The 72,089-nt window shown below is 37.7% G+C and overlaps 2 protein-coding genes across 4 annotated transcripts; both read right to left on the bottom strand.

Annotated features, from left to right (window-relative positions):
• Positions 1–14,458: 14,458 nt before the first annotated feature.
• LOC104240469 (homeobox-leucine zipper protein MERISTEM L1-like) lies at positions 14,459–22,590 on the bottom strand. 3 transcript variants are annotated; one of them, XM_009795312.2, is made up of 12 exons: positions 22,229–22,590; positions 20,975–21,245; positions 20,645–20,762; positions 20,334–20,522; positions 19,211–19,645; positions 19,011–19,112; positions 17,903–18,106; positions 17,652–17,820; positions 16,729–17,000; positions 16,459–16,554; positions 15,809–16,195; positions 14,459–14,800 (listed from the first exon to the last, which is right to left on the bottom strand). In XM_009795312.2, the coding sequence occupies exons 2-11, from the start codon at positions 21,196–21,198 to the stop codon at positions 15,821–15,823; spliced, it is 2,184 nt and encodes a 727-aa protein (XP_009793614.1). In that variant the 5' UTR covers positions 21,199–21,245; positions 22,229–22,590; the 3' UTR covers positions 14,459–14,800; positions 15,809–15,820. The 3 variants fall into 3 exon arrangements, with proteins under 3 accessions (XP_009793614.1, XP_009793618.1, XP_009793615.1); XM_009795316.2 differs by having other exon boundaries at positions 22,362–22,590; XM_009795313.2 differs by lacking the exon at positions 22,229–22,590 and adding an exon at positions 21,679–21,806.
• A 14,563-nt stretch (positions 22,591–37,153) lies between these two features.
• Positions 37,154–40,660, bottom strand: LOC138874764 (uncharacterized). The gene is made up of 8 exons (XM_070153545.1): positions 40,561–40,660; positions 40,160–40,351; positions 39,981–40,093; positions 39,083–39,176; positions 38,542–38,726; positions 37,814–38,431; positions 37,682–37,761; positions 37,154–37,604 (listed from the first exon to the last, which is right to left on the bottom strand). The coding sequence occupies exons 1-8, from the start codon at positions 40,658–40,660 to the stop codon at positions 37,154–37,156; spliced, it is 1,833 nt and encodes a 610-aa protein (XP_070009646.1).
• Positions 40,661–72,089: the final 31,429 nt, after the last annotated feature.

The raw sequence follows: 72,089 nt of genomic DNA, 5'->3' as shown, positions 1-72,089 counted from the left end.
AAAAACAATAATAATAAAGCGGTTAAAAGTTAAAATTTGCACATAAGTTCATATTGTATTAAAAATCAGATAAATAAGCCAAATATAACAGTTGAGCGACCGTGCTAGAACCACGGAACTCGGGAATGCCTAACACCTTCTCCCGGGTTAACAGAATTCCTTATCCGGATTTCTGGTACGCAGACTATAATATAGAGTCATTATTTTCCTCGATTCGGGATTAAAATTGGTGACTTGGGACACCCTAAATCTCCCAAGTGGCGACTCTGAAATAATTAAACGAATCCCGTTTCGATTGTCCTTTAATTGGAAAAAACTCCCCTGCGCCCCCGGGCGCGGAAAAAGGAGGTGTGACAATAGGCGGCTCCTCGAAGCTGGAAGTTAGTGAAGGAAACCCCGCTCGATTCGGATATACCCATGGTACGGAGAATGCGGTAACTATCATCTAGAAATCTCAGAGCATCCTCCGATGATAGACCACTGAATACAAGAGGCTTGTACCTCTTGAACCTCTCAAGCCTCAGCTACTCCTCCTCGAAAGTCGTTGCCCTGTCCTCGGACTGAAGTGGCACTGCAGGTGGTACAGGAATAATCTCAAGGACCAGCTCAACATGCACTCGCTGCTCAGGAGTGCGGGCGAAGGGAGTTTGTACTCCTCCCCCTGCCTGAGATATAGCTGCAGCAAGGAAAAGCGACCCTGCCTGAGCTAGAGTGGTGTACATGATCATGAACCGTGCCAGAGCCTCCTGAAGAGCTGGAGTAGTAGTGGCAGTAGGCGTGTTAGGTGCCTAGACTGGGACTGCTGGTGGTACGTCGGTGGTAGCTCGCGCAGATGCTCTGGCTGCACCACGTACGCGTCCTCGGCCTCTAACGGCTGCAGTAGGGGGCGCAAGTGTCTCATCATCTCGGGTAGCATGTGTCCTCACCATCTATAAGAGAATAGAAGACAGAAGTTTAGAATTGTGATGTCAAAAATATCTCATGACAAGGAAATCAAATGAAGTGAAATTTTCCTAACAGTTACATAGCCTCTTGTAGATAAGTATAAATATCTCTGTACCAATCAGCGAGACTCTAACAAACCAGCTTGTGATCCATGATTCCTATGAACCTAGTTGATACCAACTTGTCACGACCCCGGTTCGCCCTCCGTGAGCCATCATGACGGCACCTAGTCTCTATGACTAGGTAAGCCTAAAACGTGGAAGATAAACCAATTTACGGAAGAATACAATTTAAAACAGAAATAAAGTAATAAAATAGCATTTTAAAAGTGCCGCTCGGCATACAAAATATAACTCTCAAATCCAATATATATACCTCTCCCAAAACCCGAAAACCCATGAATCACAAGCTAAGAGATACATAAGAATCTCTAACTCTAGAAATGTCTAGCCAAAAGGGAAATACTGAAGGGCTATACTATTACAGAAAGATAGAAAAGGACTCCTCGGTCTGCGGACGCGGCAGATATACCACAAAGTCTCTACAGAAGCGCCTCACCTCAAGGATGATAAGACAGAGTGAAAGTACCTGGATCTGCACATGAAAAACATGCGCAGAAGGGGCATGAGCACACCATAGGGGTACTCAGTAAGTGCCAAGCCTAACCTCGGTCGAGTAGTGACGAGAAAGGCCAGGGCCCTACTGAGGTTAAATAAAATACAAAGTATAATAGTGTAGAACAAGACATTATAATTAAGTGCAACAGTAAGAAATAATATAAAATAGAAAGAGCAACAACAACTAGAACAGAGGCAAAGTAATCACAGAGGGAATACATCTCAACACAGAGATATCAACCGGGGATCTATCAGGATACCGCCCTATAGCCCCCAAATGTAGATGTCCAGTGGATCTCCCGGGTGTCGTCCCGTAGTCCAAATCATAGTGCACTGAGGATCTACCGGAATCCCGTTCGGTAATCCCCAAATATAAATACCCAGTACTGGGGGAATCTACCGGGTGCAGTCCTATAGTTCCATATAACTACACAGGGGGATCTACTGGAATTCCACATCCGTAGTCCCAAATAAATAGACAAGGGAGATCTTCCGGAATCCCACATTCGTAGTCCCAAATAAACAGGCAGGGGGGGATCTACCGGAATCCCACATCTGTAGTCCCAATGTAAATACACAGCAGCAACAGGAAAAATATTCAGAAATGGCAATTTCATATTAAGGCGAACAAGTAATTCTAGCTTAGCATGCTGCACAAAATTCAGGTAAGGCAGTTTGAGCAAGTAAAGCAATTAAGTTACTTAGACATGCTTTCCTAAGCTAACAACAGGCTTAATAGTACAAGTAATAAAAACATGAAAGGAAACATACTAGTAATTACTTAAAGAAAATCGGATTTCCAACAATTAGCACAAGTACGCACTCGTCACCTCACATACTTGGCATTTCAATTACTAAATATACCAAATCCTAAGGGGAAGGTCCCCCACACAAGGTTAGACAAGTCACTTACCTCGAACCGGCTCAAAAATCAATCTGATACCACGCTCTTGCCACGAGTACTCGACTCTAAATGGCCCAAATCTATTCAATTCAATTGCATAAGGTAAATAACACTTCAGGTAACTGATTCTACAAAGAAATTCTAAGCTAATACGCGAATTTATGTAAAATGACCAAAACGCCTCTCGGGCCCACGTCTCGAAATCAGGTAAAATTTATATTTCCAGAACCCTCGCACTCTTACGAGTTCAGTCATATTAAAAGTACTAAAATCGAACCTCAATTTGTCCCTCAAAGGTCTCCAATTAGACAAGCCCTAACCCCCCAATTACCACTAATTTTCCTTAATTTTTCATACTTAAATTGATAAAAGTCATTCCAATAACGAGTTTAGGTACCAAAGACCTTACCCCAATGAACTCCTCTGAAAATTCCTCTTGAAAAGTGCTGCCCAAGCTTCTTCCCGTTTTGAAAAAGATGAAAAATGGCTAAATTTCGCGATGGCAAGAATTTATATGTTCTGCCCAGTGATTTCCGCATCTGCAGTCCCACTTTTGCGGACCAAAGTTCGCACCTGCGATTTTTCACTTAATGGCCAGGTTCCGCATCTGCGACTTCCAATCCGCAGATGTGGCACCGCTTCTGTAGTTCCTAAAGAAATTCTCAAATTTTGCTTCTGCAACCACTGAGTCGCTTCTGCGGTGCCACACTTGCAGGACCCAAACCGCAGGTGCGGTTATGACAGAACAAGCAGCTGAAGCTGCAACTCTAACTCCAAAAATCTTTTCGGCAACCATCTGAATTCATCCTGAGGCCCCCAGAACCTCAACCAAACATGCCAACCAATCCTAAAACATCATTTAAACTTGTTCCAACCTTCTGAACGCTCAAAACAACATCAAAACACCTATTTTTCATCGGATTCAAGCCTAAGAATTCCAAAAACTCTAAAAATACGCTTTCGATCAAAAAGTCTATCAAAACTCATCCGAATGACCTAAAATTTTGCACACACGTCACATTCAACACTACGGAGCTACTCCAACTTTCGGAATTTCATTCCGACCCTCAGATCAAAATCTCACTATCGGACCGGAAACTTCAAAAATTCAACTTTCGGCATTTCAAGCCTAAATTAGCTACGGACCTCCAAAACACAATCTGAGCACGCTCCTAAATCCGAAATCACCCAACGGAGCTAATGGAACCATCAGATTTCCATTACGAGGCCGTCTTCACATTTTTCCGACTACGGTTAACTTTCCAACACTTAAACTCTCATTTAGGGACTAAGTGGCCCAAAACTCTCCAAACTCGAAACCAAACATTCTGGCAAATAAAAAATAGCAGAAATAAACTTGGAAAAAGCAGCTAATAGGGGATCGGAGCGTTAATTCTTAAGACGACCGGCCAGGTCGTCACAGTCCTGAAGAGTTGGAGAAGGTTTGAATCCCTCTTAGCATCAGCATAACAGAATTGAATTCTCCTTTGCAAAACAGTAAAACATCATCTACAAAGCATAAATGGTTGAGTTGCAAGCTTCTGCACTTAGTATAGTAGCCAAAACTTTCCTGCTGAGCCACTAACTTCATAATGCTTGTGAAGTATTCTATGCATATAACAAACAGTGAAGGGGAGATGAGGTCCCCTTGTCTCAAGCCTATCTTCCCTCTTATGCTCCCATATAGCCATCTATTAATAGCCACAGTATATTGAGTAATTGATATACATTCCATGATCCACCTTATGAAGTTCATAGGGAAATTCATAGTAGTTAATTTGATACTGTATAGTTTAGTGTAAACATTGGACAAAAACAATATTCTTTCATGTACTCAAATACTACTGTGTAAGGAGTACAACACAAAATAAATAATCTAAACTTTATAAAAAGGAAAAAAAGGAAGAGTTGGAATCATTTTTCTATTCTAGTCTTGTCAAGAAAATATATTATGTTGTTATATTATTTTTCTTGTCAACTGAAAAAAAAAAGAGATAGCTATCTAGTGAAATATAAAAGCTCCCTCAGCCGCATCACAAACCCACACAAGATAGTTCAAATGATTTTTCATCCTAAAAATCTCACTTTTAGCAATAAAAAAGCGATAAAAAATATATTGTCAATCCCAAAACAGCGTGAAATACAATACTTTAATTTCTATCCAAATCATAAAAGTTTTCAACTATAAAAAATACAGCAATGTCCAATAGAATTTTAAAATCTGATGAATTCAAAAAATAAAATACTTTTCAGAAGAAAAAAACACACTTAAAAAATCCGTTTACGAAAGAAAAAGAAAAAAAAGATAGCGAGATTACAATTTACGTGTGTAAGAGAGATATGCATTTCATGCACACTATTATATATTAAAAATGTGCCTCGAAAGAAAACAAGAATGAAATGGAAAAAGTTTCTCTACCTTGCATTGATAATGTAAATCCCTATATATACAGAATTATCCTAGTGTAAGTAACAAATAAAGAATATTCCTATACACTTGTACTACTCCTATTGTCCACTGTATAATAGAAAAACTGTAACATATTCTTTCCCATGTGCTCATGTGAGAAGCACGTGAGTTTGGCTTCTTGGAAGCTTCCTTATGTACAACTATTTAAATGTTGATCAGACGGTTGAAAAGAAAAGATCATGAGCCTCCATGATTCCTCTACATGTAAGACTGAGGCAAAATTGATAAAACACTTAGGGACTTCAACTTAGAGAAGTCCAAAAAAGCTAAATGTGGCTAAGTGTTTGTCTTAAATTTTTCTTCTTATTCCTTCTCTTTTCTGTGTGAAAATAGCTTCTCTTCATTATCCCCCCTCAAACTGGAGGGGAGAGATTAAATCCCCAGCTTGCTCATGATGTTGGTGTGAGAAACCCCAGACAAGGGTTTGGTAAATAGATCTGCGAGTTGGGATTTTGAAGGAACGAAGGAAAGATAGATCAATCCAACAAGAAATTACTGTCGAATGAAATGGCAATCCAACTCTACAGGTTTAGTTCGTTCGTGAAAGACGGGATTGTGGGCGATATGTATCATCGCCTGACTGCCAGAGTGTAAAGGAAACGTCAAGGTTGGAGGAGCAGATAAATCAGTAAGAAGTCGAACAAGCCAAGTGATCTCACCAGTCACCCGTCTCATGGATCGATACTCAGATTCATCGGATGACAAGGAGATGGAGATCTGCTTCTTTGATTTCCACGAGATGGGGCACCTCCAAGAGTAATAAAAAACCACTAATGGATCGACGAGAGTCTTTACAAGCATCCTAGTCAGCATCGCAAAAGGCGCTAGTAGAGAGAAGGATGCCTTGGCCTGGGTCTGATCGTAGATATCAGAGTACTCTGAGACTAGTAGAGAAATGTGAAAGAGAAGTCCTTTGCATAAATTGATTGAGGCAAAGAACGGCAAAGCAAATATCTGTCCGAGTATCAGCGAGATAGTTAAATTTACCCACCAATCGTCGATAAAGAATGGGATCCGCCATGGGTGGTTCTAATTCAGCGTGCAATTTGGAGTATGGATCAAGAGAAGATGAGACAGTAGGCCCTTTACAATCAAATTCAACCAATAGTTCCAAGGTAAATTTACGTTTACAGACTATGTACCCTTGTTGTTCTCTGAGTATATCCATATCCAAGAAATAGTGAATATGTCCCAAGTTTTTGAATTTAAATTCAAAATCCAAAAATTTAGTAATATGTTGTATTTTTGTGGCATCATTGCCTGTGATTAGAATATCATCAACATATACTGCTATGATGGATACATGCTTGTTTGTGTGATTGTAGAATAGAGAATAGTCATTCAGAGAACTAGAATAGCCTTTGTAGCTTAAAGCACCTGCTAAACGAGCATACCATTGCCGTGAGGTCTGTTTTAGCCCATAAAGTTATTTCTTCATTAAGCACACCTAATTAGGATTAGAAGGAGTGAGACTAGCTAGAAATTTCATATATACCTCTTCCTCTAGATCTCCATGCAGAAATGAATTGTTAACATCCAGTTGTGAGACTTCCCACCCTTTCTTGACAGCTACAGCTAATAAACATCTTATAGTGGTCATCTTGACCACTGGACTGAAGGTCTCAGAATAGTCAATGCCTTCATACAAAGGTATGTCTTCCTTGACAACCAACTTGGCCTTCAAACTTTCAATTGACCCATCTGATTTGTGCTTGACCTTGTAAACCCATTTATAAGGCAATGCCTTCTTGTTGTGGGGTAAAGAGACAACATCCCAGGTGTGGTTGAGTTGAAGATCTTGAATTTCAGCTTCCATAGCTTTTCTCCATCCAAGATTTTGGGAAGCTTGTGTATAGCTGGTAGGCTCAAAAACTATGGAGATAGACTTGAAAATAGCCTGATTGTTGAGATAAAGGGCTTCAAAATAAAACACATTAGGGTAAGAAACATGATGAAAATAGGAGGAGGTAAGATCAGAGAAATCAATGTTATTGCAGACATAGTCATTGAGATATGTAGGTTTCTAGGAAATCCTCTCAGATTTTCTAAGAGGAGGTGGTGGTATTGGGATTGTAGGTTGTGAACTAGTGTAATCAGTAGGATATGGAGTAGGAATAGGGAAATTTGGGATCTGGTAACAGATACAGGAGTTCCAGGATTATTAAGAGAAATAGGGGTGCTATTCTCAGAAGAATTTGGATAAATAAGGCCATGTGAGTGTGACTATGATTGATGGTTGAGTTGGGAGATAAGAAATTTTGATAAGTGGTTTCAGTAGTGGTAGATGAGTGAGGGAAGAAAGGATGAGGGGGAAAGGTGAGAACGAGGTTGGAGGAGCAGAAACAAAAGGAAAAATTGCTTCATGGAACTTAACATCTCTTGAGGTAAAGACCTTCTTAGAATGTAACTCTAGCAATTTGTATCTTTGTTTATGATGTGCATATCCCAGAAAAGCACAAGCTTGTGCTGTGGGATCAAATTTGCTTCCGTTTTGTGCTAGAGCAGAGGCATAACATAAGCATCCAAAGGACTTGAGTTGTTCATAATGTAGACTCTTCTTAAACAAAATCTCATAAGGTGTTTTCACTTTTAGAACTCTGGAAGGAAACCTATTGATTAGATATGTAGCAGTCAAAACACTCTCTCTCCAGTATTGGATAGGAACATGTGACTGAAAATACAATCATTTTGCCACTTCCAAAAGGTGCCTATACTTTCTTTCAACTATCCCATTTTGCTGGGGAGTTGCTACACATGAAGTCTCATGTAAGATGATTTGAGACTGAAAAGATACCTTTCCTAGTTCCATTGCATTATCAGATCTGATTCTTTTAACTTTCCTTGCAAATAGTCTCTCCACCATAGGTAAGAAAGATTGTAAGATAGTAAAAGCATTAATTTTGGAACTTAAAAAAAAGTCCAAGTTCCCCTACTAAAATCATCAACCACAGTTAAGAAATATTTATATCCATTGTAAGTGGTACTTTTGAATGGTTCTCATACATCAATATGAATAAGATCAAAAATTTCATGAGTTCTGATTTGACTCAAGGGAAAAGGTAATCTAGTTTGTCTAGCTTTTGGACAAATATCCACACATAATTGAAATTGGAAGGAAAATGAATGAACTGAAAATTTTTCATTACTGAAAATGGTAGATGACCCAATCTAGCATGCCATTAGAGTACATTAGAGATTTCTGTACTGGAATTAGAAACAGAACAAGAGACTTCACTAGGAACTAGAATGGAATCACTTTCTTGTGGAATTGAAAATACATTGGTATTTAAACTAAAACCAGAATCTATCTTAGGTGTGCTAGGCTCAGCAGGTACAATCCTCCTTTTAATTTACCAAAAATTTATCCTCTCCTCATTAAAGGGACCTGCATGATGCATTTAGTAGAAGTTAGATTGAGTGAGCAATGAAACCGGATATACAACTTATGGACTGAGAGTAAATTATATTTGAAAGAAGGAACATAAAGGACGCTTTCAAGAATCATATCAGATTGAATGGGAACAATACCTATGTGTGTGACATATAATTGAAATGAATTAGGTAGGCTAATATGTACAGGAACAGGAAGTGGATTTAAAGTTAAGAAACAACTTGAATAATAACACATGTGTTCAGAAGCCCCTGAATCAATGATCCAGGCTTTTGTGTTAAAAGCTGCCAAACAAGTTCCAGAATATTTAAGTATAGTACCAGCCACTGAATTTGCATTGATTGCAATTCCTGGTGTTGCTGTATTTCCAAGTTGTGCCTGCTTGATTAGGTTTATCAGCTCAGACACCTGTTCCTTACTGAAAAACTAAGTTTGAGATGTTTCATCACTGCTTTGAGTGCTCCCATTTTCACTGTCTTGTCCTTCAAATATAGCATTAGCGTTGACCTGTGTTGATCTGGTGAATTGAAAATCATCTGGAAAACCATTTAACATGTAACAATATGCCCTGATATGACCGGTTCTCATGCAATGTGTACAGTTGACATTAGGATTAAATTTTGCTTTCCTTCCCTTAGGTTTTTGCTGTGTGTTATTGACCTTTTGTGAGTTAGTCCATGACTTATGTTGTGACAGATTGTTGTATCTCTGTGGAGCCTTATCTTGAACTCCTACCATGAATGAGGAAGCATCAACATTGAACTATGGTCTTGCATATATCTCCCTTTGATTTTCATCTTGTAGAAGTAGTGAATAAGAAAAATCTATTCCGGGCAATGGATTCATCATAAGGATGTTTTCTCTAGCCTAGGAATAGACATCATTTAGTCCCATTAGGAACTAAATGATTCTTTGGTCTTCTAAGAACTTTGTGACTTTCCTTTTTCCATCACAAATACAGTCATAAGAGCATACTAGGTGAGAGTTGAGTGAGTCAAATTCATCCCATAATTTCTTAAGTGCGGTAAAGTATCCAGCAATACTGTTGTTACCTTGAATTGACATTGATATTTTCTTTTGCAGTTGGTACAACTTGGCTTCATTAGTTTGCCCAAATCTGTGTTCAAGGTTATTCCACAAGTCTTATGCAGATTTTGAATAGATGACATTGTCACCTATCTTTTCGAATAAAGAGTTCAAAAGCCAACAAGTCATCATGAAGTTTCATCTGCTCCATTGAGGGTGATCTTGTGCATCAGGTTTTGGCTCCTCACACACACCATTTATGAAGCCTATCTTGTTCTTGGCTGAAAGTGCTATAAGAATTTATCTCCTCCATCCTGCAAAACCTCTACCATCAAAAGGTGTGGTAAATGGACTCAAACCAGCAACATCAGACGAGTGAAGGAAGTAAGGATGGTTCACATCCTGTGAAATTGTTTGACTGGTTGAACCAGAGACAATGGGAGTAGAAGGAGTCGGAGGAGCTTTTTCTGTTTACATGGTTGAATACTAGATTTTGAGAGAAAAGAAATTGGATCAAGCTACTGCTGCTTTGATACCATGAAAGAAAACATGAATGAATTGTGGAAAATTTTCTTTGCCTTGATAATGTAAATCCCTATATATACAGAATTATTCTACTGTAAATAAAAAATAAATAATATTCCTATACACTCGTACTACTCCTATTATCTACTGTGTAATAGAAAAACTGTAAAATATTTTTTTTCCCATATGCTCATGTGAGAAACACGTGAGTTTGACTTCTTGGAAGCTTCCTTATGTACAACTATTTAAATGTTGATCAGACAGTTGAGAAGGAAAGATCATGAGCCTCCATGATTCTTCCACGTGTACGACTGAGGCAAAATTGATAATACACTTAGGGACTTCAACATAGAGAAGTCCGAAAAAACTAAGTGTGGCTAAGTGTTTGCCTGAAATTTTTCTTCTTCTTCCTTCTCTTTTCTGTGTGAAATTCTGTGTGAAAATGGCTTCTTTCATCACTTAACATAAAGTATAATTGGTTATACATAATGTATATTCTTTAAAAATTTATTGTTTATATAAAATACACTGAGTATACATCAATTATCAAGCAAACCTCTGGGCAGGTAAAAAATGGCTTTGGAAAGGAAAAAGTACATTGGGAAGAAAATTTGTACTTGTTTACCTGCTGGACTATGATTTGATATTAAATATTCTACGGAGTTCAAACCAAGTACTCCCTCCGTTCCAGTTGATGTGAACCTATTTTCTTTTTGGTCCGTTCCAAAAAGAATGAACCCTTTCTAAATTTGGTAACAATTTAGCTTAAAGTTACAACTTTACCCTTAATGAAAAGCTTTTATAACCACACAAATACTCTGGGCCCCATTTGAACTTGTTTAGGACCACAAATTCCAAAAGTCTTCATGTTTTACTTAAACTCCGTGCCCAGTCAAACAGGTTCACATAAATTGGAACGGAGGGAGTATAACTTTTAGAAATGAGGACTAGCTTTTATTATACTTATTTTCTAGTAGCCAGGTAGTGTGGATTTCTCTGCAAAAAACTAGGTTGGAATACATGATAAGAAAAATGGATAGTAGTATAGGTGACATTCGAGCTGTACTGAGCCAAATTCGGCGCATTAAGGGTCGGTTCTACTGGTCCATGTTTCCGTTAATGGGCATGTCTGGGGTACAAATTGCATTTGTTAGCCAGTTATCAGACCGGTAATTAAAGAATAGTCATTATTTGCAAAGTCATTGAAAAACATTTATTATTTTATGTAGAGATAAAGTCTGGACAAAAATATCATAGCTGAAACACGGAAAGTTTCAACATAATATGCTGGATTATGGAGTTCTTGCGTATAAACTTTCAGTATGTTATGTTGGAGCTTCAGTATGTTATGTTTGAACTCCAGCACATTATGTTGGAATCTCATATGTAAAAAATTTGAACTCCAGCATATTATGCCGGACTTTTGAGGATGTTTTTGCTCAAATTTTATTTTTATATGAAAAAGTAGCTAAATTTCGATTATTTTTAAAACTGTGCCTAATTATCAATTAACAGTTGTGAATCGGGATATTTTTATTTTTTTTCCCTGTCTGAGGGCCGGTGGGTTTTGGGAAGAAAAGGGGGCCCGACACAGCCCCATCTACCCCTTAAGGGTTTTAGTCGAGGGGTCGACCGAGTCAAAGTTCATTTTCTTTTACATCTATTAATTTTTGCAAGTCTATATTATATAGTTTGAAGATGTTAAAAATTGTAAGTGGACACAAGCTTGAAATAAAAACAATCAAAGGCTCAATGAGCCTTTAAATTTTATTCAAATCGAAAACTTTAATTATAACAAGATTTTATACTATCAAGAAACTTCAAACTTCAAAGGTTATCGATCATTATTCGTCACTTCATCCATATTAACATTAGCAAAAAGTGGATCGAAATTATCATATTCTTCATTGTTGGAGTTGATTGTCCAGATGCAGCTCCAAGTGATACGATCTCTTCAAGGTTTTTGTCCTCTAGGCTACTACCTGGGCTAGTCTATCAGGCCCAATTGCTCGTCCGACACAACCCCCTTGTCCTAACCCCCTAGCTCAGTTCCCTTCACCCATAACCTTGGATGATCTAGTCTAGGTTTTTACTAGGCTGACTCGCACATAATACGAGTTGACCTAACCCACATGACACCTATATCCTAATCATCATAAACGGTTATAAATTTAACTGACATATTTTTGTGATTTAAAATGCCTATTGATTTTGGGTTCAAGGTTGACTACTTTGTCCTACTAACCAATTTATTAGTCCTAATATCATTTGATTCTCCATCTCCTTATAAGTTTTGGATTTTTCCTATATCTAATATTAAAAAAATTTCAAATTCGATTTTACTTGTTCAGTCAGTGTAAATTTTTTTGACACTTCTAAGTGGAGCTGTCAAATGGGCCAAACTAGCTCAGCTTAAACTCGGCTTCGCAGGCCTTTCAATTTGATGGGCCAGGACGATCCGTCCCGATATTTGAAATGGTCCTTAAAATGGCCTGTCCTACCCGTCCCTAAGAGGGCTGCAGACTAGGATAGGCCGACCCTTTATTTATTTATTATTTTTTTAATCTATAAGTATTTCATCGTAACTTAGTCCTCTAATCATGTGAATAACTTAAAGTTTGCACATGGTTGTATAAGAAGCTTAATATTTGACAAAGAATCTTGTAATTGAAATGCAAATTATTTATATTTCTAGCTTCTTCTTCTTTAACGTCAAGATAAATATTTTTTAATACTTTGTGTTTCAATGTCTTCTGGTTCAAGGATTCCTTCAATAAATTTATATGATGAGATCTCTTAATTTGGATTTTAGATCATGTGTCATCATAGCACCTAGAAATTTAAAATTAGTAGAATTTGCTTGCTATCATAGATCAACATAATTTTCTCATGATCTCCCAAATGCAATAATACATGATCAATTTATAATATGATGCTAGAATAATACGCCCCCTTAAATGCTTACAACTATATTGAGATATAGAGTAATATACCAAGTTTGGAATTACGTATATAGTTACAAACATATTCCATTAACAGTTGTTTATATTTTTTTTTACCCTTTTTTAATTTTATTCTTTAAATGTTAAATATTTAAATTTAAATTAAATTAGTATTTTAGCCCACGGGCTGAACCAAGCCCAACCTCGATCAAACATTCGGTCAATTATCAATCCGAAAACTGGTTAGCCATGCTATTTTCACTTAATATTGACCCATCAACTATGTAAAAATTGCACGGGGCGCCCTATTTGGTCGCCCCCATTTAACCTATACCCATTTTTTAAAAACTTTTAACTTGTACCCACTTTTTAAATAACTTCAGCCCTCTTTCTCCTCCTCCTTATTTTGCAACTCACTCGAATCATATACAGGAGAATCTCAACTAAGCAGAAAATATTGAACTGATGATGTTGGTGTTGAGGTTCAGACGAAGTAACCTCCATTTTCATGTGGGGTGAGAGAGAAAATCCTAACCAGTTACTACTAGCATCATTATGACTATTACTATTATTATCATTGCTACTTCTGTGGCTGCTGCAATTGTTGTTATCATCATTCATAGACTTCATCTTCATTCAATTGTTGTGATGTTCTTGTAAGTTTGTAAAGTTTTTTCTGTGCTTCAAGGTAGTTCAGTTAAATGTAAATTAAAATTACAAATATTCACATTTTTCACAGAAGATGAGTCCTAACTTAGCGAAACAGATGGAACAAAAGGAGCTTATTTCTCACATGAGAAGACACGGCACAATCCGGAGAAGACAGTACTCATCAACACGAAAGATATTCAAAGGAGTTATTAGTATCTAGGTTAACTAAATAACTTAAGCTCTAGAGCTGAAGTTCGACAGTTACAAAATAAAAACTTCAGCTCTAGAGCTGAAGTTCGCCAGTTACAAAACAAATTCGCCAGTTACAAAACAAAAACTTCAGCTCTAGAGCTGAAGTTCGCCAGTTACAAAAACAAAAACTTCAGCTCTTATAAAACAAAAACTTCAGCTCTAAAACTGAAATTCGTCAGTTACAAAAACAAAAACTTCAGCTCTAAAGCTGAAGTTCGCTAGTTACAAAATAAAAAGTTCAGCACACTTGCTACTTCAGGCTCGTCTACTAGAATGCTGAAGTTTTGCGTGATTGTCTTTGCTACTTCAGCCCTGTATGCTGAAGTTATGCGAAAAAACGGGTACGCTTGCAATTTTTTTTGCAAAGCAGACACAAACTAAAACATAACACAAAAAACGGGCATAGATGCAAATGCCCCATTAACTATGAGTTTGGAATATATGGGGCTGGAGCTGGCAGTCGAATCCGCTATAACGTAGAACTCCTCCATAAGGGGAATCACCTAAATATGATCCTATTGCAATAAACTTATGTATTGATTTAGAAAATAGAAAATATGAACAAAGTATCAATTGCTTATAATTAGTGTAGATAATTGTTTTGCTAATAATCAAACTAATTTCTTCATTAGAAATAAAGAACAAATTTTCAAAATTCACAAAATATGAGGAAATTCTTCAAGAGCGGAGGACTTCCTAAATCAAAATAATGTGTGCGATCGAAAAAACACGATACTAAACAAAATGCATAAAATCATCTATATATTCTTTTAAAACAATTTAGATGGTTTTAAAAATAGAAATCTAAATAAAAGTGCAATACAAAAAAAAAAAAACTTGATTTGATTGATGGGAGTTAGATGAAAAAAGAGAAGGATTGCTTACATCAAAGTTAAGTTCATTAAAATTGTGAAGTCAATACCCGAACCTATTTTACACTTGCGGGATGGTGAAATGCTTCTGCTTGTTTTTCTTGCCAACAAACACCAAACAGCAAGGATTACTTGAGGTGCGTTCTTGACTACTTTCCCTTCTCCTCTCTACATATATGTATACTAAAACTCATCTTGAATTTGACTGCAGTATCCAATAAAATGGTTAGTTTGAGCATAATGAGCTACCAACGAAACTTGATTAGATTAACCAAAATAACATACATATACATATACATTGACTGCAGTATCCAATAAAATGGTTAGTTTGAGCATAATGAGCTACCTACGAAACTTGATTAGATTAACCAAAATAACATACATATACATGTACATATACATATACATATATATATACACATACATGTACATATATATACATATACATGTACATATATATATATATATATACATGTATATATATATATATATATATATATATATATATATATATATATATATATATATATATGAAAAACTTTGGAAATTTGTGGACTAAAATGAGCCATAAATATTTGTGTAGCTATAAGTCATCTCATTAAAGATAAGATGTGCATTTTGAAGTTAAAATGCTAAAGTACTAAATATAGAAATGTGTCCTTTTCTTAGGACTAACTAAAAAATAGTATCACATAAATTGGGACGGAGTGAGTAATAAAATACTTGATAAATAACACCATAATTTACGGGCAAAGTCTAAACTAGAATTTGAAGTCATTAAGTTCTTCAGATCTAGTATCGTGTAATTTTAAAAACATTTTACATGTATGTGTGTAATTCTAGTCAAAATCAGTGTATTCAGTTGAACTCGCTCCATACACGTTTCCCTTGAGCGTTTGCCGATGGAAAATTTTACATATTTGATGTGCGAATAAAGTCTTACATTTATCGTTGAAAAGAAAAAGAAAATGTTATATATCAGGTGTGTGGATATTCAGCTAAAAGGCCTTTTAGGACTGTGTGAGCTTGTTAAGAGTGTCTTTGAGCCGGCTTATTCCATCAGTTTTTCTACAACATTTTAGAAAACTTCTCATTTTCTTTTTGTGAACACTTAACAAAGAAAAGCTTTGTTTTACACAAATTTTTCCAAATAAATTATCCAAACGCGTATATGATGCATCTTAACAGATAAACTTATATAACAAAGTGTTACCTCAGATTAGCATTATGCGCTTTCGCATACTATGGAAGCTTTGATCCTTTCAACAGTGCATTTGATGAGACTATTAACAGTTGCAACTGATCCAAGCGATAGTTTCGCTGTTGGGACTGAATCAACTAATATCTGAAATGCAACAGTGAGTAACGAACCACCCGCAGCATTAGTCTCAGGATTAATTCCAACTCCATTAGTTGTAGTAGAACCATCAGGGAGTATTGCAAAACCAGAAGGCAAAAGAGCCACATAGTCAGGATCACCACCACTTAACACCACATTCATTGCTGCTATATCAACCGGCGCGTAAATAACATACGAGCCGGTTGAATCAGTGCAACTCTCTTGGAGTATCAACATATTATTCTGGCTTGAGTTTCCACTCTACAAAAAGAAATTAAATTCACAATTTCATTAGCATTTCTTGCTTATGATATAAAATATTGTGATGTCAAGTAAGATAATTTTTGATAGCCACCTCGTTAATTAGAAACAAAAAATGTGTAACTAATTATTTGATCCCCTGCCCGACAAGAAATTTCTGAGAAATCCCACATAGTGGGGTTTTGGGGGATAATATGTACACAAACCTTATCATTACATTGTGGGGATAGAGAGGCATATATATAGAATGAGAGAGTACTTACATTAACGCGCAATAGAGAGACACTGTTGCCAGAATTACGACCATTTGCAATGTGTGCCATTTCTTGAGCTAGGCCACCATTTGAAAGAATATCCCACTGCACACAGTTTAGGAATCGTAGTAAGCTCAGTTGGTTAGTTACTAGAACTTTCACCTTGTTGGTAAGGGTTCGCTTTCTTACCATATAATTCCCTTCTCCTACCCCTATATTTAACAAACAAAATGAAAATGACGTGCATGTATGTAAATCAATTGCTTCATCAATATTTACCTCATTTCTTGAATTCTCATTGCGAAGAAAGTCAAATACTCTCTTTGTAGGAACTGGCAGCCAAAATGAAGTTGCTGCACTCAGTACAATACCAGGAGGTCTTCCTGGATCATCTATACTCTTCCTAGTCATCACTCTCACATCATCAGCACCACTTCCAGATAATGTTGTCCATGTGTGAGCCGTTGATGCACCAACGCCCGCACAAAAACTCATCACCATTCTCTCAGCAAGTTTTAACGTACTTTTTCTACCTTCTGGACTTGTAATGACTGCAGGGAATTAAACAAGAGAAATCATGATTTCAAGAAAATTGTCTCCAACTACTCCCTCTGTCACATTTTATATATATGGTGTGGTTCAGAGTAAGAGGGTTAAACTACTTTGTTTTTTATAGTGAACTTGGACATAGAATCTTCGGATTTTTCAAATTAAAATCTGAACATGCTCTTCCTATGCTAAGATTAGTATTCCCTCCATTCCAAACATGTGAACTTGTTTCCTCTTTGGTATGTTCCAAAAAGAATGACCGCTTTCTAAATTTAGAAACAATTTAACTTAAACTTTCAATTCTACCCTCACTGAGAAGGTTTTATAGCCATACAAATACTCTTGATATTTTTAACACCACAAGTTCAAAAGAATTGTAGCCATACAACTGTTATGACTTGTTCAGGACCATAAGTATTAAAAGTCTTCATTTCTTTCTTAAACTCTATCCACAACCATATAAGTTCACATAAATTAAAACGGATGGAGCAAAAAGGATAAATAAGTTATAATATTCATAACATTAGAAATTTATTATAAAAACTCGGGGGGTTTCTTGACTCTACAATTACTAGTAGTGCCACATAAAGTATAACAAGAGGAGACTAATTTTCTTACAATAAGAAAATTTAAAGACTTGTAATTATACGTACCATCTCCAGTTGGGATGTTATTGGCCATTACACTAGCAAGTCGTTCACATTGTCTATCTAATGTTGCTACCCATCTTTTAGCACCAAATGCCATGCCTGAATTCACAAGAGGTCTATAAATACTGTTGACAGCTCTATCGTCCACCTCAACATGTTCGATCCACGTTACCTGTTATAACCGATTAAATTAGATTTAAATATATTGAAGTACAATGTATGGTGTGAGTATAAAATTTTAGGAGTGGCTTTACCTTGGAGTAACCATTTGGTAATTCTTGAATTAGACAACCAGATGGCCTTCTTCTACAACGTGACATTACTGAAGTAGGGCGCAAATTGTCTAAGGAAACATCAACTACTGCCCAAGTTCCATCAGCATGTTGTTTGCAATATCTTACGAAATAGTTTTCACGAGTTGGAACAAGTGGTGAGGGGACTTGGAACTCAGCTGTCATCTAAAAGTGAAATGTAACAACAAGACATCCATTAGAAAGTAAAGTACAGCAAGTTGATCCGAATATTATCCCAAAAAAAAAAAAAAAAGAAGAAGAAGAAGATACTCTAGCCGAGATACTCTAATAGAGAATAAGATTTTTTCTCATTTTAGGGATGTCAAATTAGGGTAAAAAATGACATGTCCAAACTTGGGTGAGTAGATTACCCCATCTAAAAAATTGGGCTAAATTGAGTTACACATGTAGCTCAAATTGCCTCATTAAAAACACTTATCAAAATATTGAAAAATAATTTTGAGCTCAAAATAAATAAAAGAAAATGCATTTAATAGTTTGATTTTTTCCATTAAATAAACTACAAAAGACAAAAAAAACTACAGAAGAACAAACAAATAAATAAAATTATTGATCGCGAGTTGAATAATGACCAATTATTTAGCTCGAATTAAGGGAGAAATTAAAAAATAACCAAATTTACAAGTGGTAATTTAAAAATAGCCACAATTTCAAAAGTAATCGAAATTTAGCCACTTTTATGTAAAGATAAATCTGAACGAAAACACTATTCAAAATCCGGAAAATACTCCACCATAATATGTTGGAATTCCAGTATAATATACCGGTCCAGCATATATGCAGGAAATTCATACACAAGTGCACCAATCTCTAGTATATTATGCTGGAACTTTCCGTGTTGCAGCAAAATAGTGATTATTTTTTAATGACTTTGCAAACACTCCAAAAACTGGCTAAGCCATGCTATTTTTACTCAAATTAACCACACATCTTGATTTAAGCAAATACTGGATGAGATATGATCCAACCCATTTATTATTTTAATCCACACAAATACAGTCCAACCCACTCATCTACGCACCTTTTAATCCCTAATATAATTTCTTACCACTTGCAAGGCTCCATTGTAATTTCCTGCGACGCCAGTCGATAAGACTTCCAAAGTCGTTGCTTTTGATACTAGCCCAGCGAAAAAACTTGTCCATTGGTTCTGAAATCATTACGACATTTATCATTAATTAGTACTTAAAATGAAATGTTGAAGACCAAAATAATTTCATAATCAAGACTATATAATACAATTCCTACCACATCCATCAAAATTTCCACTAAATTAATGTGATTCATAATGACAACGGCCGATTCTCGTGACGCTTCAGATTTTAATCCCAATGACTTTGGACCAACCCCTCGAGGAAATGTCCGAGCATATTCCTCCTCACTTAAAATCTCAGCGGAATTTTCTGAACTTTGAATCCACAAGGGCTCTCTAGTTTCAGCCAATCTAATTAATTCCTCCATTGCTGCAACAGCGAGCTCAATTATCATTGGTTTATCGGCATCTGTTGAGCCAGAAATTGATCTAAGAAGGGCACCACCATTGTACATTTCTCCTAATTGATGACCAAAATTTGCCACTCCAAGATCAAGTGAACGAGTTGGTGGTATAGGAGAAGGAAGTTGAGGATAATTAAGCATTGGTTTCCCAACATATTTTGCTGCAATCCCAGATATCCTGTCAATCTACAAGTAGAACCATAAATTTTTTTTAATGATGTAATTAGTAGTGATACATATAGGACCATATATTCATGAGTCAAAAAAAGTGAAAATTCTAGACTAGACACAACAGGTTTGACAGAACCCACTACGTCTAACTTGGACCGTATATACATTAGAGGTGGCAAAATAAACTTATTCTTTTAATAACCCGCCCGACCAGTTGGATTATGACTTGTTTGTTGACTTGACCAAATGGCTAAACCCGAAATGATCCATCAAAGTGTGGAGGAAAACGGGTTAAAATAAGGGATTTTAACACAAATAGCCCGTATACATAAACTATACACTGAATATACAAGTTATATACATATGGTACATGAATTATGCGTCTGTCAACTATTTTTAATTTAAGTGATAAGATGGCCAGCTATTTGAGTTAATTCTTATTAAAATATTGCAACTGTCAGGTCGAAGGGCAAATCCATCTTAACCTAATCCACCTTGACTCAGACAAACTTTGGACTGATTGGGTCATTTCGACCCGTTTATTAATTTGATCCATTTTTAACCCCCTAAATTTGATTCAACTTGCTCTTTTGCCACCTCTATTATATAAACACACGCATTTGTGGGACAAAAAAATGACATTTATAAACAAAACCTAATGACTCTAAATTCTAAATTCGCGTTATAGCTTTTGAAAAAGTACCTCTTCTCTTAGACGAGCATTTTCAATCCTCAAGTGCTGCTCATCAAATGACATCTCGCCTACGGCAGCCGGCCCTCCACAATTTGGACATGTAGCAGTGGTAAGTGCTTCTTTATACCGTATATTTTCGGCACGAAGTTTTTCATTCTCATTCCTCAATTGTGTGTTCTCATGGCGTTCGTGATGAGCCTGGCAAAATGAAGAAAACAATGTCGTTGTAACAGCTATTACATTGAATGCTGGCATTTAATGACATTTTAAATTTTACGTTTGGAAAATTGATGCACAAATAGAAAAGACTAGCTAATTACCTTCATTTGAGTACGCTTGTTTTGGAACCAAAACTTAATTTGCAAAGGCTCTAACCCTAATCTTTTCCCCAACTCTTTCCTTTGTTTATCATCTGGATGAGGGCATTCTTTGAAAAAACTGTCAAATGACCAATTGATTAATTGCAATAACAACAACAACGTCAACAATAAACCCAGTATAATCCCACAAGTGGGGTCTGAGGGAGGGTAGATAGTACGCTGACCTTACCCCTACAGTGAATGTAGAGAGGCTGCTTGCTGTAGACCCTCGGCACGAGGAAAAATGAAAATTATTTTTTGTGAAATTATGTCAATATAAAAATTGCTTACGCTTCCAATTCTTGAATTTGATGTTGTGTATGCCGATGGTATTGTTTTTTCTTGGGACGTTTATTAGGATCTTGATCGTCTCCTGAAGGGGCTAACTCCGTGGTATCAGCGCCTGATTTGCTCTCGAATTCATCATCTCGAATCAAGTCCATCTCGTTTTCTGATGTTTTATGGCTCAAATCTAGCAAAAAATTGTGGCTATCGAACATGTTTTGCTGAAACATCTTGATGAACTTTTCCTTCTTTGCAAAGCTAACTAAGGATTTTTAATCTGCGCCGAAACAAAAAAGAAAAATAAATAAATCATCTCTATGAATACACCAAAAATAGTACCCTAGTAGTAGATCTTAAGAAGTACAAAAACTCAAGAAATTAATGAAAACTAAAATATTAACATGTACGTGTATATAATTAGCTTAAAACCTTTCAATTAAAAATGTGAAGAAGTGCATCTTTGTTTCCAATAATTTAACTTGAATGATCTCTATTACCTATAATAGCTCAAGATCCAAACAGATCCCAAGAATAGGAAGAAAAATGATAACAAAAGGGAACAGATAAACATGCAAGAATATAGAGAGTCAGTCAAGCCGCGGCTATAACCACTTTTTTTATTGGATTTTTGGATAGTGAAAATTGAACTAGCACCTATTGATTCTCACTGATACTACTAGACCGTAAAAGTTGGTTTTAAAATGACTTACTTTTTTCGAATTGAGCTTTTCAAGAAAAACCAAAACAACCCTACATCTTGTTTCCTCTACCTTCAAGCCATAGAACAATTTCTATCTCCTTTAAATATATGTAGATAGTGTAATAGGAGATTTTTTTTTTTTTTTTTTTTTTTTTTTTTTGCTTTTGGTTTTGACTTGTTTAGAAGGTTAGGGCATATGGTTTTGTATAGATAATATTCTCTGGTTTTATCCAAGGAAAAAACTAATGGGAAAAACTAGAAGTAAAAAACAAGGAAGAAATGTCTCGGTTGTAGGAAGTCAAACAACGAAATTTGGGAAAAGACTGAATTGAGAAAAATTTAGCAAAAAAACAAAGAGAGAGTTGACATAGTGTGAACTCGAAAAACTGCTTATTCTTTTTCACTCTTTTTTCTTATTCACATTTATGTACTCAATATAACGTCTACGAGTATCTCGGTACACTTCAACTTCACTGACATTTCTCTTTCTGCAAAAAATATAACGGAAAAAAATAAAAAGGGTAAGTCAGAAAAAAAGAAAAAGAATAAGTGAAACTTACTACTATAACTACTATGAGCACTAATTTTTGAAGCTTTGTAACGAAAGCAAGAACATGTTTTTTTGGAGTATTAGGGTTAGAGGAATAAAAGGTTATATATGGTTAAATCTGGTTTTAAGGCAAAGGGTTATACCATTTGGAGAGTGAAAAGGTAGATATGTTCATAGGTGCAAACACATTTCTTGTGACTAGAATTTAAGAAGAATACTTGGACAAAGTATGAAAAAGAAAGAAGATAGAATTAATACAAAGAGAGAGAGAGAGAGAGAGTAGAGGTGCTTTGGAGAGGGAGAAGAGAAGGTGAAGAAGGGAAAAGGGAAAGGAAACAGGTGGAGAAGATGTGGCAGCAAAGGAGTTATTGCAAAGCGTATTGAGAGGATGCAATAGCATTTATGGCTGCTAGAGGTGTTAATGTTGTTGTTGAAGAGAGGGGGCGGGGGGGGGGGGGGGGTTGGCAAAGAGAGTAGTTGTTCAAGTTTTTTGCTTTCTAGGGTGATGTTGAAACTTATATTGACTATGGTTCAATAGTTTATTATTTTGGTACATAAATTTATTAAAATTCAACAAATATTGGATTTTGAATTCGGAAGGGAACCTTGATGTAATGGTAAAGTTGTTGAATTCGCCATGACAACAATAACTAATACTTACAGTAGGTTATTTACATTACACGCTTTAGGGTACGGTTCTTTTCTGGACTCTAAAGGCTGCGATTATTTCTCAAACTCTGCTTGAATACGGAATGCATTATATATCGAGTTGTCGTTAATTGAATTTTAAATTCATAAGTTAAAAGTACAATGAGTTCGACACCTAAAACCTTAGTATTGAATCCGCTTATATCATTAACAAGAGATTTTGACTTTTTAAACATGAGAATGGAAAATCCTTCAATATTGAAGCTTTAGACACCCAACGGTTAAAAAAAAAAATCCTCCACATATAGGAATATGGTGACACGGTTTACAGCTTCTTCACTCATAAAGCAGACACCATACAGCTCAAATTTTACTGGATTCACGCCTCTCCAAGATTTCTTCCTGCATAATTTCGATACACTTAAGGATCGTTTTCTATGAGAGTTAAAAGATAATTAATCACGTGATTAAATTTGAAATGAGTTTATCCCATATTTTGTTGGGATAAAATCGCGGTATAACTAATCCCGGGATTAGTTATTCCGGAATTGTAGTATTTTTTATCCCTATAAGAGGATGGGATAACTACTCTTGGGATAACTTGTTTCCAACCAAACAAACCCTTATCTCTCTACTGAAAAAATAAAAACAAAGAACCAAAAAAAAAAAAATCATTTTATACGTACATACATTTATTTCTGTTGATCATGGATTATGTTCACCTAGTCTCTCTATTTATCATAATGCATTTCTTGTTGATCGTGTAAATTTGAAAATGATCACCTTAATCAGAATTCATAAGTGAGAAATATTTCTTCCAACTAATTATTATGTCGTTAAATGGACATTCCTCCGTACTTATGTTTTTGGAAAATTTAGAAGGACTCAATATATTGGTATCTCGCTTCGCATATAAGCTTTTCAATACAAATTTAATTTATATACACCAATTACGTAAAACATTTACTCTATTATTAATGTAGTTTATATTTATAACTAGCAGTAACATGTTACTTACCTTATTTTAGGTAATAAACTTACATTTAATACAAGAATTTCATATAATTAATTTATAAATGATTTTCAGGTGACATATTTAATATCTTTCCGTACTTTATCATGGTGTTTTGTTCCCTAATCCTATGTAGATTATCATTTATCCCTTCTTATTTATTCTGTATTCATGCTATAACAAAGTGAAGAATGCTACTTTTTGACAAAATTGACAACTTTAATTAATCAGTACTTCATAATTCTCATTGTATCGTTTCTAGCACGGTCACAGTAGGCCACATACCTAAAAACATTAATAATTACTTAATGAAAATTGATAGCTTATTTCTGTACTTTATTTTGGAAGCCTATTTATCTAAGAAAATATAGAAGGATAGAAGGGGGAAAAGAGGCTTGAATATTGACTATCGGTTTGATGGAAATAGCGATTTTTTCTCACCACCGTTTCCCTAAATCCAAGATTCAGTTGAACACAATTACTAGAGTTAAATGCGTTCTATAAATGTAGAGTATGATGGCGATTTCGTTTTTCCTTATAAATATTTCCTCAAATATATTTGAGTTACTTAATATGATCACAATCCTTCTTTCTTATTTATATCCGTACTAAATAGAAGAAACCGCGTCCACCCACATCTAAATGGAAATAAGATAGTAAGTGATAAAGCACCCTCCACCTTCAATTTTGAGGTCGCGAATTCAAATTATCAAGGGAGCAAAGCGGGAAACTCCCGGAAGAAAAACAAATGGAAATTTGAACAGTTAATGTGAAAGTTATTTCTTTCTAGAATGGCAGTGCATCCTTTCTAAATTAATTGTGCAAAAAATTAACGGGACAGGGACACAGTGCGTAGCCACACAAAGTAAAGGGTATCATGATCGAAAAATTATACTGAGTTTATAGAAAACTATATTATATATATATATAGGTCAAAAATAATTTTTTTATAAATATATATTAACTTTTGAACATTATTTGTAAAATTTCTGGCTCTGCTGATGCAGGGACAACAGATATTTTTGCAAAGCCGACCTTTTGACTAAGATCAAGTGTGTGTTGAGTATTGACATTTTGATGATTAACAAAGTATGACTAAATGTTCAAAGAACCAGGTCCTCAACGTAGGTGCTTAACTGTTTTGAAGAACTAGCTCCCCAGGAGAAAGAATAAGCTCCTCATGATTGTACTTGCACGTCTCTACAAGACAGTAACTTTATCTCAAAGTTGCCTAGGTCTGAGTTTGGTGGAAGAAGGCTGCTATAAGTGATAAGGGTCATTGCTCAAAAAGATACGGATATCAATCAGAGATAAAAGTCCCAAAGCTTGTGAAATCCTTGGAACAGTAGGAGTCCTATCAAAGAGGAAGTTGACTATGAATAAGACTCTTAGAAGATCTCAAGTTGTGTTTTAAATAGGACCGACTTTGAACTTCTGAACTATCCTTTTACACATCAACTAAAGAGTCGTAAGTCATTTACTTGTGTTGAATACTTGCCTTGTATTCTTCCTAAGTTAGTCTAGTGAATGTGTTTTAGAAAATTGAGTTGTAATCAAGTATCATAAACAAATAGTGAGTTGGAGTGAGTATTTTGCTTTACAAGTTAAAGTAACTTGTGAATTAAATAGGAGTAGTAGGAGTACTGGAGAGTATTTAATTATAGTCTTGTAATTGATACATTTTGGCTCATTGTTCAAGTGGAGTTGGAGTTAAAAATCCTACGTGGTAGGTCGTTATTTTTGCATCTTTTGAGCCGGGTGATTTTTCATGTAAAAATCGTTGTGTTCATTTTATTGCTTGTTTACTTTACGCTTAAGGAATACAGTAAAGAGTCAAGCTCTTTAGTAATCCATACCGACACTAAAACTAACAATTGGTGTCAGAGTGGGTTCTCTCATTTACACGGCTAACACCTAGAGAGATCTTGGAAGCAAGATAAGTGCTCCACTCGGAATTAATGAAGGACAATCAGCCACCAGACCCATGTTCAATGAAAAATATTATAGTTGGTGGAAAGCAAGAATGGAAAACTTCCTAATAGCTGAAGACTATGAACTATGGACCATAGTCAACCAAGGTCCTTTGATTCTTATTAAACAAAATGCACAAAATGAAACAGTTCCTAAATACCCCTACGAATTTGTGGCAGCAGATTTCAGAATGATGGAGAAGAATACAAAGGCTAAGAAAATCCTTATCTTTGAACCTGGTCCTGATGAGTACAACAAAATTTCTGTGTGCTCTATATTGATACCCAATTGTTCCCTCATATATTCCAAAATGCATACATACTTTTAAAATAGTGCATGAACATCAACCAATATTTTTTCATAATTTTTCTGTAATTTTTAAAGGATTTTAATTAATTTATTCTAGTATTTTATTATCTAAATAATTATTAATTGCATCACAAACGGTTTTATGATAATTTTATTGCTTAATTTTATCATTTATATTTATACTAGGCTTTAATTATTTCATGAATAGCCATATGTACATGTTAGGGTTATAATTGCAGTAATTTTGCAATAATGGCCTCATGTGTGCATAATTACCTTATTTCACAAGAAAATAATATTTTATATTTTTATAATACCAAGAGATTATCTTAAATCATTTTCATGCCCAAATGGTATTTTTATCATTTCTAATTTATTTTATAAAATTATTTTATTAAGTTAGCCTCTTTCAATTAATTTTTCGGACCTAATTACTGAGCCCAATTATTAACCCACTGCCCTGATCCAATAACCCACCTAACCCAGATTCGATCCTGGCTGTTGATCTCAGAAGATCAACGGTCCAGGACGATCTTTCCTTTTAATTACCCTAACCTCCTAAACCCTACCCCATTCTTCCAAATCCGCCGTCCTTGAAACCTCTTCCCTCCTCTCTTCCCTCTCACCCCCTTCTAACCCTAGCCCTCCGTCACTGTTATCCCTCTCGATTCATCGGTTCTTTCTTCAATTTCAGGCCTTATCCGACATCATATCTCTACTGGTTGTTCAATTTTCATGTTACTTGATGGGATCTTAAGGGATTCGAACCTGATTTAGTTCAAATCTCTCATCTTTTCGATTAATCTGCCTATATTCAACCCTATGTCTATGAGTACTATCACTTTCGTGTTTTCATGACTTCAAATCTATGGTTCAAACCAGATTTTCCACCTCTGTTCATTTTTTAATATAAACTTAGTTATTTCTGGTTGAATCCGTTAGATCTCTTTAGATCTGAAGGGTTTTGAGTTTGTTAATTTTTTTCTATTTTTACTATTATTGTCAACCGATTTCATTTTTTCCTAAAAGCTAGGGTTTCAATTTTTCTAAGAGATTTCTGCAAGATGTTTTAAACGCTTAGGCATTTTTCAACTCTGGTTTTCTTCTTTGCTTTTTTCGACTGATCTTACTGGAGTTTCATCTCTATGGCTTTACACCTTAGGGTTTTCAATTATCTGACTGTTTGTTATAATGTTTTGCCTGCTTACCTAGCTCTGTCAATTAATGTATTAATTGATTTACTTGCCTAATTAGGGTTTGAAATTGTGCTTCTCTATAAAACTGATATTTCCTTATAGGATTTTTACCCGTTCTTTCCTTATGTGTGATTAATAATTGATACTACCTCCCTTAATTCCTCTACTGGTCTGATTTTTGTGTTTTAATTGATCTCTGGACTTACTACTTACCTTATTTAAACCTCAATCTTGTATGCTGGTTTACTCCGTGTGAGATTCTCCTTAATTTAAGGGATACTTACTTAATTCTGCTTATTAATTGATTCATGTTAGCCCTAATTGACTGATTAACTGATCTCTTTGCCTTATTTGTGTTCAATTGATTTCTTGCCTTATTTGTTTGCTCTATTGTATGCTATAAAAGCCTTTCATTGTTCTGACACACGAACACACTTAGAAAGAGATAGAAATATACACAAACTCTTATTCACACACACTTTCCATTGTAATTCTTTCTATTACTTATGTTTGCTGCACTGTCTAGCCGGCTGAAAACCAAGGCTAGGCCATTGGATTCAACTTGCCTTCACCTTCCTATTTGCTATCTCTTAACTGGTATGCCCTTATTTCTATTACCATAATCTCTTGATACTTGCCTCTTAGTCATCTCAACTACTATGCTCCCGTTCCTATTCTCTATGCCTTATATGATTAGGTCACTTTGAACCTCAACATGTGCATATTTATTATATGCTTCTTGTTTATTTTAACTAGTATGCTTTAGTCTTGTTACCTCTTTGTCCAATGTGGCTGTGTGGTTAGTGTTCCAACATGCTCCTGTTCTGCCCTATGTTTCTCTAAACTAACCTGACTTAGGTCCTATCCTATTCTGTGTGATAGCATGTTCCTGTTTGATCCATGACACTTATTTACCCATTTCTCAACTAGCATGCCCCAATTCCTATCCTGTTTTATGTGCTGATAGTCTGCCTTAGCATGTTCCTTATCAACTCATGGTTTCTGCGTACTTCTTTCAAGAATAATATGCTTTAGATTATCACTATATTTTCTGTATGGCTATTTGATTAGTCATTTGCCTTAGCATGTTCCTATCGGTTAAATACATATCTATATGATTCCATTTGATAATAGTGAATGGACTAAATCAGCTCCAGCAATGTGAAACCTTGTTTGTGACTCCGTTCTGTCTATGATTCCAGTGTTCATGTTTTGTTTAACTACTAGTAACTAATCTAAATCACTCTACTGAAACATGGTCCTGTTCTGTTTGCAACTTGTTTCTATTCAATTCTGAAAATAAACTATTTATTTTTTCTTTCTAAACTATCCCCTATCCTTGCATACTTAGTTAATCAGGGTCCTACCACCCCAGTATGAGCACTACTTAGGGTCCATGAGACTCCTTTGAACTCTGACACATTGGAGCTGGTTTTCCCATCCTTTGGGAATCTTGTTGAACATCTGATTCTGGTGTGAGCATTGCCCGGGGTCTCTAAGGCCCTTGGGAACTTTGATACACCAGGAACCAGCTTTATGTGTTATGGATGGGCTACCTGTTTAACCAAAATAGGAATTTCGGTCAAAGCTTATTTTTAGAAGAACTCGGGTTACTGATAATCAAATAGAAATAGGAATAATTGATGTAAATAACAACTGAATAGAAAGCAAAGTAAATCAATATATTCCAATGGTATTTCGTATCCTTACAAATATTCATTCCTCACCTTTTATAGCTATTTCTAAGTAATACGTTTCTCTCCTTTCATAATGGAGTCATTATGGACAATTAATAACATTTAATGTAACGTTATAATTGGCAATCGTAATTGTTTCAATACAAATTTTATAACGTTTTCCGTAATTAATGCCTATTAATTACCAATAATACGTATCTAAACTCTTTGGATATTTAGGTTCATTCTTCCGATGCTTCTCCAAAATATCAAGAGGTTCGAGCATGTATTCCTTTGGGCTTTCTTGGATATTTATCCATGCCTGCTAAAGCTCGTGCCTCTTCAACTATTCTTCGCCAACTGTCATTCCTTTACCTATCCACGTGTCATGACATATCATCACATAATTAATTCGATATATTAACTTGATTTTTCCCAATACAGATAGCCCCCCCACTTGCCATTTATTCATCAGTAGAATATTTGGGAAGTGGATCTCATTAAAGCGGCAATTTTTGTCGCCATTATACCTTCTATAGAACTAACGCTTCATATGTCACTTCCATTTAATGCTCGTGACACGTGGCATCTTCTGATTTGTTCTGCAACTCTTCAGCGTCTTTTAGGGCTTTTTTGCAGCTTCATCAATTACGAAGCGACATTTTCCATCATCACACTTTTTTCTTTGACGGCTGCTTCTGAGTATAAATATAGCTTTTGTCTTTGTCCCTATCTTAGAAGATTCACTATTGTTTTTTTCTTCCTCGTACAGTCATGTCTTCTTCAAACCCTTACCCTAGAAGAGTCCCATTGTCGATGAACTTCCTCTTGCTCCTGTTAGAAGTAGAAGAGGAGAAAGATTGTGTAGTTTAGGATCTTCATTTGTAAGGGGTGTTTCTATACCTCCAGTGAGTTCTACCCCTCCTTCTAGTACTAGGGGTTCTCTCTCACACAGACCTTCATCCAGGAGTAAAGATTCTAATGAACCAGTTCATGAGCCTTTAGTAGATGAGATTGTCCCTTCTGAACTATCTTTTTACACTGATAGAGAATCGATCAGAAACCAAGTTTCTTCTATGTCTTCTTGAGATCGTGTTGACGTTTACCCTTCTCAAATTACCGAAGGTTTAATTTCTGTTGTTTGTAGGGATTGCCATTGGAGGCCTGACTTCCCTATCATTATTTCTAATGCTAACCAAAGAATTACATCTTATATGACTGGATTTTCTTTTGTGTATACTTATCCTTTTACGTTGAATTTTAAACCCCCCCCCCCACATCGATCATGTTATCATCGAATTCTGTCGTTTTTTCAACCTTTGTTTAGGACAGATTGGCCCCATTGTGTGGAGGGTTGTTGCTTGTTTAAGGCACTTAACAAGGTTGGCTAACTTGCCTTTTACTTTTTTCCATTTGATCCATCTCTACTCCTCTAAGCTTTTCCGTCGTGGAATTTTTACTTTAGTGGCGAGAAGTAAGAGAGTGTTAGGTAGCCTAGAGGATGATAAGGACCGTGGCTGGTATGCCAGGTTTTTTGCTGCCCCCACTGTTGGTTTAGTGGGCGAAGAAAAAGTTCCATTTCCTGAAAAGTGGAATTTTGCACGTAAGTTTTACTTTTACAACTTTTTCTCTCTTTTCCCTTTATTTTTCCCGCTACTGTTTAACCTTTTCTTTTTTTAGCAACCATGGAAACTGTTGACGAGATTCCCAATTTCCGTGGTTGGGTAGAAAAGTTATTGAAAGTTTCTCCAATGGAAGGTAGATCTTGGAAAAACCTTTTGCACAGGTTTGGTTGGAAGGTTAAAACCCATGGTAAATGCTTTACTCATCTCCTTTTCATATTTTCATTCATCATTCCCTTAGAATTATTTGATCCTTCTTTTTATCTAGATTTTCCATTCGTGGTGTAAGTGCTGAAGCAGTTACAGCTTCCAGAGTTTTTTGGAAAGCGCTCAAGAGATAATCTTCAGTTCTTCATCGAAAAGGAAGGCTGATACAACCTAGGATTCTGAAGAAGAGGACGAACAAGATGGAGGTTCCTTGATTAAAAGGCCGCGGGCTAGAAGACGCGTCTTTTCAGATGATGAAGCGACTCCTCCCCGTTCTGTTCCCACAACCGAGGCTTTTGAAGCCACCTTGGTGAGCTCTAATGATGATACTCCTACGGCAGTTCGTGACTCTGATGATCAGTTTTTTTCCCGTGGGTTTGACTGTGAAGATTTGGATTTGGTTTCTGATGAAGTACCCCTTGCCTCTTTTACCATGCCCGTCCCTATGGTGCGTTTTTACCAGTTGTGACTGTGACTGTTGCTACTCCACCCCAAGTTGTTATGACTTCCTCTACAGTTCCCCCACTACCGTTCTTCGTACTGATGTTGGTTCTTCAAGTGGAAGTGGAGCGATGAAACAGATTACCATTGAGGTCCCTGCCGATGGTAATCTTTTGAAAAAGTCAGGTCGGGCTGATATATGGTTGAAACCTCCGATCGGTCCAGTTGAGAAATCCAAACTCGAGAGTCATAGCTCTTTGACTTGGATGAACGATATAGTACAATCATCATTAAAGGTATTTGTTTTTTTTTGCACTTTATTCTATTCTTCTTTTACTAAGGTTCTTACCCCTTTCTTTTTAGATCAATATTATTGGCACAGAGATGATGAAGAGGGTTTCTCATACGAAGCAGTTAATGCATAATTATCATATTGAAGCAGACAACTAGAAAGAACAATATGAAAGCCTTCAACTTGATATGGAAGTGTTAGAAGAAAACTAGTGTACCTTAGAACAACAGTTGAAGGTTTTGACTTCAGAGTTAGCAGTTGAGAAGGCTTCCTCAAATCAAGCTGACAAGGATAAAACTCTCCTCGAGACATCATTTTCTGAGCAACTCTCCAAAGCCAGTGAAGAGATTAGAGGGTTGAAGGCATTGCTAAACGAGAAAGAGGTTTATGCCGGTGAACTTGTTCAAATACTTACCCGGACCCAAGAAGATCTTTGTGAGTCTTCTGATAAGGTCAGATTTTTAGAAAGTTCACTTGCCCCTCTGCAATCTTCTTATGATGCTTCTTTGGCCGAGAAAGAAAAGCTTAAAAACGAGATTGACCAATGGGAGAGAGATTATGAGATTCTTGAGGACAAGACTGCTATTGAAGTGAGTTGGGCTATTTTGAACACACGCCATAATACCTTTATGGAGGCTAGCCAAGAGGGTTTGAACTTGGATGCTGAGTTAGCCAAGATAAAGGAGACCATTGAAAAAACTCAGCAAGGCCAAGATTTTCTTTCTCCCATGGCTGATACTCCTGAGCATGTTGAAGATGATATAAGTAGCTTAAGGAATTTCGGTCAAAGCTTATTTTTAGAAGAACTCGGGTTACTGATAATTAAATAGAAATAGGAATAATTGATGTAAATAACAACTGAATAGAAAGCAAAGTAAATAAATATTTTCCAATGGTATTTTGTGTCCTTACAAATATTCATTCCTCACCTTTTATAGCTATTTCTAAGTAATACATTTCTCTCATTTCATAATGGAGTCATTATGGACAATTAATAACATTTAATGTAAAATTATAATTGGCAATCGTAACTGTTTCAATACAGATTCTATAACGTTTTCCGTAATTAATGCCTATTAATTACCAATAATACGTATCTAAACCCTTTAGCTATTTAGGTTCATTCTTCCGATGCTTCTCCAAAATATCAAGAGGTTCGAGCATGTATTCCTTTGGGCTTTCATGGATCTTTACCCATGCCTACTAAAGCTCGTGCCTCTTCAACTATTCTTCGCCAACTGTCATTCCTTTACCTATCTACGTGTCATGACATATCATCACATAATTAGTTCGATATATTAACTTGATTTTTCCTAATACTGATAGCCCCCCACTTGCCATTTATTCATAAGTAGAATATTTGGGAAGTGGATCTCATTAAAGCGGCAATTTTTGTCGCCATTATACCTTCTCTAGAACTAACGCTTCATATGTCACTTCCATTTAATGCTCGTGACGCGTGGCATCTTCTGACTGGTTCCGCAACTTTTCAGCATCTTTTAGGGCTTTTTTGCAGCTTCATCAATTACGAAGCGACATTTTCCATCATCACACTTTTTTCTTTGACGGTTGCTTCTGAGTATAAATATAGCTTTTGTCTTTGTCCCTATCTTAGAATATTCACTATTGTTTTCTTCTTCCTCGTACAATCATGTCTTCCTCAAAATCTTACCCAAGAAGAGTCCCATTGTCGATGAACTTCCTCTTGCTCCTGTTAGAAGTAGAAGAGGAGAAAGATTGCGTAGTTTAGGATCTTCATTTGTAAGGGGTGTTTCTATACCTCCAGTGAGTTCTACCCCTCCTTCTAGAAATAGGGGTTCTCTCTCACACAGACCTACATCCAGGAGTAAAGATTCTAATGAACCAGTTCATGAGCCTTTAGTAGATGAGATTGTCCCTTCTGAACTATCTTTTTACACTGATAGAGAATCGATTAGAAACCAAGTTTCTTCTATGTCTTCTTTAGATCATGTTGACGTTTCCCCTTCTCAAATTACCGAAGTTGTATTTTTGTTGTTCTTAGGGATTTCCATTGGATGCCTGACTTCCCTATCATTATTCCTAATGCTAACCAAAAAATTACATCTTACATGACTGGATTTCTTTTTGTGTATACTTATCCTCTTACGTTGAATTTTAAACCCACCATCGACCATGTTATCATCGAATTCTGTCATTTTTTCAACGTTTGTTTAGGACAGATTGGCCCCATTGTGTGGAGGGTTATTGCTTGTTTAAGGCACTTAACAAGGTTGGCTAACTTGCCTTTTACTTTTTTCCATTTGATCCATCTCTACTCCCCTAAGCTTTTCCGTCATGGGATCTTTACTTTAGTGGCGAGAAATAAGAGAGTGTTAGTTAGCCTAGAGGATGATAAGAACCGTGGCTGGTATGCCAGGGTTTTTGCTGCCCCCACTGTTGGTTTAGTGGGCGAAGAAAATGTTTCATTTCCTGAAAAGTGGAATTTTGCACGTAAGTTTTACTTTTACAACTTTTTCTCTCTTTTCCCTTTATTTTTCCCGCTACTCTTTAACCTTTTCTTTTTTTAGCAACCATGGGAACTGTTGACGAGATTCTCAATTTCCGTGGTTGGGCAGTGTTATTTAAAGTTGCTCCAATGGAAGGTAGATCTTGGAAAAACCTTTTGCACAGGTTTGGTTGGAAGGTTAAAACCCATGGTAAATGCTTTACTCATCTCCTTTTCATATTTTCATTCATCTTTCCCTTAGAATTATTTGATCCTTCTTTTTATCTAGATTTTCCATTCGTGGTGTAAGTGCTGAAGCAGTTACAGCTTCCAGAGTTTCTTTGGAAAGAGCTCAAGAGATAATCTTGAGTTCTTCATCGAAAAGGAAGACTGATACAACCTAGGATTCTGAAGAAGAGGACGAACAAGATGGAGGTTCCTTGATTAAAAGGCCGCGGGCTAGAAGACACATCTTTTCAGATGATGAAGCGACTCCTCCCCGTTCTGTTCCCATAACCGAGGCTGTTGAAGCCACCTTGGTGAGCTTTAATGATGATACTCCTACGGCAGTTCGTGACTCTGATGATCAGATTTTTTCCCATGGGTTTGACAGTGAAGATTTGGATTTGGTTTTCGATGAAGTACCCCTTGCCTCTTTTACCATGCCTATCCCTATGGTGCGTTCTTTACCAGTTGTGACTCTGACTGTTGCTACTCCACCCCAAGTTGTTATGACTTCCTCTACAGTTCCCCCACTACCGTTCTTCGTACTGATGTTGGTTCTTCAAGTGGAAGTGGAACGATGAAACAAACTACCATTGAGGTCCCTGCTGATGGTAATCTTTTGAAAAAGTCAGGTCGGGTTGACATATGGTTGAAACCTCCGATCGGTCCAGTTGAGAAATCCAAACTCGAGAGTCATAGCTCTTTGACTTGGATGAACGATATAGTACAATCATCATTAAAGGTATTTGCTTTTTTTTTGCACTTTATTCTATTCTTCTTTTACTAAGGTTCTTACCCCTTTCTTTTTTAGATCAATATTATTGGCACAGAGATGATGAAGAGGGTTTCTCATACGAAGCAGTTAATGCATGATTATCAGATTAAAGCATATAACTGGAAAGAACAATATGAAAGCCTTCAACTTGATATGGAAGTGTTAGAAGAAAACAAGTGTACCTTAGAACAGCAGTTGAAGGTTTTGACTTTAGAGTTAGTAGTTGAGAAGGCTTCCTCAAATCAAGATGACAAGGATAAAACTCTCCTCGAGACATCATTTTCTGAGCAACTCTCCAAAGCTAGTGAAGAGATTAGAGGGTTGGAGGCATTGCTAAACGAGAAAGAGGTTTACACCGGTGAACTTGTTCAAACACTTACCTGGACCCAAGAAGATCTTTGTGAGTCATTTGATAAGGTCAGATTTTTAGAAAGTTCACTTGCCTCTCTGCAATCTTCTTATGATGCTTCTTTGGCCGAGAAAGAAAAGCTTAAAAACGAGATTGACCAATGGGAGAGAGATTATGAGATTCTTGAGGACAAGACTGCTACTGAAGTGAGTTGGGCTATTTTGAACACCTGCCGTGATACCTTTGTGGAGGCTAGCCAAGAGGGTTTAAACTTGGATGCTGAGTTAGCCAAGATAAAGGAGACCATTGAAAAAACTCAGCAAGACCAAGATTTTCTTTCTCCCATGGCTGATACTCCTGAGCATGTTGAAGATGATATAAGTACGGTGAATGCCCTATCTCCTTCAAATCAACTCAAACCTTCTGCTGCTAATGATACCGCTTTAGATTCTTTTTCTGGCCCTTAGTGAAAGTTTATGAAGTGTGACTCCCTTTTTTTCTCCTTGGTGGAATGTGGTTTTACCCCTGGTCCCATTTGGGGGTTTAGTTTTTTGGAAATGACAAGTCCCCAGACCTTTTCGGGGTATTTTGTAAAAAACAATGACAATTAGTTTATGGCTAAGTTTACACTTAGTCTAAACTTAGTATTGTGAAGTTTTTGTTTAACTTAATTGTCTTGAGCTTCTGTCTAGCTCTTTTTTGCCTTTATATTCAAGGTCTTGTTTGTTAATTTGTGGGGTTTTGCCTCACCCTTGTTGCATTTTTTTTTATAAAATGCTTTGTTAACTTCATGGATATCTGAATCAAACATGAATTTATAAAAGAAAGCCCTTTTATATACAACACTTAATGAAGAAGACGTCTCAACTTCATAATGGTGTAAATATACGAGAAAAGAAATAGGAACACACATGTTTCTTGAAATAACTTTGATAAAGTTTTCATTTGAACTTTGTCAAGTTTAAATAACATCTTACATATGTTAAATATCTTCTATAACTTTCTCGTAAATGTTTTTCTTACAACAGATTTGCAAAAAAGGAAATAAAATCCAAAGGTTTTTTTTAATTATAACCCATGGCTAAATATTGCCTTTAACCTAGACATCATAAGATTTTGAAAATCTATATGAAGGGTTTTTGACTGGCTTGTGTTATTGGCTCGTGACTTTGCTCTAAACTTGATACATTTGATTAGTAGACTTTTGGGCTTGACTTGAATTTTAATTGTTTTCAGTCTTCTTTGTCTTCTTTATACATATATCATATGTATATTATATAGTCCCCCAAGTATTTGAGCTTTGAAGTATAAAATCTTGATCACTTGATTATTACTTCCATGCGGTCCTTTTCCTGAAAAGGAAAAACATACGGGACTCGGAGGTACGGTTTTAGATGAAGACTGCTTAACCTATTTAAATTTCTATCAGAATAATTAATACCCTAGACCGGAAATTATGTTTTTTCCACGTGTCTTGCAGGTCGTAATTCATCATTTAGTGCGGGCTAGCTTTTTGCCTATCATCTAAAATCGTTAATAAAATTTAAACAATTCAAAAACAAAAGTCTAAAATGAGGATACCTGTTCGTGGATATTTCCTTTCCTTAGAAATACTATATCTTCAGATGAACAACATTCTAATTTGAAGCTAGAATCTTGCCATCCATTGTTTCCAGTTCGTATGCTCCTTTTCTAGCGATACCGTGAATCTTATAAGGTCCTTCCCAAGTTGGACTTAACTTTCCTCAATTAGCTGCTGTCATTGATTGGAAAACTTTTTTGAGTACGAAGTCCCCAATCTTGAAGTATCTGAGACAAGCTTTCCGGTTATAGTATCGTTCCATGACTTGTTTTTGCGCTGCCATCCTTATTAACGCAGCTTCCCTCCTCTCTTCAAGTAAATCTAGGTTTAATCGCATTTCTTCTTCATTTGACTCCTCAGTTTCTTGTGTATATCTCGTGCTTGGTTCCCCTATCTCGACTGGAATTAAGGCTCCAGCTCCGTATACAAGGGAGAACAGTGTTTCCCCCGTACTTGTTTTTGCGGTTGTTCGATAAGCCCACAAGACTCCAGGTAATACCTCTGGCCAATTGCCTTTAGATTCCTCCAACCTTTTCTTCAAGTTGTTGATAATGACTTTATTCGTTGATTCACCTTGTCCATTACCCACCGGATGGTAAGGCGTTAAAGTAATCCTTTTAATTTGCCAACTCTAAAAAAATTCTGTGATTTGCGTGCCTATAAATTGCGGGTCATTATCACATACGATTACCTTTGATACACCGAATCGACATATGATGTTTCGCCAAATGAAATCTCTGACCTTTTTTTCTCGTACCTGTTTAAAAGCTCCTACTTTTACCCACTTAGTAAAGTAATTAGTGAGAACTAGCAAAAATCTTACCTTGCCTTTGGCTTGTGGTAGTGGACCCACGATATCCATCCCCCACTTCATAAAAGGCCACGGTGCAATGACCGGATGTAATAATTCAACAGGTCTATGCATGTTGTTAACGTATCTTTGGCACTTGTCACATTTAGTCACAAAATTTTCCGCATCTTCTTCCATTTTTGGCCAATAATAACCGGCTCTAATCATGGTTTTTACTAAAGATCCTCCTCCCGCGTGATTTCCACAATGTCCCTCATGTATTTCTCTCATCACATACTCTGTTTGAGAAGGTCCTTGGCATCTTGTTAGGGGACCACTGAACATTTTACGATAAAGATTGCCTTGCTTTAAACAGTACCGAGCAGCTTTATTGCGGAGTGCTTGAGCCTTTTTCTTATCTTCAGGTAAAATTCCATACTGCAAAAAAGTGACAATCTCATTCCTCCAATCCCAAGTTAAATTATTGAAATTTACCTCGTTTTTGTCTTGATCAAGTACTGAATGAAATAAATGAAATACAGAAGCATTTTCATCATTTGTCACTTCTGCAGCAGATGCAAGATTAGCTAGGGTGTCTGCCTCAACATTTTCTCTCTTAGTATCTGCACGGCTTTCCAGGTTTGGAATTGCCTAACCAGATCATGTGCCTTTTCCAGGTATTACTGCAGTCTTGCCTCTCTGGCTATACAAGTCCCCAGTATTTGGTTAACTACGAGTTGTGAATCGCTTTTGATTACGACCTGTTCTATGCCAAGCTTTGTCAGTTCTAAACCTACAATTACAGCTTCATACTCTGCCTCAATGTTAGTAATAGGGTTACATTTTATGGCTTGCCGTATGGTTTCTCCCGTAGGTGGTACCAAAACAATACCTAGACCTGCCCCTTTCACATTCGATGAACCATCAGTAAATAAAGTCCAAGTTCCTGGATTAGACCAATTGAATACCTGTAGTTCTTTTTCTGCTTCTAGTTATATACCTTGGCTAAAATCTACCACAAAATCTGCTAATACATGTGACTTTATTGCAGTTCTAGGTTGATACGTAATGTTATATTCACTTAGGTCTATAGCCCACTTGGCTAACCTACCCGATAACTCGTGTTTATGTAATATATTACATAGGGGTAGGCAGTTACTACAAAGATGGGATGGTATTGAAAATAAGGTCTTAATTTCCTAGATGCCATAATTAATGCAAGTGCAAGTTTTTCTAGATGAGGATACCGAGTCCCAGCATCCAATAATGACTTGCTAACATAATAAATTGGAGACTATTTACCTTGGTCTTCACGAACTAAAACAGCACTCACAGCTACTTCTGAAACAACAAGGTAGATGAGTAGTTTCTCCCCATCTTTTGGTTTCGCAAGCAACTATGGATTTGAAAAGTATACTTTTAGATTTTTAAGCGCTTGTTGACATTCCTCAGACCATTCAAACTGATCCTACTTTTTTAGAGCTGAAAAAAACCTGAAGCATATTTCTGATGATTTGGAAATAAATTTTCCGAAGGTTGTTATTCTTCCTGTCATTCTCTATTCTTCTTTTTTACTTGTAAGTGTATTAGGAATTTTCTCAATAGCTTTAATTTGCGTGGAATTTACTTCAATACCACAGTTAGAAACAAGAAATCCCAAGAACTTACCTGACGAAACTCCAAATGCACATTTCTCGAGGTTTAGCTTCATGTTAAATTTACAGAGAATTCGAAATGTATCAGACAAGTGTTGGATATGATCCGCTGCTTGTTGTGACTTGACTAGAATATCATCTATATAGACTTTCATGGTTTTCCCTAAATGTTCTTAAAACATTTTGGTCACCAACCTTTGATATGTGGCTCCAGCGTTCTTGAGACAAAATGGCATTACTTTGTAGTAGTAAGTCCCCCTGTCTGTTATAAATGAAGTTTTTTCCTCATCTATGGGATCCATTTTGATTTGATTATACCCTGAATATGCATCGAAAAAACATAACAATTCATGTCCTGCAGTAGCATCAATTAGTTGATCTATATGCGGTAATGGAAAAGAATCTTTAGGACAAGCTTTGTTTAGGTTAGTATAATCTACACAAACTCGTCGCTTACCATTCTTTTTAGGTACTACTACAGTATTAGCTAACCAATTTGGATATTTTACCTCGCGGATGGACCCAATTTTTAAAAGTTTTTGTACCTCATCTTGAATCACCTGATTTTTGAAAGATCCTTGATTTCTTTTCTTTTGTTTGACAGGTGGATATGCTGGATCTTCATTTAACTTGTGAGTCATCACTTCCGGAGGTATTCCTGTCATATCACAATGGGACCAGGCAAAACAATCCACGTTAGTTTTTAAAAATTCAGTCAACTCACCTTTCATTTCATGGCTTAGGTTGGCCCCAATGTAGACTTTCCTTTCAGGCCAAGGTGCGAATAATTCTACAGCTTCCAATTCCTCAATTGTCGTTTTGATGTTTTCATTTTCCTCTGGTTCTTTGATGGAGTCGGGCCTCGAGTCTACATCTGTTCGCCCGTGTTCAGAGGGTGTTTGGATGGGCTTAAAAGCTGGTCAAACCAGCTTTTAAGCCACTTTTTATTATATGGAGTGTTTGGCAAAAAAAGCTGCTTAAAAAAAGTTAAAATGTTCTTAAAAAAAGCCAAAAGCAACAAGTTGGTTGATCCCAACTTTTTCGATTTTGGCTTAAAAGCCATTTTGGTTTGACCAATAAAATTACTCTTTTGTCCATTATAAGTTTTCATAATATCAAACTTACCCTCAGTCAAAGAAACCCCAAAACATTTTCTTCTCCTATTTTCTTCACATCTGAAGATTCGTTCCTCTTCTTTCATCTTCCTCTCTACTTCATCTTTCATTTTCTGCACTTTCCTCAAGTATTATTTTCTGATCCACTTGCGTTACTTTCTACCAATTCTACTTGACTATATAGTATCTTTCTTCTACTTTATAAAAATTATCTAAAGTAATCTCATAAATTAAAATTAAATTAAAATATAAATTATTTTTTATTTGCATTAATTTATATTTAAATATATTATAGTAATTAGCTCCTTTATAATATTAACAGCTTTAAAGATATTTTTGTCTTTTTAATAAAAAAAGTGCTTACCAGCACTTGTTACCAAACACTTCAACAACTTTTTTTAAGTTTCAGCACTTTTATCCAAACAGGTAACTGCTTATTTATAAAACAAGCTCCAACATTTAAAAGCTGCTTTTAAGCCCTTGTGCTTAGAAGCCACCTTTTTTTAAGCCAATCCAAACGGGTTCTCAGTTGAGGCTTGTGTTGCAACACCCTCAACTGGATTCTGTGATTGCTATTTTTCTTCATCTTTTGCACTTGAATCTGCTACGGAATTGATGCTCCTAGACGTTTGCTGATCACCACGGATTTGTCGTATCTTCCATTGTGAAGGGAATTTAATAACTTGATGCTGGGTAGATGACACAATATCCATTTCGTGAATCCATGGTCTACCGAGAATCATATTGTAGGCCATGTCCATCTCTACCACCTGAAATTTCGTGTCTTTGACAACTCCTTATGCGAATGTGGTAAGTATTATCTCCCCTTTTGTTACAACGCTCGAGTTGTCAAAACCAGATAAGGTATGTGCCTTGGGTATCGGCTTATCTTCAGCTTGTGTTTCATTTACCACTCTTAGAAAAATGATATTCACAGAGCTACCTGGATCAATCAAAACTCGTTTCACATTAGTGTCATATACAAGTAAAGATATTACCAGTGCGTCATTGTGTGTGGTTAGTACGCCTCTGCATCTGCATCATCAAATGTAATACTTTCTTCTTCCAAAACATGTCGAACTCGCTTCCCGTGTGTGACTGTAATTTTTGAAACTTTCTTGGCTGCCGTATATGTCACGCCATTAATTTCTTCTCCTCCGCATATAACATTAACAGTCCTTTTTGGTGAAGGAGGTTTAGGGGGCTCCTGCCTGTTTTTCATATAGGCTTACTTACTTTTTTCACTAAATAATTCGGTTAGATATCCTTGCTTTAACAAATGGTCAACTTCACCTTGTAGCAATCTCCAATCCGCTATTTTGTGACCACGATCGTTATGAAAGTCGCACCAAAAATCAGGATTTTGCCTATTCGGGTTTGATATTATTTCCTTTGGTCATCACACCTTAGCTCCCATGCTTCTTAATACTTCTACTAACTTTGATGTGCTAACATTAAAATTGTACCCGCCAAACTTTGCCTTCGAGCCTCTATCATCATCTTGCGCCTCTCGTGCGTTTCGCTCTTTTCCAAACCTTGATGATGGGCTTGATTCTCTATCTCTCGATCTATGATCGTACGTTGAGTTATCCTGCTTTGAACGCGAGTCTCTTCCTGCTGGTCCCATGTAGGGTTCGTACTTGTTTTTACCGGATCTTTTTTCAGTTTCAACACGTCTTGAACTTACCCTCTCGTCTTTTTAAGACCGAGTAATGGTATCTTTTTCTATCCGCAGTTTCGTACTGTATCTGTTGTAAACATCATTCCAAGTTGTTGCTGGAAATTCCCGTAAACTTTCCTTGAGTCATCTTGTGGCATCTGAACTTTTCTCATTTAGATTATTGGCAAACGCCATAGCTACCTAGTTATCAGGTACGCGTGGCAACATCATCCTTTCACGCTAGAATCTGTCTATGAATTCTCTAAGCAACTTCGAATCTCCCTGCTTTATTTTGAAAATATCCTCCATTCTTTTTTCGACTTTTTGAGCTCCCGAGTGTGCTTTGATAAATGAATTTGCAAGATCAGCAAAAGAATCTATAGAATTTTTGGGTAAAAGGGAATACCATGTTAATGCTCCCTTAGTGAGTGTTTCTCCAAATTTTTTGACCAATACAGATTCAATTTCTTGTTTGGTCAAGTCATTTCCCTTTACACCGGTTGTGAATGCAGTTACATGGTCCCAGGGATCAGTTGTCCCATCGTATTTTGGAATATTGGGCATCTTGAATTTCTTTGGAATTGGTAGAGGAGCAGCACTTGGCTTCCAAGGTTGTTGTGAATATTTATCCATATCTATTCCCTTGATCACATGTGGTACTCCAGGTATTTGCTCTATTCTGTCGCTTTGCTCCTTGAGCTGTTTTTGCAAAGTTGATATTAAATTTTGTAAATCAGAATTAACTATGTTACCTGGTTCTCCATCACGAGACTCGATGGGAGTTCCTCCACTACCTGAATTAACGAGTCCAGAACGAGGGTTTTCCATTGTGTTGTTATTTGGATTTGGTGTTGGCGGCACAACTGGAAACTGGCTGGTAAAAGCCTGGAGAGCATTGTTGACCTGTTGAGCAATTAATTTTTAGAGAGCTTCATCGATAGCTTGTTCGTTTGCAACTCTTTCATTTTTATTTGATTCAAATTTGTTTGGATCCCCTCTCGTGATTGCGGCTGAGAATGTTGTGGTGAAGGAGGCAGGGCTCTGTTATCTTATTCTTCAGTTGATGTTGTGGATCTTGGAGTAGTGAATTGTGTTGATTATTGTCATTGACATTTGACATGGTTATTCTTGATAAAAGATCGATTTGTAAAGTAGATGATTATCAGATTCCCGGCAACGAAACCAATTTGTTTAACCAAAAATAGGAATTTCGGTCAAAACTTATTTTTAGAAGAACTTGAGTTACTTATAATCAAATAGAAATAGGAATAATTGATGTAAATGACAACTGAATAGAAAGCAAAGTAAATCAGTATATTCCAATGGTATTTCGTGTCCTTACAAATTTTCATTCCTCACATTTTATAGCTATTTCTAAGTAATATGTTTCTCTCCTTTCATAATGGAGTCATTATGGATAATTAATGACATTTAATGTAACATTATAATTGGCAATCGTAACTATTTCAATACAGATTCTATAACGTTTTTCCGTAATTAATGCCTATTAATTACCAATAATATGTATCTAAACCCTTTGGCTATTTAGGTTTATTCTTCCAATGCTTCTCGAAAATATCAAGAGGTTCGAGCATTTATTCCTTTTGGCTTTCTTGGATCTTTACCCGTACCTGCTAAAGCTCATGCCTCTTCAACTATTCTTCGCCAACCATTATTTCTTTACCGATCCACGTGTCATGACATGTCATCACATAATTAATTCGATATATTAACTTGACTTTTCCCAATACACTACCACTATGCTCAAAGGTGCTTTGTTTGAAGGCTTGGTTCCAGGTTGATGTTGGGCCTATGAAGGCTCCCTATAGTATAGTGATTTTCATTATGTAATTCATTTATATTGATCTGTAATAATAATTCTTGTAAAAAAACAAATATGGGGTATTAGTAAAAGTTGGGAAGGAATTTTATATATTTTGTTGGGTTCGGGTAGAAATCATGCCCATAGGCTGTTGTGATGTTTGTTTACTTATATGCATTAGAAACCATGCCTATAAGACTTATCTCATTCTTTAAAATCTTGAATTTTCATACTTTGCATCATTAGAAACCCTGCTTCTAAGTCATTTCTCAATTTTGCATTAATAAATCATGTTTTCAAAACCTTCATCTGTGTATTAGAAATCATGTTCCTAGGAATTCTCTTGTTGAACTCGATTGGCAACTGCTTAATGCTTTACCCTCTTAGAAATCATGCATATAGGAAACACATATAAAAAATCAGTCTTGACACTTAGACATCATGCATATAGGAAATAATTATAGAAACAACTTCGACATTAGATATCATGTCTATAGAGAAAGTGTATAAAATTAGTTTTCTGTGTCAGCACTTAGAAAGAATGCTTGTAGGGTCTAAAAGATAAAATCTGTCTGTTAAGAATCAATTACTAGTTTATAAAATTATGGTCTGATTAACGTTTAGATGGCATGTCTATAGGCTTCTGCCAGTTATCACTTAGGCAAGCATGTAGGACAATTAAATTATGGGTTTAAAATTGTGATTTTCGTGCTGCTTGAAACATGCTCAGATTCAGTAAGTGATAAAATTAGTAGGCAAACTGATAAGTATTCACTGCCTCGCCTTAATAAAACTGCTGCATATTCTGTTTTGTACTCATTTAGATATCCTGCCTATAGGACTCCTAAAATTATAAAAACTACTTGTTTGAATGGCGTGCATTTGTTTTGTCTATTTGTGGAGGTAAATATGAGTCCCCTTTAATTGCAATTTATATGACAGCCCTACTTGTTTTCATTTGTTGCTTATATTTTCTCCTTTTAAGATCCATAGGTGAGTCTAGAACTACCTTAAATAGAAGTCCTAAACACCTCCGGGGCCATAGGTAATGGATGGGTAATGCACGTATATGATACGTATTCGATGCTATTAGAATGCTTAGTTAATGATTAAGGGGAGGGTAATCGGGTAGTAAAGGAAATGATGATCTGTGCGCTAATGCTATGTGTAGCACCCCCAATTTGGGGACGATTACCAAGTATTGCACAGAAGTGATCCTATAGGCTAAAAAACATAGGACCCCCTTTACTCCTTGTTTTAAAATAATCTCTATTTATTTAAATTAATTTATGACTAATTCACTTAAATTGAGTTTGACCGGGACCCACCGTTGTGGAACTCGAGGGGTGCCTAACACCTTTTCCTCAAGGTAATTTCGAGCCCTTACCCAATCTCTGGTGATGTAAACTAGTTCACGAGTTATTTGCTCTAGGTGCCCTAACGCACCTTAATCCGTTAGGTGGCGACTCTTCAAATCCCTTACCCAATTCCCAAAAAGAAAGGAGTTGTCCAAAAAATGTCGAAGCGCAGACTCCGCGAGGAAAAAGGGGGCGCGACAGCATGACGACTCTGCTGGGGATATTTTAGGCTCTTACCATAACGAACTTGTTTTTGTGAATTAGTCTTAAGCATGCTTTATTTTTGTTAATACATGTGCACTCTCTCCCTTTCCCCCTTATTTAGATTTAATTGCCTTTTTTGAGCATTTATGATTTCCTTTATTACAGAAACTGACTTGTCTCCTTATTTTCTTTCTTAAACATCTTTCAATTATTTAGTACCACATTTATCATTCTTTTAATGTGTAAATACGTGACAACATGCCATTTATTATTGCATAAATCATGCTCAACATCATATTCCACTCGTGCATAATCAATCCTATAACAACGCTTGATGAGTGTTTGCGCCCTTTCTACATATCTTCCTTTAAATTCGAAAAGGTGTATTTGCGATAAAACTAGTCGATCAGCGGTGCAGTCGATGGTTCCGTGCCTTTCTCCCTCACATTGTCCACTTGAGGGTACCAGTCTAGACCTCTCTAGAACCTTACTCTAATTAATTGTACATGCATCATGGTCAAACCTAGCCAGGTTATATGTTGTCCGTATAATAACCCTTTAAGACAAGCCTCGTCCAAAAGTCCATAGGGTTTTCCATAATCCCAACGGACGCAACCACGATTGTGTGCATTAATTTTGGAGAAATAAGTTCCAAAATGCTAATCATTATTGTATAAATAGTCGGATCTGGAGGGGAAAGGGCCTAACCATATTTGTTTTGCAAAAAATAAGGCACGAGGTCCCCAGGTTCGGCATAGTCCGTAACATACCACCATTGTTGAGATTGGTGAGAGGATCTTCCACCAAGTGATAAGAGTCATGTGAAAAGGGTCTTGGGAAATTTACCTTCTCTATTGGGCCTTCAGCCGAACAACATGTTGATCGAAGCTGCTACAATGTTTTGGGACAAAGAAAGAGCCGTGTTTCGCTTTGGAAACATATAAATGACCTCTCTCTTGGAAGAAATAGTGGGATTTGCTGGGCTACCTTGGGATAGTCCTGGTTTATTGGTACCGAAAAATTGCTTTACTAGGGGGTTTCTGAAGATGATGGGATTAAAGAAGAATGATGACTTGGAGTGCCTAAAAAATTCCTACATACCTTTCAACTTCCTCTATGAATGATACAGTCACAACAAATCTTATTGTATTTTCGATGACAAATTCTACATCACTTCCTTGGGTTGGATACACCGTAGGGTTTTTGTGTTCATCGTCTATTTCTTGGGTATGTTAGTGTTTCTGATCCAAGGGGACAAAATCCACACCAGACTAGCCATGGTAGCCAAAACCTTGATGGACGGGATTGAGGGGCAAACATATACCATTGTCCCTAAGATCATAGCAGACATATATCGGGCCTTGGAGCGCTGTTACAAGGGGTACAAATACTTCGAAGGTTATAATCTGCTGTTACAAGTTTGGTTGTTGGAGCATCTCCAAAAAGGTCAATACCATTAAGAGCTTCTGCGAAGGCCGTGGAATGATAACATAGCTTTCCATCATCCTAAGATAAAGACTTATATCTCAGATAGGTTTGCTCAACCCGAAAATGCTATAGGGTGGGCGTAGTTTTTCAGCAATTTTGACCGAGGATCAGGTTCAATGGATGTTCGAATGGTTCCCTACCGACGACTTCATCATCAAATCTAGGGATGTTCCATACTTGGTACTAATTGGGTTAAGGGTCATATACCCTTATGCTCCCCTCAGGGTTATGAGACAGGCAAGCAGGAAGCAGGTCATACCACGGGTTGCTAAAATGAGTCACTACAGGGCAAATTTTCAAGATGACGACGTCCCATACAAATTTGAAGCTTAGCACATGGGGCATTTGAAAATTATTGTGGAAAAGGACACCAACGAGCAATATCGATATCATGCTGGTCATGTGTACTTTTACCCATCATGGCTAGAGGATAACATAGTAGGAATATTCAAGCCAAGGGTTGGTCCAAGAAATAGGGTCATAGATGAAGTTGCCGAAGCACAAGTGAAGTACAACAAACTGCGCAAAAGAGTTCACGAGTCCGAGGCCGAGCACATGGAGAGATGCAAGACCGACATGGAACTAATTAATGAATGGAAGGAGATGGCTATCAAATCAAGCAAAAGGCTGGAATATCTGGAGTATAGTCTGATGGAATTGGAGGAAAAAATGAGGAAGAGAGTCACCAATTTCCAGAAAACTGAAGAAGCGAAGGAGGACATTTAGCAAGGGCATACCTACTGCTGAACCTGCGCGAACTGAGGAATTTGATCGACGAAGCCAAAAACATCCAGCCTGGAGAAGGTCCTTCTAGGACTCTTTTAGATTAGGTTTATTTGCTTTTTCAAAATGTAATAAGGACAAGTGCCATTAGTGACTTATCTTATTTTGTGTCGTTTTAGATTCACCTATTTTTACATTAATGAAATGAGGTAGTTATTGGCACTGAAATTCTCCAAATCTATTTGTCATTAGGCCTACCTCGGGCACAACGAGGCTCCCATATTAGGACATGAATTTACATTCCCACAATATGTGTTTAGATACTGCAAACATTTTTTGAATCATTACTGACTTGTTTACCTTTTGTTTTTCTTTATTTTATTATTCCTACCCTCGAAGGTTGGTTCGCACATACTAGCATCATCAGCATATCACACTAGATCTAGAGGCCCTCTACCTCCTCCTCCTCCAAGTAATTCAAAAAGCAGAGGAAAAGCTAAGATGGATGATTTGAGTGGTATCCCAAAAGAAAATGCTGAGAACATCGAAACTTCAGACGGTCGGAGTACTCCGGCCTAGAATGACTTGGTCCTACGATTAGAGCAGAAAATACTGGAGTTACAAGGAGAACTTGAGAGTAGGTCCGTAACTTGGCAAACCTCTCCTTCACTCTAAACGTCCCAGACATTAACCAACAAAATGTTCAAAAACTAGCACCTCCTAAAAATACGCCAAACCAACATCCACAAAATCCTCCAGCACCCCATCAATATGCCATGCCACTTCAAAATCCCAATCCTCTACCGGTACCAACTCCTCTACAACACCATCATCAACCAACACAATACCCACAAATCACTACTTACCCGACTCCTCAAAACACACCACACCCTATTCCCGATCCTTAAAACTCCACAAACGATCAGCACTACACCCAAATCCTTAGCACCAGCCAAAACAACCCCATATATATGGAAACACTACCTCACTCCACTCATCCAATATCCTATACACCAGAATCCGCTGAGAAGGACCTGCTCATAAAGAACATGGTCGAGGAGCTCAAGAAGTTGACATGTCGAGTTCAGGGTGTTGAAGGAGATAAAGGGATAGAAGGTCTGAACTACGAGGATTTATGCATACAACCAGATGTGGAACTGCCGGAGGGTTACAAACCTCCCAAGTTCGAAATGTTTGATGAAACTTATGATCCCAAGGTTCATTTGAGAACTTATTGTGACAAGCTCGTGGGGGTCGGAAGGATGAAAAGATTTGGATGAAGCTTTTCATGAGAAGTCTTATCGGAGATGCCCTGTCCTGGTACGTAAGCCGAAATCCTAAGAAATGTGCCAATTGGGTGAACATGGCATTAGACTTTATGGACCGGTTTAGGTTCAATACAGAGAATGCACTAGATGTCTTCTATATCCAGAACCTAAAGAAGAAGCCAACTGAGACTTTCCATGAGTATGTTACTCGATGGAGGTCAGAAGTAGCCAAGGTCAGACCAGCATTAAACAAGGAACAGATGAACAAGTTCTTTGTCCGGGCACAGGACCCAAAGTATTATGAAAGGCTAATGGTTATTGAGAATCATAAGTTCTCTGATATCATCAAACTCAAAGAAAGGATTGAAGAGGGTATTAAGAGCGGAATGGTGACAAATTTTGAGGCACTGCAGGACACGAACAAAGCATTGCAATCAGGTGGCATATCAAAGAAGAAAGGGGTAGGGGCAGTAATGGTAGCCCAAGGCCCAAAATATCCACTCACATACCAAACACCTTCACCTACATACCAACCCTCACCTCCCAGATACTCTCAACCCGCCACCGCCTATCACACTTATAACACCCAGCCAACCTACTATCATTCACCTCCAATTTGCCCAAATTACTAGAAATCCCGACCTAATTTTGATCGCAAACCACCCAGACAATACACCACTATTGCTGAACCCATGGACCAGCTGTACGAAATATTGAAGGTTGCTGGTTATGTCACCCCTATTCCCGCTGTGGCAATAGAGAATTCATCTCAGTGGGTCAACCTAATTAAAATCTATGCATATCATTCCGATATGAAGGGGCACACCATTGACGAATGCCGGACATTGAAAGATAAGATTCAGACATTGATTGATAACAAGGTCATACAGGCGAAGGAAGTTGCACCCAATGTCCGCAACAATCCTCTTCCAGATCATAGGGGCAAATGGGTCAGTGTGATAGAAACTGATGAAGAGTGGGATACCGAGGGATCAATTGGACTTATCAAAGAGGGTGTCGATCCTAAGAAGCCCGCAGTCATGCTCAATCCTATTGTGGTCCAGGTATAGCTGCCAATTGATGTTGAGGTAACCGCGTTGAAACTGTTTGAAGTAGAAGTAACAGCACCTGCAGCCACACATGTTCCATTTGAGGTAGAAGTGGCCACACCTTTCATAGTGACAGTAGCAACTACGCCTCCTTTAAAGTACAACATTATACCTTGGGATTACGTTGCCGAAACTAGGCTAAAAGGAAAAGCAAAGATGGAAGAATCTGGTGCTGCACAGGGAATGACTAAAACTGGAAGGATCTATACACACAAAATTTGGGAGGATCAAGCAAGGAGGTTGCTACCAAACAACCTGTCATTGAAACTGGACCGGACGATCTTTGGAGGAAAGTATAGGCGAGGGAATACTCTGTTGTCGATCATTTAAAGAAGACCCCTGCCCAGATATCCATCCTGTCACTATTGCAAAATTCAGAGGCGCATACGAATGCTCTGATGAAGGTGTTGAATGAAGCTTATGTGCCCAACAATATCACCAATGGAGAGACAACATAGTAGGCCAAGTATTAGAAATTCACAAGATCACCTTCCACGAGGATGAACTACCGCCTGAAGGGTTAAGTCACAACAAGGCATTGCATATCACAGTACAGTTTGACGACAAATTCATTGCCAAGGTCCTAATACATGGGGGTTCTGGCCTCAATATTTGCCCATTGACTACTCTGAAAAGGCTAGACAAAGATTTCCATGAGATACGGGCAGGAAGTATGAACATGAAAGCATTTGATGGGTCTCAAAGGGCCACGATTGGGGAGAAACCTTTGTCTGTAGATGGAACCAACTTGGTTTGATGTTGAATTCCAAGTACTAGACATATCAACTACATACAATCTTCTATTGGGTCGACTTTGGATACATGCCGCTGGGGCCGTGGCTTCCACGCTACACTAGGCCGTGAAGTTCGAATGGAACCATCAAGAGGTAATCATTCATGAAGATGGAAGTAATCCCATCTACACCAGTCAAACTATCCTAGTTATCGAGAATATAAGAAAGTTGGATGGAGAAACTTATCACCACATTGAACATGCCAACGTAATTGAGAAGGATAAATGGTGGAGTAACAAAATAAAAAGCATACTGGCATGGTCTAGGTATGAACCCGACAAAGGGCTTGGGAAGGATCTCCAGGGCATTACTAAACTGATACAGATGAAACGTCACGACACAACTTTCGAGCTAGGATATCCATACACCTGGCAAGAGTATGATGATTGGTCACCTCCATGGCGTGGTCCTTATTACCCTCTTGAGTAGCCAGTATCACACCTAAGTCAGACTTTTCACCAGGCCTATACAATATGGGGATCTAAAGAGGAAGAAGCTTTGGCTGGGTTGAGAAACTTATTCCTGGAAGACGAGAATATGTATTGCAATGTGATAATTGAGGAGGAGGAGGAAGAAGGCCTCACCATTCAAACTATGGAGAAGGGAGTTGTTCTTAGTAATTGGAATACCACACCATCCTGGGCCCGCCGAGTTCCTGGGTAGCTTGGCAATTAGCCTAATTTGTTTTATAGCCATGCTAGGCATTTAAGACATTTTCAGTAATTTTGTTTTAAAGACGCATTTCATTTTGAAATAATTGCTCGAGTCATCGAGCCGTACTTGTTTTGGATATTTTCAAAATTAATCAAGCATTGCTATTTATTATTCATTATTATCTTCACATTTTCCTTTCTACAGCGTTATTATTACTTTTCCTGATAAACCGAGGATTGTGACAAGTAATGAGACAACGCAACATAAGGATAGTGACTCAGAAGAAGAGGATGAAATACCTGAGGAAGTTGTCAGAGAAGTTGAGAACTTTGAGAACAAACCTAAGTCCAACCTGGACGAAACCGAAGCAATTAATTTGAGAGACACCGAAACCGTCAAGGAGACTCGCATAAGCATTCACTTATCACCGTCAGAGAAGGAAGAGTACATTCATTTCCTGAAGGAATATGAGGATATCTGTGCATGGTCATATGATTACATGACTGGTCTGAGCACATCCATAGTGGCTCATAAGTTGCCTACCAATCCAATGTGTCCGCCAGTGAAGCAGAAACTCAGAAAGTTCAAACCAGATATGAACCTGAAAATCAAGGAGGAAGTCACTAAGCAAATCAAAGCCAAAGTCCTCAGGGTAGTTGAGTACCCAACCTGGTTAGCCAACATTGTGCCGATCCCGAAGAAAGATGGCAAGGTCAGGGTATGTGTTGACTATCAGAATTTAAACAGAGCAAGTCCCAAGGATAATTTTCCGCTGCCAAATATATACATTCTGATCGACAATTGCGCCAAGCATGAACTCCAATCCTTTGTAGATTGCTTCGTGGTTTATCACCAGATCTGGATGGACGAAGAAGACGCAGAGAAAACAGCTTTCATTACACCGTGGGGAGTGTACTGCTACAAGATGATGCCATTCGGTCAAAAGAATGTGGGGGACACCTACATGAGAGCCATGACAACCATCTTCCATGATATGATACACAAAGAAATAGAGGTGTATATTGACAACATCATCATCGAATCCAAGAAGGCCACAAATCACATAGCAGACTTGAGAAAGTTCTTTGACAGGCTAAGAAGGTACAATCTAAAACTAAACCCCGCAAAATGTGCATTCGGGGTTCCTGCAGGAAAGCTGTTGGGATTCATCGTCAGCCACCGAGGAATCGAGTTGGACCCGTCCAAAGTTAAAGCTATCCAAGAATTACCACCACCTAAGAGCAAAAAGGATGTGATGATCTTCCTAGGATGCCTCAACTACATCAGCCGCTTCATAGCACAGTCCACAGTAAAATGTGAACCCATCTTCAAAATGTTAAGGAAAGATGCTGAAATTAGTTGGACCGAGGATTGTCAGAAGGCTTTTGACAAAATCAAAGAATACCTATCAACACTGTCGGTCTTGGTCCCGCCAGAACCTGGGAGACCTTTGCTACTCTATCTATCTGTATTAGATGGAGCCTTCGGATGTGTTTTGGGATAACATGATGATACAGGAAGAAAGGAGCAAGCCATATACTACTTGAGTAAGAAGTTCACACCGTTTGAGGCACGATACTCTCTACTGGAATGCACTTGCTGCGCTTTGACATGGACAACTCAGAAATTGAGGCATTACTTTTGTGCCTATACCACATACCTCATATCCAGGATGGACCCTCTGAAGTACATCTTTCAGAAGACCATGCCAATCGGGAAGTTAGCCAAGTGGCAGATATTGTTAAGTGAGTTTGATATAATCTATGTAACTCAGAAGGTAGTCAAAGGACAAGCATTGGCAGACCATCATGCTGAAAATCCTATAGGAGGAGAATACGAACCACTAAAAATGTATTTTCCTGATGAAGAAGTATCATTCGTAGGAAAGGACATTGCTGAAGCCTACGACGGATGGAGAATGTTGTTCGATGGGGATGCAAACTTCAAAGGAGTGGGTATTGGAGTAGTTTTGGTATCAAAAACAGGTCAACATTATCCGATGTCTGCAAAGCTTAGGTTTTCGTGCACAAATAATATGGCAGAATATGAGACCTGCATCATGGGGCTCAATTTGGCCATCGATATGCATATACAAGAGTTGTTGGTAATTGGTGATTCGAATCTTCTAGTACACCAGGTTCAAGGAGAATGGGCTATAAAAAACACCAAGAGACTACCATACTTGTATCATGTGTAGGAATTGATGAAGAGGTTCACAAAGATAGAATTCAGACATGTGCCCAGAACTCAAAATGAATTTGCAGACGCACTGGCCACCTTGTTATCAATGATACAACATCCAGACAAGAATTTCATCGATCCCATCCCGGTGAGGATCCATAATCAACCGGCTTACCGTGTTCATGTTGAAGAAGAAACGGATGGAAAACCTTTGTTCCACGATATCAAAGAATATTTGGCAAAGGGAGAATACGCGAACCATACTCAGAAACGCACACTGCGGAAACTTTCCAATCATTTCTTCCAAAGTGGAGGAACCCTGTATAGAAGAACTCCTGATCTAGGTTTATTGAGGCGTGTTGATGCAAAAGAGGCTTCTAGATTGCTCGAGGAGATACATGCCGAAACTTGCGGACCACATATGAACGATTTTGTTCTAGCCAAAAAGATACTCAGAGCTGGATATTTTTGGATGACCATGAAAACGGATTGCATCCGGTACGTCCAAAAATGCCACCAATGTCAGGTACATGCAGACAGGATAAAAGTACCACCAAAATGAGCTCAATGCAACAAGTGCACCTTGGCCTTTTGCTGCCTGGGGAATGGATGTCATCGGTCTGATCGATCCCACTGCTTCAAACGGGCACCGGTTCATTTTAGTGGCTATTGACTATTTCACAAAATGGGTAGAGGTTGCATCTTACAAAGCTGTAACTAAGAAAGTCATCATAGATTTTGTCAAGGATCGTATTGTTTGCCGATTCAGGGTTCTCGAGCCCATTATCACTGATAATACTGCCAATCTCACCAGTGATTTGATGAAAGCTATATGTGAAACCTTCAAAATCAAGCATAAAAACTCTACAACATACATGCCTCAAATGAATGGAACTGTGGAAGCTGCCAATAAGAACATCCAGAAGATACTATGGAAGATGGTAGAAAATCACAAACAATGGCATGAAAAGTTACCCTTTGCCCTGTTGGAGTATCGGACTATGGTCCGCACATCAACTGGGGCAACTCCCTATTTACTAGTTTATGGTACCGAAGCTGTCATTCCACCCGAGGTAGAAATTCCTTCTTGAAGGATCATACAGGAAGTTGAACTCAGTGATGCAGAATGGATAAGGAGCCGCTACGAGCAACGAGCCCTCATAGATGGAAAACGAATGAATATAGTATGTCACGGTCAGCTTTATCAGAATAGAATGTTTAGAGCTTTCAATAGAAGGGTCAGACCAAGACAATTCGCACTGGAGCAGGTACTGCTAAAGCGGATCTTCCCGTATCAGGATGAAGCCAAAGGAAAATTTTCACCCAACTAGCAAGGTCCTTACATGGTTCACCGGGTGCTAATAGGAGGAGCACTCATACTTGTAGAAATGGAAGGAGAAGTTTGGCCAAAACCTATCAATTCAGTTGCGGTCAAGAGATACTACGTTTAAGATTATATACATTCATTCACCTGATGTAACTAAACTACGCTTGACCTAATTCCCATTTAAGAGGGGATACGTAGCAGCCCTGTGAGTTCGGTCATATCTTAATAAAATCTTCATTTTCCCTTAGAACCAAAAACTGGGGCAGAATTTTAAGGAGGACCCTCAAAATTTCGGAACAAGTTCAACCGACGCCATTATATGCCAGAAAGTCAGAAATTGGTTAAGTAATTGGGGCAGAATTTTGAGAAGGATTCTCAAAATTCCGGAGCAGATCCAACAAACTTCGTTGCACGCAGAAGGATCAAACTGGGACTGAATTTTGAGGAGGACCCTAAAAATTCTAGTACGAAGAAGCTGCAATGTCTCTAAAAGTGTTACAGTCATTAGTTCATCTAATTTACTCGATATTATATACCACTATGTTTTCTGAGCACAAGGCTAAGCACTACCTTCTCTTTGCATGAGACTAAGCCCTGTCTCAAATCTTGCATGAGGATAAACCCTGCCTCTCTAACTGCATAAGGCTAAGCACTACCTTCTCATGGGACTAAGCATTGTCTCCCCTTGTATAAGTGTTGCTCTATCCTAAACTTTGCAATATCTTCTTCTCTCGGGGCTAAGCTCTGTCCCCAAACTCTGCGCAAGGCAAATCATTGCCTTGTTATTACCCTTGGTATCATATCTCTACATTTCATAGGCTGAGGTATAACCGACTTGTCCAAAGGTGCCATAGTCCGAAGGCATCATCCTCATAGCCTGAAGACACCATGTCATGGCCTGAGGATCTCTCAATATTGCACGTCATTATTCAAAAGGAGTCATGGTCCAGAGGCATCATTTTCATGGCCCAAGGAAATCATTTCATGGCCTGCGAATCTCCTATCTCATGAGTCATGGCCGAGGACATCATGGCCTAAGGATGTCATCCTTTCCGTCCAAAGATAGCCTTTATGGTCTAAAGAGAATTTGCATCATGTTTAAATTCTTCCAGTGATCTACATATTTGCAGGCATTATTTTTTAAGTTTTGCAAGAAATCCATGACCGTTCAGATACCTACCCTATGATACATCCATCATACTTCAGACTCCTAATCATAACTCGGCATAAACCCATCCAATACTACCCTTCACAAAGAGCCTTTTCTGAAACTTGCTACCATTCAAATAACAAATCCATCGGCCTCATTCACCACTGGGTCCAAAACTACACACGGTCTGATTCTGGTAAAACCGAGGATATTTAGGCAGCTCAGAGACCAAGGTGCAGCCTATATCTTCCAAAACACCCCATTCAGTCAAAATCGGTCATCATTTCTTTACCCGAAAACTTTTCATCCTTTCCGCGTAAAGAGGGGCGGTTGCTGATGCCCAACTTTTCATCCCAAATGGTATCTTTATCATTTCTAAATTATTTTATAAAATTATTTTATTAAGTTAGCCTCTTTCAATTAATTTTTCGGACCTAATTACTGAGCCCAATTATTAACCCACTGCCCTGATCCAATAACCCACCCACCCCAGATTCAAGCCTGGCTGTTGATCTTAGAAGATCAACGGTCCAGGACAATCTTTCCTTTTAATTACCCTAACCTCCTAAACCCTACCCCATTCTTCCAAACCCGCCGTCCTTGAAACCCCTTCCCTCCTCTCTTCTCTCTCACCCTTTTCTAACCCTAGCCATCCGTCACTGTTATCCCTCTCGATTCATCGATTCTTTCTTCAATTTCAGGTCTTATCCGGCATCATATCTTTACTAGTTGTTCAATTTTCATGTTATTTGATGGGATCTTAAGGGATTCGAACCTGATTTAGTTTAAATCTCTCATCTTTTCGATTAATCTACCTATATTCAACCCTATGTCTGTGAGTACTATCACTTTCGTGTTTTTATGACTTCAAATCTCTGGTTCAAACCAGATTTTCCACCTCTGTTCATTTTTTAATATAAACTTAGTTATTTCTGGTTGAATCCGTTAGATCTCTTTAGATCTGAAGGGTTTTGAGTTTGTTAAATTTTTTCTATTTTTACTATTATTGTCAACCGATTTCATTTTTCCTAAAAGCTAGGGTTCCAATTTTTCTAAGAGATTTCTGCAAAATGTTTTAAACGTTTAGGCATTTTTCAACTCTGGTTTTCTACTTTGCTTTTTTTGACTGATCTTACTGGAGTTTCATCTCTATGGATTTACACCTTAGGGTTTTCAATTATCTGATTGTTGGTTATAATGTTTTGCCCGCTTACCTAGCTTTGTCAATTAACATATTAATTGATTTACTTGCCTAATTAGGGTTTGAAATTGTGCTTCCTTTTAAAACTGATATTTCCTTATAGGATTTTTACTCGTTCTTTCCTTATGTATGATAAATAATTGGTACTACCTCCCTTAATTCCTTTACTGGTATGATATCTGTGTTTTGATTGATCTACAGACTTACTACTTACCTTATTTAAACCTCAATCTTATATAGTAATTTACTCCGTGTGAGTTTCTCCTTAATATAAGGGATACTTACTTAATTCTGCTTATTAATTGATTCATGTTATCCCTAATTGACTGATTAACTGATCTCTTTGCCTTATTTGTATGCAATTGATTTCCTACCTTATTTGTTTGCTCTAATGTATGCTATAAAAGCCTTTCATTGTTCTGACATACAAACACACTCAGAAAGAGATAGAAACACACACAAACTCTTTTTAACATACGCTCTCCATTGTAATCGTTTCTATTACTTGTGTTTGCTGCACTGTCTAACCGGCTGAAAGCCAAGGCTAGGACATTGGATTCAACTTGCCTTCACCTTCCTATTTGCTATCTCTTAACTGGTATGCCCCTATTTCTATTACCATAATCTCTTCTATGCGCTATGTGTCTTAGTTTACTTATACTTTGATACTTGCCTCTTAGCCATCTCAACTACTATGCTCCCGTTCCTATTCTCTATGCCTTATTTGAATAGTTCACTCTGAACCTCAACATGTGCATGTTTATTATATGCTTCTTGTTTATTTTAACAAGTATGCTTTACTCTTGTTACCTATTTGTCCTATGTGGCTGTGTGGTTAGTGTTCCAACATGCTCCTGTTCTGCCCTATGTTTCTCTTAACTAGCCTGACTTATTCATGTTCTGTTATGTGTGATATCATGTTCATGTTTGATCCATGACACTTATTTACCCATTTCTCAACTAGCATGCCCCGATTCCTGTCCTGTTTTATGTGCTAATAGTCTGCCTTAGCATGTTCTTGATCAACTCATGGTTTTTGTGTACTTCTTTCAAGAATAATGTGCTTTAGATTATCACTATCTTTTCTGTATGGCTGTCTAATTAGTCATTTGCCTTAGCATATTCCTATTTGTTAAATACATGTCTATATGATTCCTTGGTAATAGTTAATGGACTAAATCAGCTCCAACAATGTGAAACCTTGCTTGTGACTCTATTCTGTCTATGATACCAGTGTTCCTGTTCTGCTTAACTACTAGTAACTAATCTAAATCAATATACTGAAACGTGGTCCTGTTCTATTTGCAGCCTGTTTTTATTCACTTCTGAAAATAAACTATTTATTTTTTCGTTCTAAACTATCCCCTATCCTTGCATACTATTTTGCAACTCTTACTCTTAGTTAACTTTGATCCTACCACCCCTAGTGTGAGCACTGCTTAGGGTCCATGAGACTCCTCTGAACTCTGACACATTGGGACTAGTTTTCCCATCCTTTTGGAATCTTGTTGAACATCTGATTCTGGTGTGAGCGTTGCCCGGGGTCCCTGAGGCCCTTTGGAACTTCGACACATAAGGAACCAGCTTTATGTGTTATGGATGGTCTACCACTATGCTCAGAGGTGCTATATTTGAAGGCTTGGTTCCAGGTTGATGTTGGGCCTATGAAGGCTCTCCCTATAATATAGTGATTTTCATTATGTAATTCATTTATATTTGTCTGTAATAATAATTCTTGTAAAAAATAGATATGGAATATTAGTAAAAGCTGGGAAGGAATTTTATATATTTTGTTGGGTTCGGGTAGAAATCATGCCCATAGGTTGTTGTGATGTTTGTTTACTTATATGCATTAGAAACCATGCCTATAGGAATTATCTCATTCTTTAAAATCTTGATTTTTCATACTTTGCATCACCAGAAATTCTGCTTCTAAGTCGTTTCTCAATTCTGCATCAATAAATCATGTTCTCAAAACCTTCATCTGTGCATTAGAAATCATGATCCTAGGAATTCCCTTGTTGAACTCGATTGGAAACTGCTTAACGCTTTACCCACTTAGAAATTATGCCTATAGGAAACACATATAAGAAATCAGTCTTGACACTTAGACATCATGCATATAGGAAATAATTATAGAAATAGCTTCGACATTAGATATCATATCTATAAAGAAAGTGTATAAATCAGCTTTCTGTGTCAGCACTTAGAAAGCAGGCATGTAGGGTCTAAAAGATAAAATCTGTCTGTAAGAATGAATTACTAGTTTATAAAATTATGGTCTGATTAACGTTTAGATGCTATGTCTATAGGACTATGCCAGTTATCACTTAGGCAAGCCTGTAGGACAATTAAATCATGGGTTTAAAATTGTGATTTTCGTGCTGCTTGAAACGTGCTCAGATTCAGTAAGTGATAAAATTAGTAGGCAAACTGATAAGTATTCACTTCCTCACCTTAATAAAACTGCTATATATTCTGTTTTGTACTCATTTAGATATCCTGCCTATATGACTCCTAAAATTATAAAAACTGCTTGTTTGAATGGCGTCCATTTGTTTTGTCTATTGTGGAGGTAAATATGAGCCCCCTTTAATTGCTCTTTATATGAAAGTCCTACATGTTTTCGTTTGTCACTTAGATTTTCTCCTTTTAAGAACCATAGGTGAGTATAGAAAAATCTTTAATAGAGGTCCTAAATACCTCCGGGGCCACATGTAAGGGATGGGTAATGCACGCATATGATATGTATTTGATATTGTTAGAATGATTAGGTAATTATTAAGGGGAGGGTAATCGGGTAGTAAAGGAAATGATGACCTGTGCGCTAATTCTATGTGTAGCACCCCAATTTAGCGACGATTACCAAGTATTGCATATAAGTGATCCTATAGACTAAAAAACCTAGGACCCCTGTACTCCTTATTTTAAAATAATCTCTATTTTTTTAAATTACTTTATGACTAATTCGCTTAAGTTGAGTTTGGTCAAGACCCACCGTTGTGGACCTCGAGGGGTGCCTAACACCTTCCCCTCAAGGTAATTTCGAGCCCTTACCCAATTTCTGGTGATGTAAACTAGTTCACGATTTATTTGCTCTAGGTTCCCTAATGCACCTTAATCCATTACTTGGCGACTCTTCAAATCTCTTACCCAATTCCCAAAAGGAAAGGAGTTGTCCAAAAAATGGAAGCCCGGACTCTGCGAGGAAAAAGAGGGTGTGACACTCTAATATGTAGGATGCACTCCAAATTACTCATGAAGGAATAAACCAAGTAAAGAGATCAAGGATTAGCTACTCATGAGAAACTATGAGCTTTTCTCCATAAAGGAGTCTGAGCCCATCCAGGATATGATGACTAGGTTCATTATTATAACCAATGAACTGAAATCACTTGGAAAAGTGTTTACTTCAGAAGAGTTGGTTAGCAAAGTTCTAAGAATCCAGCCTCATGGGAATCAAAAGTCACTACAATCCAGGAAGCCAAGGAATTGGCCAAATCTCACTTGATGAGTTGGTTGGAAACTTAAAAACTCATGAAATGAGAAAGATAGAACTGCACAAGGAAGAACCAAAGAAGGATAAGGCCTTGGTTATTAAAGCGTCTGAGGATGATGAATCTGACTATGATGATCCTGATCTAGCAATGTTTTCCAAGTTCAGGAGGTTCATGAAGAATTTCAAAAATGCATCCAAGAGAGAGACTAGTAGCACGCCCAAGCAGACCGACAAAGAAAACTATGATGTATGCTACAAGTGTGGCAAGCTAGATCACATGATTAAGTACTGACCAATGTGAGAAATTGAGGGGAGGAAAGAATAAGCTGAAAAAGAGAAACAGGAGAAGATGCGAGAAAATTGTTCCAACGAATGAAAAATCCTAAGCAAAGGATTTACTGAAGCAATGAAGCAGGCATTCTTGGCAGCATATGAGGACAGTAGAAGTGATCAAGAGGAAGAAAAAGAGGATGAGCCTATAAGTCTCTATGCTGTGATTGATGAACACCAAGATGTAAAGACAAAACCCCCAATAAAGCTTGGAATGCACATTGGAAGACCTCCTTTGTTTGATGAACACCACTATGATGAATGAAAGTTGTGTATGAAAACATTTCTTCAGGCTATTGACTTTGACCTATGAGTAATTGTCACTCATGGACCAATTCTCCTAACCAAATTGAATAGTGAAGGTAACAAGTGCAATTAAAAGAAGAGGAATACGATGAGGAAGTTCGCCAGCTAGTTCAGAAAAATGCTAAAGCAAAGGACTTGCTCTACAAAAGTTTGTCTAGAAATTCTCTCCTCAGAGTGTCCTCTTGCATCTCTGATCATGATATATGGAGGACCTTGGAAACTGACTTTGAAAATGACATCATCGAAGTGTCTTTGTTGGCGATTGAAGAATCCAAAATAGAGGAAACAGTGATAGGAATGATGGCCATGAGTGATTCAGAAACTGAAGATGAAGCAAACCAGGTAAGTATATCTGACTTGGAAAAACATATTCATGTTATGTCCAAAAAATAATTGATGGCCATAATTGTGACCCTAATGAATGAAATGGATAATATGAGTACTAGAAATGATCAGCTAATAAGCAAACTTTCTTGTGTCAAACTTGATATCAAAGAGCTTGAATCTGACAAAGGTAGTTTAGAGAAACGGGTCAAAGACCTTAAGAACCAGGTTCTTGAGCTTACTTCTAACAATAAGAAGTCTCCTGATATACATGGCAAAAGAAAAATGAGTGATCTATAGGATAAGCTTGTAAAGGAATTAAAAATTATTAATGATAATCTTTGTGATGTTGAATGTAGAATTAAAGTCCTGCATGAAAACCTAAAAAAAGGCTAATTATGAACTCTCTACACTAAGAAAATGGTATAGATCTTCTGATGCCTTGAATTGGCTGAATGAAAATTGTATCTCTAATAAATTTGGAATTGGCTACAGAAAACCTATCCCTAAGTTTGACCCAAAGTATGTAGGAATTTCTGATAATAACATGTGCACTCATTGTGGAAGAGTATGAGACTTTAGAGACATTTGTCCTGCCTTAATTCATGCTCAGTTTAGAAACACATTTGGTATTGCTAAAAATGTGAAGAAGTAAGAGAAACCAAAGGTTAATCCTCCTATCCATACTAAGCAGATTAAGATTAACAAGAAAATAGCTTCAAATCCTCTCCCCTTCTGGGCAAGAAGGGATCTGATTCATCCTTTTTCCAACAAAAAGGGACCCAAGCTTGTCTGGATTTCCAAAACTAACTTGTGAATTTTGGTGCAGGCTAAGGTGAGAGGAAACAATCAGGATTGGTATCTAGATAGTGGATGCCCAAGATACATGTCTGTAGAAAGGAAAATCTTCCTCTTACTGACAGCCTTCTAAGGAGGGAGTGTGTCATTTGGAAATGGGAAAAAGGGCCAGATAACAGGTATTGGAAAGGTTGACAAGTCACTCTCTCATGTTATAAAAGATGTGTATTATATGGTAGGTCTTAAACACAATCTTCTTAGCATCTCTCAAATGTGTGACAAAGAAAACGAGGTAAAATTCAATTCCAAAATTTGCACTGTCACTAAGCTTGATACTAATGAAATTGTGTTAAAGGGTAAGAGACATAACAATGTCTACAAGATATCGATTATGTCACTTCCCTAGAGTAAGCACACATGCTTGAGTGTAGTGGAATATGATCCACTACTATGACATAGAAGACTTGGATATGCCAGTCTCTCTCAACTCAACAAGTTGGCAGCAAGGGACTTGGTCCTTGGGCTACCTAAAGTCGAGTTCACCTCTAACAAGGTATGTTGAGCCTGTGTTAGAGGGAAACATGTTAGGTCATCTTTTAAATCTAGAAAGTTTGTAAGTACTTCTAAACCTCTGGAACTCTTTCACATGGACCTATGTGGACCAATGAGAATAAGGAGTAGAGGAGGTAATGGGTATGTGTATGTGATAGTTGATGACTTCTCCAGGTATACCTGGACTTTATTTTTAGGATCCAAAGATGAAACCTTTGATGTTTTCGTATTTGTCAGAATGATTTAACAAAAGCTAGGGTGCAATGCTTTAAGTATAAGAACTGACCATGGAACTGAATTTGAAAATTCAAAATTCCTTGAGTTTTGTGGCTCACATGGTAATGACCATAATTTATCTGCACCTAGAACTCCACAACAAAATGGGGTCATAGAAAGAAATAATAGATCCTTAGAAAATATGGGGACGACCATGTTGATTGCCAGTGGACTGCCTAAGAGTTTCTGGGCTAAGGCAATCAATGCTGCTTGATACCTGCTAAATAGATGCATGGTGATCGCTGCCAACTCCACACTACTAAAAAGTAGGAAGAGAGGGTCGCAATAGCTTTTATCGGATATGAGGGTCGGGATCGATTTCCATAGGGAGCTAGAAATGGAGTCGAGTATCTATCTAGACTAGAGTTGTGTAATTGTTCCAAATGTCACTTCCAAACATCTTTTGAATTTTCTTTAACAAACTAGTATTATCAATTACTAATTAGAACTAAATTATGCTAAACAGAGAATTGCTAGAGTTGAATTTAATGGGTAGAAAGGCATTAGGGTAGTGACTTTCACCTAAGTGGCTAATTGACGGATAAATGCTTCTAAGGTTCGATTGACATGATTGGGGAAATATTCTATAACCGTTGCACAATTTTACCCACTCTCATACCTCTCAGTAGAGAGAGTGGTTTTGCCCAATTGACTCTCTCGAGACCAAATGGGTAGGAAAATTAGCTCAAGCAACTAGGGTTCAAGTTGGGTAATTACTCTCTCGAGGTTTAACCCTTTAATTGGGACTATCAATTTTCTTGAGTCCATCCCAATTCCTTGTTGGGTCAATTTTGGAGACTTAGGCTCTCTTTCTCAAGAAGAGCCAAGTCAACTTAGTACAAACCAGTGTTTGCAACCACCGATTCATAGATTAAACCATAAAATTGACCTAAATAACAAACACTCATAGTCAATCTAACAATAGATGACAACACCCATCAATTACCCACACTAGGGTTGAGCCACAACCCTAGCTAATGGGTTTAGCTACTCATGCTTAAAGGAGAAAATAGAGAAATAGATGAAGAACAAGGCATATTAATTAAATGCTAAATTAAAATACAAGAATCATTAATTTAAAGCTATGATGCCAAAAATGGCTACAGATGAGGTTCCCACGAGTGCAGCTTAGTTCTCTAGATATCTCAGATGACCTAAAAATGGTAAAATGATCTATTTATACTAGGCTGAAAAAACTGGACAAAAATACCCCTGCGGGGTTAGTGCGGGCCGCATAAAATGGACCGTGGCCGCACTAAGCTCTTGGACTTCAATTTTGGGCTCTTTGAACTTGAGCTCCGCGGACCACTTAGAATGGTCCGTGTCCGCGGAGGCAGCTGGCGCGATCCGCACAATCATGACCGAAGACCGCATGGCTTGAACTTTGGCATTTTCCATCTCTCTGAATCTCTCTTTCGTGGACCGCACAAAAAGGTAGTGCGGCCGCAGAACCTTCATCGCGGACCGCGCAATGTGTACTGCGGCCGCGTTGCCTGAAACCTGGTTTTGCCATCTCTCTGAATCTCTCTTCCGCGGACCGCACAAAAAGGTAGTGCGGCCGTGGAACCTTCACCGCTGACCGCACAATGTGTACTGTGGCCGCGTTGCCTGAAGCCTGGTTTTGCCATCTCTCTGAATCACCTAGTGCAACCGCATTCGACTTTGTACGGTTCGCAATAGGCTTGTTTGCCCTCAGTTTACTTTGTCTTTGATACTTGAGCAGGTTTCACTCCTTTTGAGCCGATCTTTGACATTTCGTCACTTTGTCGATCAAACCTGCAATCAAGCACAACTTATGAGCCTTTTGGGTCTATTTTGTAACAATTTATAATCAAAGCATAGGCAAGAAGAAGCATGAAACTCGTTAAAATCTCTACTTATCAACTCCCCCAAACTTAAGGGAAAATCCTCAAGCAAACAAAATAAGACCCACCCCTTAAGAGAAAATCCAAGTATTTCCAGCTATCCTAAAGTAACCTCTGCAAGCATTAGTTGGGACTAACAATTGCCCTCAATACGAATGAATCATTAACAATATTTAAACTTTGAAAAACTATGGATCAAGTGTGACACAAGAGCATCAAGAGTTGACTCATTACATCAAAGAACTCTCTCAATTACTTTGGTCATTGTGGAACCCAAACTCACACATCCTCAACTCTCCCTAAGCAAACCTCACCTTTTAGAGTATTAGCACACAAACAAACGTTAATGGGAATTCACTCATCTCTCTCAAGGAAAAGCCACAAGTTCGGCTCTAAGTACCATATGCTTGCCCCTCATGTAAGTATCTACTAATGTAAGCATCATTCATCTCAAGATCATATAGGGATTTTGAGGAGTCAATGTGAAGGCTTTTGGTTCAGGGTGGGAAAAGTTTTTGGTCTAAATGAGTTCCATCTTCCCTTAAGCACTTTTTTGATTCACTTGGCACAATTCTCTTGACTCTTTGAGTATCTCACTTCTTTTTAAGGGGTTAGAGAGACATAATGTCACTCTTTCTTATGCACTTCAAAGCGTTTCTCCTTTTTCCACTTTTTTCCACACCTTCTTCTCTTTTGTTTTTTTTTGAATCCCTTTTTATTCTTTTTCACATTGGCCTTTCTTTTTGTCTTTTTTCTTTTCTTTTCTTTTTCATTGCCTTCCTTTTTTCCGCTTTTGTACCTTTACCACTTTGTTCCCTTTCTAGTCTCTCCCCCAAACTTAGACTTTTGCCATTACTCAAGGAAAGATCGGATGCCAAGAGAGGGTATAATTTAGAACGGGTATAGGCTTATAGTATTGGTTCTTGAAAGAAAAAGGTTTAAGGCTCAAAAAGGTTAACTAGGGATTATATCATTGGTGGGCTATGTAATTGTTCAACTATCATTTGGATCAATGAGAGCCTATAATCACTTTTCAAGCCAAATTTCACTCAAGATTTTGCCTCAACAGATATTCAGGGCAAGTTCTAGACCATTGGCTCGGGACTTGGACTCACAATTCGATTTCTCACCACACAAGCTCAAGGATTGCTAAAGACATAGAGTCGGGGGCCCACAACAACCTTAGACACGATTGAGCACACAATAGTCTCGAAAGACCACATGATGATTGTTTGGTCAACACAAGAGTCTCAAGGTCACGACTTTCACCATGCTAAACACAACAACTTGTCTTTGACCATGAGATCAAAGGCAAATGTGTTAGGCCAAGTGAAGCTTTGCTTGAGGTACCCTTAACTACAAGCTACCAAAAATAATAAAAAACAAAAACGGACTCAAACCCTTAAGAAGGTTGTCACGCCATCCATCATCAGGAAGAGCCACCCGGTTCACACAATACTCCACCTTTGGAAAGAACCGTGGCATTAAGAAAACCAAAGGCTTATTAGAGCGCCAAAAACGAAACAAAAAGCTACGAGCCTATCTAAGAATCTAAAAACAAAAAAATTTCACGAAAATAGAAAATAAAATAAATATGTACAATAGGGGATTTGAATATACAACGGGGGATGAATATATACAATAATGTAACTTTATATACAGACCAAAGGGAAGATAAAAAATGCGATAAAAGTAGCTAAATGTAAAGTTATATACAAACCAATAGAAAATCAAAAAGGCATAAACTAAATCAGTATATATATACAATCATCCAAAAATAAAATGTAGGGCGCACCCCCTCAAATAAAAGCTGGCATTGTCCCCAATGCCAACTAAACAAATAAGTACCAAAAAGTATAAGCGAAGGATATAAGGACTCCCTAAGCCGTGTCCGTCTGCATAGGATCATCCGTGGTCCCCGGGTCCTCTGTATGCGCGGGAACCTCAGACTGGTTCCCGGTCTTCTGCTGCTTAGCTGCTGGGACTGGGGTCTGAACCTGGACAGGCTGAATATCCGAAACATCCTGCGGCTTACTGGAGGAAGCCTCCGGTGGGTCCGCCAACTGGATGATTGCCTCATCTGCACTAGGGAGCTTCCTCTTCTTCTTTGGAAGCCTCTGTGTCTGCTCCTGCTGTGGCTCTGCTGGTAGTACTGCTGCTGGAGCTGGATCTGCAAATAGCAAATCTAAAGGCAGCTGGTCGGCCTTCAGTTTGTCCACATCCGCTCTAAGATCCTTCACAGACTCCTTAGAAGCCCGTGTTTTGCACAGCTTCTTGTACTCCCTGGCAAGCTCCTTCAAGGCCTTGCCATGTGAATCCACTGCCTTAGCCAAGGCACCCTGAGTACTGATGATCTTTTCATTGTTCTCCAGGATCTTCTTCAATGTATCCTCAATGGACTATGGAATCTGTGCTGGCTGTGATGCCGACTGAGCCGCAATGGTAGAAGTCAAGGTGGACAACTTGAATGACGCAGCTGACATCCAGTTGTTCAAGCTATGAAGTATCTGGCTTAGCTGGTGGGTAGTGATAGGATGGGTCCAGGAAGATGGAATCCCCGGTCCAGCTGAAGTAGAGGGACCAGCAGTAGTGGAAGGTCCAGGAGGCATGTCAGCAACCGTGGAGGCAGGCTCAGTGGAGGGCTCTACCGCAATCGGCTCTTCAGACTGGCTAGTTGGGGCAAAGGTAGGCAGCTTGTAATTCTTGTCCTTGGGGTTGTCTGGCCTCTTTAAACTGTGCCACAAAAATGGAGCCACAGGTTTGACCTTGATGTCAAAAGGTCTCTTCTCCACCTTCAGGTCCTGGAAATACATAGTGAGGGTGTTGGGAAAAGAGTAATTCCGATCATGCTCAACCCCCAATACAGAAATGACGCGGGATATCACATTGCCCATGTTGATAGGGTATCCCGCCATAATAGATGCAACAAGAATAGCCTGGAAAAGTGGAATAGTCTGATCATGGGTAGTGGGATCAAGGCAACTTCACACAAAAGTCAACCACCCCCTAGCCTCAAAGTTAAAGGTCCTCCGAAGGATTTTGGCCCCTACTGTCAACCACTCTGGAACAGTACCTGGGATTTCCAGGTATGAAACTAACCACGGATGAACCTCCTCACCCATTGCCAACTTTTCATTGTAAATGGACTCATCTTCTTCATTGAACCCCAGGTATTCATTTAGTGCCTTCTTGGTAAATACCACATTTTTGTTTCGCACTTTGGTCACTTTAGTGCCCTTAAAGATGTGGGCCACATTGCTATAGAACTCCTTGACCATGTGCTCATTCACCTTCACACAATCATCCCGAAAATGCTCCCAACCCACTCGAGCTCGAAATTGTCTATGCACATTGGGGTGTAGGGGCAGCAGGTCTCTGTCAATAAAACTCCTCTCAAGAATCAACTTTCATAGTGGCCACCATTCCCTAAACTTGTGGAATGCCACCTGGCTGACAAATCTATCCTCCCAGACTGCGAGATTTCTAGTCAGGTCAACACCCCCAACCTGAGGCACACCACCCCCAGGTACCTCCTTATCTCCCTCATCACCTCTAGCACCCTCTCCAGATATTGAAGTTGTGGGAGAGGTAGAGTATTCATCCCCATTACCTGCTGCTGAGCCCTCAGACGACCCAGAAGAAATATTGATTAAAGCTTGAGCATCGGGGGAAGAGGGAGGAGTGTCTCTATGAATGGCCCTCTCCGGATACGGGATGTATAGTGGGACTGAATCCGAAGAGATCTCCCGAGAGGGCTCGTACTCACTCCCCGAGTTGTCAATGGCTCTGTCAGCCTCTTTAATTGCTTTCCTTATGTTCTTTATTCTGGCCTGGGGAGTGAGTTTTACCAACCTTTGCTTCCCTCTCTGGGAGGACTCACCTCGGTCGGGTTTTTTTGGGCCTCTACCTCTTTGTTTGACCATTGTCAGATGTGACGATGGAATGCAAGTAATCAATCTAAGCAAGGATTTACGTGAAAAGAGATGATGAATAGTAGATTTTAGGTCTCTGAGAGTCAATTTTTCGAAAAGGGTAACCGGTGACCCTGAGGTCTATTTATAGAAAAACACGTAGGATCCAGCCTCACCTACCAGTGCGGCCGCACAAAACGGACCACAGACCGCGCTGGGTTTGTTAAGAAGAAGTCTGAGAAGGCAACCTCCATGGTCCGCACAAAACAGACCGCGGTCGCGGAGGTCCACCGCGGTCCGCACTATATAGAATACGGCCGCGGTGGCAAACTTCAGAGAGTACCTCACTTGGCCTTCACCAGTACGGACCGCACAAAGTGCAATGCTGTCGCACTGGCAACTTCAGAGACTGTTTAATTTTTTCCTCATGTTTTGCACTGCATCAACACAATCCATGCAACATCTTATAACCAATTAGTCCAAAAATCAAACCTAAACTACAAAGAAAATCAAAGAAAACAAGAAGAAAAAGACATGGGTTGCCTTCCAAGAAGCGCCTGATTTAACGTCGTGGCACGACGCATGTTACCCTCACATCACTTTAGATGAAGAAGTGCCACCACGTGGCTATCATCAAATTTCCCAAGATAATGCTTGACCCGGTGCTCATAACTCTGAAAACTTCACCATTTTTGTTCCTTAGATCAAGAGCACCAAATGGGGTCATGAACACAACTTCAAATGGCCCACTCCACTTTGACTTGAGCTTACCCGAAAACAGACGTAACCGGGAATTAAACAAGAGAACCATATCTCCAACCTTGAACTCCTTACCCCGAGCATATTTGTCGTGAAGGTACTTCATTTTGTCCTTATACAAGGATGAACTTGGGTAGGCATGGAATCTAAACTCATCGAGCTCATTGAGTTGTTCAACACAAAGATTTGCCACAACATCTCATTCCAAATTCAACTTCCTCAAAGCCCACATGGCCTTGTGCTCTAACTCAACCGGAAGATGACAAGCTTTTCCAAACACCAACCGATACGGAGACATACCAATCGGAGTTTTGTAAGCCGTCTGATAAGCCCATAGAGCGTCATCCAACTTTTTCGACCAATCGGTCCTGTCGCACCTCCTTTCTCCGCCCCCGCGGGGGTTGAAGGGAGTTTATCCAATTAAAGGACAATCGAAACGGGATTTGCTTATTTATTTCAGAGTCGCCACTTGGGAGATTTAGGGTGTCCCAAGTCACCAATTTTAATCTCGAATCGAGGAAAAGAATGACTCTGTATTACAATCCGCGAACCAGAAATCCGGATAAGGAATTCTGTTAACCCGGGAGAAGGTATTAGGCATTCCCGAATTTCGTGGTTTTAGCACGGTCGCTCAATTGTCATATTTGGCTCATTTATCTGATTTTTAAACAATTAAGAACTTATATGCAAATTTAACTTTTAAAACTGCTTTTATCATTATTTATTTTATACAAAATTGCAACGTCGCGAAAACGCATCTTGAACCACCCCACAATCAGTGCACACGTGATTTGTTGACGCATTTTAACTTCGTCAAGATCGTGATTTGGATTACATAAATGTACACCCGTATTTAAGAAAATAACCTTATTAAATATGCGCCAAAATACTACGCATTATGGTACTATTAGGTAGGACTGTGAATTTTACTAAATCGTCCATCTCGGAATCTAGATATTTTCTTATATTAAAAAAAATAAATAAATAAGATTGGAGGACTGCAATTTTTTGTATTATTTATATTTATTTATTTTTTAGCGAGATCCTCCCTTATTTTACGAATACTCTTTAATGACTACGTCTTTATTATTACTAAGTTTGTCTATAATTATGAAGTCAATCTCTACATACTTAAAAATAACATATTAATTACTAATTTAAAACAAATATTAATGGAAAGTAATATTACTAAAATTATAATTTCAAACAACATGGAATTGTCAAAAATAAAAATAAAAACTAATTATCCCATAGTTGGATTAAAATTCATATTGTTAGTATGACTTAAGCTTATTGAAATTAATTATTTACAAATACTGAAAATTAAAAAAAAACTTGATTACTAAACCATATTTCTAAAAGTTAAACAATTTAAACTTAACTAACCTTGTTTTAATTCACATCATGTCCTAATACTTGATTCGCAAACTAATTCATGTTTTAACTGAAATTAACTACATGATTCCGATTAACTTAATGTTGACAAAAAAACCTTATGAATAAGGAATTAATCAATTTTTGCCAAACTGATTCAATAACGCCATTTTTTACGTTATTTCTTCTATTTTGATTATTAAACAGTTTTAATTAGTAATCCGTCTTGAATATATTTCCTAATAATCCGGTTAAGGCGTTATTTAATATATCGCTATAACATGTCTAATTATGCCAAATGACAGTGATTGACAGAATAATAATACATGAATAATCTAAATACAATACAAAAAAAAATTAAAACTAAATTAAAAATTTAACACTCTATTCTTCATTTGTATTCATGCTTCATATTTCGGATTACAATAACCAGCGTGTCAGTTGTGTACCTGATATTGGAAGCAAAAGAAAATGAAGATAAGAATCAGCAGTAGTAATGACAATACAGTGCAGCAATAAACAGTCCAGCAACAGTAACCCAGGAACCGGATTTGCAAATCGGTGAAGTAGTAATCCCAAAAACAAAAGCTTCAAGCTTTGATGAAA

This window comes from Nicotiana sylvestris, chromosome 8, assembly GCF_000393655.2.
Source record: "Nicotiana sylvestris chromosome 8, ASM39365v2, whole genome shotgun sequence".
Classification (NCBI taxonomy): domain Eukaryota; kingdom Viridiplantae; phylum Streptophyta; class Magnoliopsida; order Solanales; family Solanaceae; genus Nicotiana; species Nicotiana sylvestris.
This window is presented reverse-complemented; position numbering and strand designations above follow the sequence as displayed.

Coding starts and splice junctions, on each gene's coding strand:
- LOC104240469 (XM_009795312.2), bottom strand. CDS start 21,198: ATGTTTCAGCAAAACATGTTCGATAGCCACAATTTTTTGCTAGATTTG. Junction 18,107..19,010: donor ACAATGGAGCCTTGCAAGTG/GTAAGAAATTAT, acceptor TTTCACTTTTAG/ATGACAGCTGAGTTCCAAGT. Junction 17,821..17,902: donor TACCAAATGGTTACTCCAAG/GTAAAGCCACTC, acceptor CGGTTATAACAG/GTAACGTGGATCGAACATGT.
- LOC138874764 (XM_070153545.1), bottom strand. CDS start 40,660: ATGAAAGATGAAGTAGAGAGGAAGATGAAAGAAGAGGAACGAATCTTC. Junction 38,432..38,541: donor CAAAGCTTGGCATAGAACAG/GTCGTAATCAAA, acceptor TGATCTGGTTAG/GCAATTCCAAACCTGGAAAG. Junction 37,605..37,681: donor GTCGATTCGGTGTATCAAAG/GTAATCGTATGT, acceptor GCAAATTAAAAG/GATTACTTTAACGCCTTACC.